Source organism: Python bivittatus, unplaced genomic scaffold (genome assembly GCF_059951505.1).
Source record: "Python bivittatus isolate LINGU-HERP-01145 unplaced genomic scaffold, Pbiv_v1 ctg000480_np1212, whole genome shotgun sequence".
Lineage (NCBI taxonomy): Eukaryota > Metazoa > Chordata > Lepidosauria > Squamata > Pythonidae > Python > Python bivittatus.
In genome coordinates, this window is record NW_028277075.1 from 72,615,313 (window position 1) to 72,687,401 (window position 72,089).

At 40.9% G+C, this 72,089-nt stretch overlaps 4 protein-coding genes and 1 pseudogene across 4 annotated transcripts; 2 read left to right on the plus strand and 3 right to left on the minus strand.

Moving 5' to 3' along the window:
* The first annotated feature begins 13,287 nt into the window (after nt 1–13,287).
* LOC148215035 (olfactory receptor 5I1-like) lies at nt 13,288–14,172 on the plus strand (annotated as a pseudogene).
* A 12,000-nt stretch (nt 14,173–26,172) lies between these two features.
* LOC103064983 (olfactory receptor 5AR1-like) lies at nt 26,173–32,945 on the plus strand. The gene is made up of 2 exons (XM_088145125.1): nt 26,173–27,060; nt 32,916–32,945. The coding sequence occupies exons 1-2, from the start codon at nt 26,173–26,175 to the stop codon at nt 32,943–32,945; spliced, it is 918 nt and encodes a 305-aa protein (XP_088001251.1).
* Nucleotides 32,946–33,143: 198 nt separating this feature from the next.
* On the minus strand, nt 33,144–34,079 carry LOC103060432 (olfactory receptor 5I1-like). The gene has a single exon (XM_007444981.3). The coding sequence runs from the start codon at nt 34,077–34,079 to the stop codon at nt 33,144–33,146; it is 936 nt and encodes a 311-aa protein (XP_007445043.3).
* Nucleotides 34,080–43,368: 9,289 nt separating this feature from the next.
* On the minus strand, nt 43,369–44,607 carry LOC103056217 (olfactory receptor 4S2-like). Its single transcript, XM_007444902.2, has 2 exons — nt 43,707–44,607; nt 43,369–43,484 (listed from the first exon to the last, which is right to left on the minus strand). The coding sequence occupies exons 1-2, from the start codon at nt 44,605–44,607 to the stop codon at nt 43,369–43,371; spliced, it is 1,017 nt and encodes a 338-aa protein (XP_007444964.2).
* A 24,700-nt stretch (nt 44,608–69,307) lies between these two features.
* LOC148215036 (olfactory receptor 4S2-like) lies at nt 69,308–70,270 on the minus strand. The gene has a single exon (XM_088145159.1). The coding sequence runs from the start codon at nt 70,256–70,258 to the stop codon at nt 69,308–69,310; it is 951 nt and encodes a 316-aa protein (XP_088001285.1). The 5' UTR covers nt 70,259–70,270.
* Nucleotides 70,271–72,089: the final 1,819 nt, after the last annotated feature.

Consider the following 72,089-nt stretch of genomic DNA (forward strand, 5'->3'; position numbering starts at 1 on the left):
CGTGTTTCTTGAGTTGCTTTTCGTTCGCTTCATTTCTGTTTTTTCCCCTCAGTTTCGATTTACTTTCATTGTTTATTTGGCCAGTCGGCTAGATAAGTGCGCTTATTAGTTCTTTATCTTTATTTTTTTGCATTAGTCATTTTAATTTTAATAAAAGGAATGCAATTATCTTCCAGGGCAAAAGTATCGAGTTAAATTGAACAAATTTGGTGTGTAAGTCTACTGAAAAAAATTACTTAAAATTTTTGCCTTTTATAATTCAGTAACTCCCACCCCATACCCTAAATTACAGGATTTTCACAAAGGGTGGCGTTGAAAAATTTTCCACTCCTTAGGGGGGCGGCAGCTTCAAAAAGGTTGAGAATCACTGAACTTGGGTAATACTGTTTAGGATTTATGCGATTTGGAGTATCAAGGAGCTGATAAATGCCCTGAGAAAATCACTTGGCAATAAATGGCTTTGTTTCATGATGGTTGTTTCTAAAGAAGAATATCAGTGAAAACCAGTATATTTGTACACATTTTTTTAAGCTTGGCTCATGTGTTCTCTAATATTCTTTTGAGGATTATCAAATATTAATTGTGTGCAATCATATGATTGTGTCATAACCCTGGTATTTTACCCAGATGATTTTGGGGGGCATGATTATCACTTTTGCAATATTAACAATAGCTATTTCCACATTATTTCAATAGAAAAGTCAAGCACATACTCAGCTAGGCTTATCTAATCTATTGCTATGCAGGCTTGGATGTATTGGATCTGGAATTCAACACATCCAGAAGGGCACCAGGGTGAAGAAAAATATATTATTATTCTATTAAAATGAATGAGAACATTTTTAATAATTTTGACTGGAATGATTTCTCTATCTTTTTAATGTTAGTTCTGAATGCATATTATTCTTCATAAGAAGACTGATGCCCAGAAAAGAGAGAAAGACAATTTCTGATTAAATTAATATGGAACTTTGCAACTAGTAAAAACGTACAAGGCTTATACTTTATTTCAGTCTATTCATGAGTCCTATTTTTTTCCTTAGAAATATATTTCTTAGAGTGTATCTTCCCCATCATTCAGTGAAACTGTGTGATGAGAAGTTCAGGATACATAAACAGAAGGACTTCTCACCCAACATAGAATTTGCCCGCCCCCAAAACAATGTGTTGTATAAAGATTAGACCAATTCATGAACAATATGATGCTCAGTGGCCACAAAGAAACTCCAGACAGCTCAGCAGCAGAAGCCTTCCAATCCAAGTCCCAATTACTGTTGGCGAAGGCCATGAGTAAAAGCGTACAATACTTGCAGTCTTCCTATAGGCATCTGGTTGGCTGTTGGGGGAAAGAAGGGGTCCCGTTCCCTAGTATTCCTTTCGTCTGTCTCAAGTCCACATAGATCCAGGCTTTTTGTATTAAATACTTTTCCATCCAACCTTTCCAAAAGGCAGTCAGTTAAGGAACTACCAGGCCCTTTTTTTCTGAAGACTTTTACTGATTAGAAGACAGTATCATATTAAAGCACTTTAGAGGGCATATTTTCACTTTTCCATCCAACTTTTCCAAAGATCAGATTCTTCAGAAAAATGTTGAGGAGAAAGAAGAGGAGAATGGCACTACTCTTGTTCATATCCCATACCTTCTCTGCTCCATTTTTACTTTAGCACCCGCCTCCAATCCTAGTGATCCCTGGCATAAAATCACCATCTTTGTGATTTCATATGATTCAACTAAATTAACAAGACTGACCAAATGGGCTGAATTCCATATTTTGTATTTATTTATTTATTTATTTATTTATTTATTTATTTATTTATTACATTCGATTTATTGTCCGCCCATCTCCCCCCAATGAGGAACTCTGGGCGGCTCACAAAGTACATATCAACAATTACAATTCTACAATTAATTACGTTATGTGACTGGCAGGGGTCGCTAGGGGGTCATCCGGGCTTTTCCTCCTCTGTAGATCTTCCTCGCCGCTCGCCGCTCATGCCGGCTGCATTTGCCACTCGCCGCTCATGCCGGCTGCATTCGGAGTTCGGCCAGCACCGGTATTTTGCCCCCTGCGCAGCACCGCCGGTTCCTCCCATCTAAACGGGAGTACCCATTTATCTACTCGCAGATGGAATAGCTTTCGAATTGCTGGGTAAGCAAGGAGCTAGGACAAGGGACAGGAGCTCACCCTGTCCCGCGGAGCTGGGCTCGAACCGCTGGAGAGCCAATCATTTCTGACCAGCAACTCCCACGTCATTACATACTGTACATTAGCAATCTGCTGTTTCTCTGGGGGTAGACTTTGGGCAGGTCTTTTTTACATAAAGATATATTAACTCCCATCTGTGATAAACTGACATTTTTCTGGAAACAAGGCAAAGGTAAGTAAAGGTTTCTCTTCTTTCACTTAATAGATAACTCTAATAATTTCTCTTTAGAAAACCTATTCTGTATTTTGAGGGATAACAAACATATTTGCATTTGATAGAATAGCGTTTTATGAAACTGAAATTTCCAATTCTCTCCAAGTTGCTTGAAATGGGTCAGACCCAAGTACAGTGGTACCTCGGTTCACGAACGCTTCTGTTCACAAACAATTCGGTTCACAAACAGCCCTGGCCGCAAAATTTTGCCTCCATTCGCGAACTCCTCATCGGGTTACGAACAGGATCTGTGGCCATTTTCCCTGCTGACACGTGGTTGTGGCTTCCTGTAGGCGAGATCGCGGTGGCAAACAGACGTCCTGTGAAGCTTTTTGGTGTGCTTGTTAGCATGGCTCCAAAAAAGGTGCAGAGCAAGCTTGGTCAGAATAAGGGTTTGAAGAAAATAACCATTGAATTGAAGAAGGAAATTGTAGAAAAGCACGATCGTGGTATTCGTGTGACTGATCTGGGCTCGGAGTACAAGATGGCGAAGTCGACAATCTCGACTATTTTGAAGAATAAAGATGCCATCAAAGGAGCTGATGTGGCAAAAGGAGTAATGATGTTAACCAAGCAGAGGACACAAGTGCTGGAAGACGTGGAAAAATTTTGTTAGTGTGGCTGAATGAGAAACAGCTGGCAGGTGATAGCGTTAGTGAAGCTATGATCTGTGAAAAAGCCAGGAAATTGCACAGTGATTTACTGCAAAAAAAACCCTCTACAAGCACAGCAAGTGAAGAATTTAAAGCCAGCAGAGGCTGGTTTGAAAAATTCTGCAAGAGAAGTGGCATCCACAGTGTGACAAGACATGGTGAGGCTTCCCGTTCTGACAAGGCAGCTGCAGAAGCCTACAAGAAAGAATTCGTGGAATTCATGAAGGCAGAAGGATACATCGCTCAACAACTATTCTGCTGCGATGAAACAGGGCTCTTCTGGAAGAAGATGCCAAACAGAACCTATATCACGCAGGAGGAAAAGGCACTGCCAGGGCACAAGCCCATGAAGGACAGATTGACCCTTTTGCTGTGTGCGAACACAAGCGGTGAGCTGAAGATTAAGCCACTACTGGTGTACCATTCCCAGACCCCTCGTGCATTCAAGGAACACAATGTGAACAAGGCCAGACTGCCTGTTATGTGGAGGGCCAATGCGAGAGCTTGGGTCACAAGGCAATTGTTCATGGAATGGCTGCACGAGGTGTTTGCATCCACCGTTAAAAAATATCTTTCTGACAACCAACTGCCTGAAAGGTGCCTTCTTCTGATGGACAATGCCCCGGCACACCCTCCAGGCTTGGTGGATGATATGGACGCTGAGTATGACTTTATAAAGGTCAAGTTCCTCCCCCGCAACACCACACCTCTTCTGCAGCCCATGGACCAGCAAGTGATCTGCAACTTTAAGAAGCTGTACACAAAGGCGCTCTTCACCAGGTGTTTCAATGTCACTGAAGAAACATCCTTGACTCTGAAAGAATTCTGGAAGAAACATTTCAATGTCCTCCACTGCATCAGCCTCATTGACAAAGCCTGGGAAGATGTCATGTACCGGACCTTAAACTCAGCCTGGAGGAAACTGTGGCCAGAATGTATCACTGAACGTGACTTTGAAGGGTCTGATGTAGAGATAGTGGAGGAGATTGTGTCCATGTGCAGAGTATGGGTCTGGGCATCGATGGTGCAGACATAGAGGAGCTTGTTGAGGACCATAAGGAGGAGCTGACCACGGAAGAACTTGCTGAACTCCAGAGTGAGCAGCAGAAAGTGCTTGGTGAGGAGCATTCCACTGAGGAAGAGGACGACGGGGAGATGGTTAGCAGCGACGTGATTAAATCCATTACGGAAAAATGGAATGAGTGCCAGGATTTCTTTGAGAAGCACCACCCCAACATAACTGTGACAAACAGAGTGCTGAATCTGATGAATGATAACATGGTCTCTCATTTCCGGAGGGTTATGAAGTGCAGGAAAAAACAACTGACTTTAGACAGACTTTTCCCCAGAACTGAGCCTGCAGCTAAGAGACAAAGAAGAGAAGAAACCCTTGAAGGAGATCTCCCCGATGTCCTTTTGGAGGGGGACTCTCCCTCCAAACAATAACTGCCTCCCCACCCACCTTCCTGTCCTCCACGCCAGAAGTCGCCTCGAGCAAGGTCAGTGTCCTCTCTCTTCATACTGTACTGTACTGTACTGTACTTTGTTTCATGTTTTTGTGGTTTAAAAATAAAATACATATGGTTCAGAACGGATTAACCGTATTTACATTGAACCTTATGGGAAAATTTGATTCGGTTCACGACCAATTCGGTTCGTGACCAGAGTTGCGGAATGAATTAAGTTCGTGAACCGAGGTAGCACTGTATACATGTATGGGTATAACAATATGATCCAGGTTCATAAAAGATAAAATCTTAATTTATTTCTGAAATTAATTAAATGTCAAAACATTACAACATTCAGTAGCAAAACTAACATGACAAAAGGACAAAATATTATATGACAAAATATAAGCAGAGCAGAGAAGATGCAGGATGGGAACTGACTGATTGTACTGAATGATACAGAAATATTTATTAAGAATTGGACACAATGTAACAGCTATAGCAACTTTGAAGCACTAAGAACATGAAGAACAATTTTTTCAGTGTTGAATTGTATAATGAACTCAGGATGAAGATAATTAACAATTAAAATAAAGTAAATAACTGATGTTTGCAGTCCAACATTATTCTGGAAGAAAAAATCACCCAGAATCAGTATAATATAGAGACTAATATTCTGCACTATGATTGGGAAGATATTGGATCAAATCCTCAGTAGCCCATGACTTGGGAGCTTTGGGGAAAATTATTATTTCTTCTCCTACTTATTTGTCCATGTTAATGCTAAAATAGAATAGGAGCAATATTAATATGTTGAAGCATATCCAGATATCACCCATTTCACTAGATCAGCTTTTATCATCGTGCTTTCATTGCACATTTGTTTACTCATACTTGCAATGAGATTTTTACACCTTACTGTGATTTCTCCTGCAACAGACTTTTGTAATAAAAAAAGACAGAATAAATGTCAAAAACCCATTGAGAGATTACATTTGGCTTTTCATTCCATCTAATCCAGGGGTCGGGAACCTTTTTGTCTGAGAGAGCCATGAACGCCACATATTTTAAAATGTAATTCCGTGAGAGCCATACAATATGTTTAAAACTAAATACAAGTAAATGTGTGCATTTTATGTAAGACCAACACTTTTAAAGTACAATAAGTCTCTGAATTCTTTTTAATAACGTTGTTACGCTGTTGCTAACCAATGATGAATAAAGGACTTCTTACCATTAATGCGACTTCTGGTGCTGCATGGTTTTGCTGATGGCTTTGTAGTCTGGTTGATACGTGGTGAGGTTAAACTTCATGCAGGCGTTGAGACTTCCATCCGTTAAACGTGATCGTAGGTTGGTCTTAATGTTCTTTAGATGTGAGAAAGACTGCTCACATGCATACATAGAGTCAAACATTGTCAGTACAGCAATACTCACACGATGCAGTGTGTGGTATGTGACGGGAAGTGCGTTCCAAGTTTTGACAATCAGCTGGTCCGCGGGTTGAAGTTTTTTCATTTCTCCCCACTTGTGTTTGCTCGCCAACTCTGCTTGCTGTCGTGCAAGTCTTTCCAAATCTTCATTCAGTGACTTGAACTTATTCACCCACATGTCTGAGGCCTTCAGGTCAGCAGCTTGTAGCTCAAAATCTCTGACGGAGACACCAAGGATGTAACTCAGGTCGGCGCTGTCCACTGCACACTCGTGTGGATGGGTGATGAACTTCAAAAGACAAGTGCGCTCATGAAATTCTCCAAAGCACACTTTGAATGACTGCAGGAGATTAGATGTGAAGCCCGCTAGCTGCTGAAGATCAAGATGTTGAGCAGAGTCACTTGCTGTGCATGCATCTTTAAACTCTCCCAGTTTTTCAAAGTGTAGTAAACAACCTGTTTCAATGTCGGCGATGAAGACTTCTAGCTTGTTTTCAAATGCAAACACTGCTTGTTGAAGGGATAAGACTGTATTTCCAACGCCTTGCATTTTCACATTGAGCTGGTTCAGTCATGTCCACGAGATAGTAGAACTTCAGGAGCCACTCAGTGTTAGCTAACTCAGGATGCTCGACGTTTTTCATTTCAAGAAAAGTCCGGATTTCACTCAAACAAGCCGCGAAATGGCTGAGCACCTTCCCTCTTGACAACCAACGCACATTGCTGTGCAGAAGCAGACCAGGATAATTATTCCCAACTTCATCCAGCAGTGTTTTAAACTGGCGATCATTTAAAGCTCGGGCAACAATAAAGTTGACCACCTGAATGACCAGCGACATCACCTCACCAAGCTGCTCACCACACATCTGAGCACAAAGCGCCTCCTGATGTAGGATGCAGTGAAAACTTAGGATGGGTCTCTTTTCATGTTCACGAAGAAGCGCTACAAATCCTCTGTTTTTCCCCACCATGCACGGAGCACCATCAGTACACACCGAAATAAGTTTATCCATCGGTAGATTTTGTTCTTTAGCGAACTCAGTGAAAGACTTGAATAAATCCTCCCCTCTTGTTGTCCCTTTCATAGGGAAAACAGCAAGACTTTCCTCACGTAGTGTGTCACCGACAGCATACCTTGCAATCACGCTGAACTGGGATAAATGGCTTACGTCTGTTGACTCATCCAAAGCGAGAGAAAAGAATGGTGCTGCATTTATGTCCTTCACTTGTGTTGCCTCAATTTGATTTGCCATCATGATGGTACGATCATGAACAGTTCTTGCTGACAGAGACATGTCTTTTATTCATTTGATTATCTTGTCTTTATCCGAAAAGTCGTCAAAAAGTTCATTGGCAACATCAAGCATGAATGTTTTGGCATACTCCCCATCTGTGAATGGCTTTCCGTTTCTCACAATTGCTAAAGCGCCAGCAAAGCTAGCCGAATTCCAGTCACCTTGTTGGGTCCAAACACGGAGTTGCTGCTGACTAGCTTGCACTCTGCACAGTAGCTCTTGACATCCTTTTTTCCTGCTGTCCCCGCAGGATATTTCGATGCAAATGTAGTATGGCGTGTGTCGAAGTGCCGCTTTATATTTGACCATTTCATTGATGCAATTTTATCATTGCATATTAGACACACTGCAGAACCTGCTCTCTCCACAAAGGCAAATTCCTCTGTCCATTCCTGCTGAAAAGTACGATACTCCTCATCTTTTTTTCTTTTAGGCATCTTCTTCAATAAAAGGGTTTCTGCAATTAGCTAGCTGACTGAGGTGAGGAGGATACCACCCCAGGTAGTGGTCTGTGGGGCAGGGCAGAGGTAATGAAGGCAGGGTAGCCAATTGCGGGTGTAGCTGGTGGGATGGACCCTTACAGGCCATCAAGGAGGTTAGGCCCAAGCCGGGGGCTCAATTTTCGGCCACTGGTGGAAAGTGGCACCGTGCCTGAAATATGTCTCGTACCTCGTTGGGGCCACAAACGGGGGCCAGCCCAAGATGAGGACTCACCCAACAGAGCAGGGGCAGCGGAAGCGGGATACAAAGTGGTGCACCCGGATCGCATTCGCGTGGGCCGCCGACGGGAGCTAGGCCGAAGCCAGGGCCTTGATTTGTGGCTGCCTGTGGAGGACGATGCGGCTCCAGGCCCATTTGGCCGCGGATGCTGCGGGGCAAGGTAGGGTGAGTCCCAAGGATGCTGGATGCGGATGCGATGCGGAGGAGGGCGTGGCCTGTGCTCGGCGGATAGAAGACGTGTTCTAAGCCTTACCCCGTTATGTTTTTTATTAAAGATTTGGCAGCGAGCCAGATGCAGCCATCAAAAGAGCCACATCTGGCTCGCGAGCCATAGGTTCCCGATGCCTGATCTAATCCCTACTAATTTTATGTAAAGGAAGGATGTGATTCCTTAATCCAAAATTCCGTAATCCAAAATTGTCTGGAATCAACAGAAACAGCAGAGCACTGAGTAAAAACACTCCAAGAAAAATATGCACTGATGTTAAAATGTTGAGCAAAAAGGTATCTCAACTAGAGTGAAAGGCCAATTTAATATATATACAAATTGTGGTTCCCATTCTGCATATTTAAATATGAACATGGCTACAAGAAAATTGCATCCTGGCCAACTTAACTGTACTAAATTAATGATTATACTGAAATCAAAGCTTATCATAACTAAGTATTCACACTGAAAATCAGTGACTTTTAGCATGACTAGCTTCATCTGCATCCCAAATAAGTCAGTGTAAATTACTGCTTATATCTGGACCCATCCTAACATCCATCCAATCTCCAAGGATTAGATTCATTTTATTTGAATCTAATTCAAATAAACATACATACATACATACATACATACATACATACATACATACATACATATATATCCAAATATATAAGCTTCATCAAGCATCACATATGCCAAGTCTCTTCCAACCTGTATTCTAATTCTATAATTTCTCTGAATAAACCCTTAAATAGTTTCTTTTGTTAAGCCTTGACAAAGGATGGGAGGTGGCCATGATGGTGTTTCAATCATCCACGAAGATATACATGATGAACCAAGGAGTGGAGGCTGAACATATTTTGAAAATATCTATTTTCTTGATAAAGAAAATACATCTTTCAAAAAAACAGAAATCTGCAAACCGATTTTTCCTTGCAGTGTTTCTGCAATGACCATGCAACCAGCCAACAGAGAATGTTGGCTGGCGGGGCCCAGGAGGAAAGCCTTCTCTGCCATTGGCCGGCCCTTTGGAATATTTTCCCCCCAGAGGTGCAGCAGGCCCCTACCTTCCTGGCTTTCCGGAAAGAAATTAAAGGCCTGGCTCTGCCAGCTTGCATGGGATGACAAGAATCTTACTTAATCCTGGGTGTGGCTGGAACCTTGATGACACTTCCCAAGATACAGCCAATTTAACATCTATTCTTGGATTTTATTTATTTATTTTTTACTTATTCAGGATCATTTTATATTGTATTTTAATTGATTTTAACTGCTTTGAAAACCACCTAGAGTGGTTTTAACAAGATGGGCGGTGACAAATTTGATAAATAAATAAATAAACATTCTGAAATATAAACTGGACTCTGCTTTTGAAAAGAAAATCAAATGCTACCCAGACTTCATTCAGTGTCATCATAGGTTTGCTGGTGGAATTCTTTTACATCCCCATTAATCCAGAGAATGGGCAAAGGAGATTGATAGATTCAAGAGGAAGGTAATATGTGGCTGGAACCAGCTGGAAAAGGATGCAGAAAGGTGACTTTGCTTTTTGCAGAATATCCTGTGGCACTGAGACTTCTTTTAGAAATGTGAGGATCAAGTAAACAACTGTTGCTGCACACATACATGCTTGGTGTATATATACTTGCTGGAATGCTACTTGCATGACTGCCTGCTCCCAAGAACGTCTACCCATCCTACATGTTCCCATAGGGAGGGCATGTTCCCTATGGGAAGACCGGCAGAGGAAGAAAGCCCGGATGATCCGACTTCCCTGTGACCACTGCTGGCCAAGTTTAGTAATTGTTGTACTGTAGTAATGTAATTGTTAATATAAAATAATGTTGTACGCCGCCCAGAGTTGCTTGTGCGAGATGGGCGGCTATATAAAGATGATGATGATGATGATGATGATGATGATGATGATGATGATGATGATCCTGATCCCTTCATTCAATTACTGCCATCTTCTGGGACCCTGGAAGTGTGCCTTTGCAGTAACTGCCGCCGCTCTCTGGAACAGTCTTCTCCCTGAAATTCAATGGGCCCGAAATCTTCTGACCTTTAGAAAGGCAGAGACCCAGTTCTTTCCCCAGGCATTTGGGTCTAGGTGAGTGGAGTACCTTTTGGGTTGTTTTCATTTATCTCATCCAGTTTGCTATTTTGCATATCTGGGTTACCTTTTAATGATATGTACTTGAATTTCTTGCTTAATGTTTGCTTTTGTATTGTGCTTCCCAGTCTGAGTTGGGTGGCCATGTAAATGCTTGAAGTAGATGACGATGACGATGTAAATATTTGTACAATCATGGAAGCACCATTCATTCCCCTTCCAAGGAAAACACCCTCAGTAAATGCCTGAAGCTTCTCACTGCTTATAAGGAAACAGCTGATTCTCAGGGAAAGAAGTCACATGGAGGGGAAGAAGGGAGGGGCACATTCACTGACCCTCCTCTCATATTTGCTATAATTGCACCTCCTCCTGCTATTGGTAGAAGAGTCTACTTTAAAGTAGGTGTACTACATGATTAGGACTCTACATCACTGGAAAAGCAGTATGCAGAATCAGGCTTCTTTCTGATCCATCCACCAGTGGATTGAAGGAATCCAGACCTGCTCCCACCCTTTGAAAAAAAAAAACACCAGGAAAATGCTTCCATCTCCCCAATTCCATACACCTACTTCCTTTTCTCAAGATGGACCTGGAATATTCTACTCACTCTCACAAACTCTTACAAGATACAGCTTAAACACCCCTGAGAAAGATCTGTCACTGAACATCCTTTCTTTTCTCCATGGTAATAGGTTTTCAGCTTAGTAGGACCCGCTGGGCTCGAGTAAATTGTGCCTTCCCCCCCCTCCCCGCCCATGGAGGGCTCTAGTCTTTTGAGAAACATTTCTGGGTCTGTACCCACAACCTATTTTGAACCAAAATAGAAAGATCTTATTCCACATATGGATTACTGTGGAGTGACTGAAAAAGAAACTCATTTGTCACTCCACCACCTTTGCATTCCCTTTGCACAGTATGGCTTGTTTCATCCTATTAAGAGGTAGGTGGGGGAATTGGCCAACTTTTTTCTTTGGAAAGAGAATGGGGTTACCAGGGCAGCTCTGCCCAGATGCTACAAAGAAGAGTTTCATAAATCAGCTAATGATCACAGAGCATCAGTTCCAGGATAACTGAAATTTCAGCTCCAACTATTCAAGCTTCTAAAAGCAATTTCCCATTGTGATTCCTCGGAGCAGCTTAATTTAAAATACAGTACTATTAAAAGAAGGGTGCTACGTGTACAAAACTTTTTCTGGTTTAATTGCCATGCAGGGAATGCTCCTAAGATAGTTCCCTTGAAAGGTTTTGTCCCAAAGGGTAAAAAGGCCTATATATAGCATTTTTCCATTTAATAGTGCTTTGTGGATTTAAAAAAAAAAATTAACAGCCACAGAGTTACATTGAATGAGTTGGCATTTTTGTTGAGAGGAATGCATCCCTTTTATTTTCAGGTATAATAAGCTAACATAGAGTTTCTTTTGTAAGAACAGCAGCACTATGTATTCAGGAACAGAATTTTGCTCCTTGCCTCTCTGCAAATTGCATGTTAACATAAATGATCCAGAGAGAGTTTAGAAGGACCTTTGGGGAGTGGAGAAATGGCAACTCCAGAAAGTGAAGCAGGCATCAGCATTCTTTTCTCCTTCTCTTTCTCCAGCAGCTGTGGAGAAGTGCTACTTGGGCTTCACCTCTAGAATAATTTAGGAGGTAACAAAGCTTCTCTGGTTCATCCCAACCTCTGCCTGAGCTGTGAACAGGGGTTAAAAGTAAACAGCCCAGAAGCATTGGAATTGCATGTTCTTTTGCTCACTTTCAGAGTCTGCTCAACATGCTGATGGACTTTACATATTGTGAGTCTTCAACCCCAGCTGAGCTCTGGGAATAGATTCACATATTGCATTAAGTCAACAGATGGTTTGCTAGGGATATGAATAGTATGAAACAGCCATTTTGGCTGGTAAGCTGTGGTTTATGGCTTACCATGATGTGTGAATCTAGCCATTGTGGGTTGTTCAAGAAACCATGATACACGGTGTAAATGCCTCCAAATTTAGACCTGAGTTAATCTGCATATGGTTGGAACATCCTGCTTATATTATGTAAACAGATGTCAGGCCTAGCCCAAGGAACTCCAAGAGACAATGCCAATTCAGTCCAGCTACGTTTATGAGCTACAACCTCTAGCAAGAATCTTCCCAGACTAAAACCCCAGTTCCCAAAGTCATCCAGCCACAACAGTGTGAATTCCTCAGGGAGGTGCCAGTCTTATCCTCTTGTTCCTCCCACACTGCTCTGGCGAGCTAAGAAAATGTTTATCTCCCTGAGCCTGGCCTTCATAATTCCATTCCATCACGTCAGATAATAAACTGTTCACATAATATAAATTATTGACTATATGTTAAACTGACATATAGTCAGTGCAATAAAAATGGGTTAATCTCATTTTAGCCTATCTTAGGGATATCATACAATCTTGTTCAGTTTTTGTAGTTTGAAAGAAATGTTTTGCACTGTGATGCAAACATGGCTTTATTTTTAATACATACTTCTTCAACAAACGCTTAGTAAATGTAAAATAAATAAAATATTGTCATTCCAAACACTTAGTAGTTCCATTATTGTGAATGATTAGGAAGGAGAAAGGCTGTGTGTTGATTGCCTGATTGCCTTAGAAACTGGGCAAACCTACAGAGATGGTATGAATGGCTTGAACATAAAGTGTTCCTAAATTAATTCATCCAAAAAAATGTGTTGACAAAAGGAAAATGTACAAACAATGGCCCATTCCAATTCTAGATGCAGGTTAACAGGTTTGGCTTCAGTGACTGATATATGTCAGTTGAACATTTCTTTCCAAGTTCCACTTAAAGTGCTTTTTTAATAAAGAATCAGCATGGACCATTAATCTTTGCACCAGCTGTTGCTTCACTCTCATAGCTGCTAATATAGCTGTGCCCACTTTATTAAAAGGCCTGCTCTTTTTCTGTCCTAAACATGCTGGACTGTATAGTCCAGCATCTGCTACCCTTCAGTAAAAGGCATATTAGGAAGAGATGCCAGAGGATAATGAAACCACAATGACCAATTTTCTTCTCTTGGGGGAGAACACCTCAAGTTCTCCTTTGCATCATTGTTCTGCTGGGAAATATAGGACTAATGGTTCTTATCAGAGCATGCCCCCAGCTCTGCACTTCTATGTACTTCTTCCTTGGTAATTTGTCATTGGTCAGTCTCTGTTATTGCTCTGTAATTGTCCCAAAGATGCTTGTCAATTTCTTAGCAAAGAAAAAGATGACTTCCTACAGCGACTGCAGACTGCAGTTTTACTTCTTCTGCACCTTTGCTGACACAGAATCTTTCAACCTTGCCACCATGACATATGATCAGTATGTAGCTAACTGTAACCCATTACTTTACACTGTTGTCATGTCCCCAAAGTTCTGTATGCTGCTGGTTGTTCTCTCTTACCTGGATGGCACACTGAGTGCTCTGGTCCACACGTGCTTTGCCTTCAGATTGACTTTCTGTGGCCCAAATCTCATCAACTGCGTCTTCTGTGACTTCTCATATCCAGACAATTCAGTCAAAAAGTTCCTGCCCTGTATATATGGTAGCTCAGTGGAAACCATGTCCTCCATCATTATCATCATCTCCTACATCTTCATAATCATCTCTGTCCTGAAGATTTGCTCTGCTACAACAAGAAGCAAAGCATTCTCTACCTGTCCTTCTCACTTGACCTCCATCATCATTTATGAGGGAACCCTCTTATTTATTTATTTTCCCCCAGACTCCTGATATTCTCCCCTTTCTGACAAATACATCTCTTCTAAACCATTATTGTCCCAGTGCTGAAACCCCTAATCTACAGCCCAAGGAACAAAGATGTGAAAAATGCCCTGAGGCAAACAATAAGAACTAAAGTCTTTGCTCATTAGCTGTCATGAACCTCAAAATTGAAAAAAGGATGGAACAAGGGAGAAGGAAACACACATTAATGTCATCTTAAAATAAGTTGATGATCTGCATTTGTTTATATTTGAATATCAAATTCAGATTGGTGCACAGACCAAACCCTATTTGTTTTAACAAAAAGGGCTTCCTAGAGCATCTGGACCCACGCTGAGAGACTGAAAGAACTCATATTTTCCTCTCTGATATGCATTTCATACATAGACTCTTTTCATACAATAGTTTACCACTTAAAACTGTCCATCTGCTTTGACATTCAATTATATAGGAAAGGTAGGTTCAGCTACTAGATGCTGTTTTTATTTGCTAACTAGTATTTATTTATTTACTATTTATTTATTTATTTATTTGATTTCTATAGCCACCCTTCTCAACAAGTGACTCTGGGTAGCATACAATCATAAAAACATAAAACAATTAAAACAATACAAATAAATATATATGGTCACCAAGTAAAACTATTGCCATAGATGTTAATATAGCCAAGAAATGGGGCCCTTAACAAACCTGGGGCCCCAGGCCTGGGCATATTATTTATAGCAATCAAGAGTCAGTCCCTCAATATTCTATGACATTCACTTTCTCTAAATTTTGTTATGCAGTTTTTTTTAAATAAAATACTGCATGCAAAAATGTATGTATAAGAGAAATTACCAACCACATAAATATGTCTGTTGAACAAAATTATATTATAGGCATATACTGTATGCAAAAATGTGTGCCTCAAGTTAAAACTCTGGATTTATTTATTTTATGATCCATTTGTTTGTCTTCTTGGCTATTCACAGTATGCTCAAAAGTCTTCCTGGACACCAAAGTACAAAAGCATCAATACTCTTTCTATCCTGCTTCAAAAACTAACTTTGCTTCCACAGAGTATCACAGGGAAAACCATTGCCTGCATGATTCTGATCTTTGTAGGAGTATACACATTACAGCCTCTGAATATTTTTTTCCAAGGCCATCATTGCTTCTGTATCAAAATTTAGTTTGATGCATATTTCTTGATTGCTGGTTCCTTTACTGCTGACAGTTGATCCTAAAAGGCAGAAGCTATTCACCGTTTCAATATCTTCATTATCAATCCTAAGGCTGGTTGCTGTACCTGTTGTCATTAGTTTAGTCTTCTTTATACCAAAGCATAATCCTGTTTTTTTTTTTCACTGCACTCCTTGAGTTTCATTATTAGAGCTGCCAAGTCATTTGTATTTTCAGCTATCGGAATAATGTCATCAGCATAGTGCAGTTATTAATGCTCCTTCCTCCAATTTTAAAGCACTCATCTTCTTCCACTCCAGCCTCCCTCAGTAAATACTCAGCATATAAGTTGAATAAATAAAGAGAGAATATACAGATTGGCCTTACTCCTTGGCCAACCTGGAGCCAGTCTGCTTCTTTGTGTTCTGTCTGGGTTATAGCTTCCTGTCCTGTGTATAAGTTTCTCATGCGGACAATGAGATGTTCTAGGATTTCCATTTCCCTAAGTACATTCCACAGCTTAACATGATGAACTCAATTAAAGGCCTTTCTATAATCAATTGGTATTCCTTGGCTTTCTCAGTTATCCATCAGCATCAGTAATAATGTATCTTGATCTTTGGATTTTTCTAAAACCAGCTTCAACATCTAGCATCTCCCTTTCCACATAAGGCTCTAATCTGCATTGAATGATCCTAAGCATAATTTTGCTAGCATGTGAAATTAAGGATATTGTATGACACTTTGAGCACTCTGTTATATCCCTGATCTTTGGTATTGGTATGTAGGATGATTTTTAAAAATTATTTACTATCTGTCCATTGGTATCCTTTGGTGTACCAGTTTGAGGCTGGAACCTCCTTCTGACTTTGGATATATTTTGGAAATCTTTCCTTTTGTTTCAGAGTCTATTTCTATTTTTGATATCTCTACAGATGTTGTTATAATACTTCTTCTTGCCATCTCTAATAGCTCTCTGAAATCCTTTGTTAAGTTCCTTCCTAAGATCTTTGTCCTTCTTGACTCTGACTTCTCTTCTAGTCCATTCTGACATCCTGTTTGCTTTCTTCTGCTTGTTGGTCTTTAGCAGTCTCTTTTCATATTCATCCTTAACAACTTCTTTAATTTCATTCTATACTTCTCTGCTTCTCTGTCAATGAGGTTTAGGATTTCAAAATAATTCTTAAATTTTCCATGAAAATGGTGGGCATAATCTCGAGATTCATATTGTTGAAACTGTCTGGCTTTGTTCTGTTTTAGATTGTTCTGCTTTTGACTTGGAATTTGCACATGAGCCATTTGTTCCATATCAGCCTTTAGGCATGTCTTTCTAGTTATAACTGAGCTATTCCATCTCTTTGTACCAATAATATAGTTAATTTGATTGCTGGTGATGTCTATGTATATAGGCATCATTTTAATTATTGAAAGACTATATTAGCAATGCACAAATCATTGGAATGGCAGAAACTAAGTCATGCTCCTACTTCATTTCTATTTCCTAAGACGTATAGTTCAACTACATTTTCTTCCTTACTATCTCCAACTGTGGCATTTCAGCCTCCAGTCACATCTTGCTTGCGTGTTCTGTCAATTTCAGATTGAACTTGACCATAAAACTCATCAACCTGCTATCTATCTATCTATCTATCTATCTATCTATCTATCTATCTATCTGTCTGTCTGTCTGTCTGTCTGTCTGTCTGTCTGTCTGTCTATCTATCTATCTATCTATCTATCTATCTATCTATCTATCTATCTATCTATCTGCCCAATTTATATGACCACTGATCTCAATGAGTGGCTCTGGGTGGCAAACAGAATTAAAATAGAATAAAAACAATAACAAACATTATAAAAATTAAAAATCAAGGCAGCTGCAAAACAACAACCCAAATCACTAACACAACCAAGAAGCGGGTCCCTGCACATACTCAGGGCCCCAGGACCAGGCACAGAATCAGGTCTTTAGGGCCTTACAAAAGGCCAGCAGAGTTGGGGCCATCCTGATCTCCAGAGGGAGAATGTTCCATAAGATGGGCACTACAGCAGAAAAGGCACATCTTCTAGGCCCTGCCGATTGGCATTCTTTGGCCAATGGAACCCAAAACATGCCCATCCTGCCTGACCAGATCAGACAGGTAGAAAGTTTTCTTCTGTATTAGTAGTTACAGCATAAACCTGGATAACCATCATATTGAAGAGTTCTTTGCAAAGTCTAATTGAAATCATTTGGTCACTGTAACTGTTATACCCAAGTACTGACTTTGCTAAATCCTCCCTGCCTAGGAAAGCAATGCAGTTCCTTCTTTGCTTTTTGTGTCCTGGGTAGTAAACAGTGAGTATTTTGATTGACGGTGTCAAATTCCAATCCATTTCAATTTGCTGATGCTGGTGATGTCAATGTGTAGTCACTTCATTTCATCTTTCACTCAGCTGAGCATGTTTATGTTCATACTTCTTACATCCTATGTTCCTACTTTAATTCTGTCTCTACAGCTTTCGATTTTCCTTTGTTGAATGATAACAGCTACTAGACATCGGGAAGGCTTTAATCTAGATGCATCACAAACACTATTAGTACTCTGAAAGATTCTCAGCTTTCTCTCAGTAGCATATTGAGTGTCATTCAACTCATCACCTGGCATTGTATTGTCAATCATTTTAAATGTCTATTCATGTATTCTTGGTACATGATACAAATACAAAATACAAAAGTGGTTTACCATTGCCTTCTCCTGTGCAGTAGGAAATTATGTCTTTGCCATTGTCACTAAAATAATCATCCATCTCCAGCATTTTCCTATATTGCTGCTGCCCAATGTAGGTGCCTGCTTGCTTTGGCTAGGCAGCTGGGATGACCTTCATGCTGTGGGAGATCTTGCGGGGAATATATACTCTTGGCATACACTTCCAATTTTCTTCGCTCATCACTCTAAGGAACATACACACACACACACACACACACACACACACTGTGAGGGGAAAAAGAGCATTAAATAAAATAAATAAATAAAATTACAGAGCAATAAATAAAATTGCTATGTGGACTAAAGTTTTCAGTCATGGACAGGAAGCCGGAAAATAGATGGACAAAGTAAAGTGCTGATAGAAGGAGTGTGACAAGAGGATTGAACAGGGAAGTATGGTAAAATTAGCACCAATTTGATTATGATTCAGTTGCAAATCCTGGGAGTCATGTTTGTGGTTTGCAGTTTTAGAGGATAAAAAGGATTGCAACAAGGGGGTTGGGGCCACTCGGCCAAGCTGTCTTACCTGACTGCTGCTCGTGCTGGTCCTCATTGCAATGTGAATCTAAGTGAGTACCTTGTATGCTATTGGTTGAATTTTACTTGCTTATTGAACTAACATTTAATAAAGCTTTTAGCACTTTGAAGTGGCCTATGTTCTGGTGTGTCTGTCTCCCGTGTTTAATGAGGTTTTCCCCTGACAACACACACACCCCTCCACTGCAATGATGAGGCAGCTTACCAGGCCTGGGGGGCGGGGTATAATATCTGGAGTGAATGTATTCCACAAATACGAATAATGGATTGATGTAAGAAATGGAAATCAGATGGTATGGCGCACATGAAAAAGAAGCCCTTCTTCATTTACTTCCTGGAAGGTTGCACTGGATTTGTTGAGAAAGCAAACAAAGGACAATTCTTGATGTTGTAATGTTGTTTCTTGGATTAAGAAGAGATTATAGACTGTGCCATATTGGTAGGATCCTTGCCCCTAATTAAAGAACATGACTCCTACCATTGACAGGAACATGGAGATACGTTATGTGTACAAATAACATTAGAGCTAGAGAGCTGAATTTAATTCTACGATTATCAGACAGGAAGTATTAGATGTCATTTACTTGCCAATAGCTTCCAGTTAAATATAGCACAACAAAGCATGAAAATGCAACCACTAATCTCCAGGATCTAGAGTATTGAAGTCCATGAGGGATAGTGTCTCAGGTGATATGAAAAGGCATTTAAGATCTCTCCCCCTATTCACAAGTCTCGTAAGAACAAAGAAGCCACTGACGCAACTCTAGGTATGTTTGCTCTTTCAGAAAAAGATTTGTGCCAGTGTTAAGGTTAGACTTTTTGCCATTGCACACTGTATTTTTATACTAACTATAGCAATCCATACAGGAATTGATACTGAGAAGTTTCTAAACCACATTTAGAAGCTCTAAACCATAAACTTCTCAGTCTAATTTCTAATCTCTCACCCAAAGCAAGCTACTAATTTTTTTCACATGTTAATTACTGTACTTCTTCCCCCCATAAATATTGAAACATCTCATAATAAAATAAATAATAATAAAATTTTATTGAAAATTTTAAACAGAAGAATAATACAAACAAAAATAGAGTGAAAAAGGAAAAGGAAAAAATTAAAGAAAGAACTAAAAGTGCAAAAAGAAAAAGACTGGCAGAAAAATAGAAAAGAAAGAAAAAAAGATACAAAGAAGTGGTTTGCAATCTTCTTTACAGCAGTTATAAGTACAATTATAAATTAATCTGTCTCTTTAAAATTACATCATGACTCTCTTCTTTCTATAATCTATCCTGTCTAATCATCAAAATCATAAATTCATTTTTTTCTTTTTTACACAAAAAGTCAATAAGGGGTTTCCAGTCACCAATAAATGTAGATATTTCTCTAATCTCTTCTTTTCTCTAATCAAAGAAGTCAATTTAGCCATTTCAGCAAGTTCTGTCATCTTCACCAACCATTCCTCAGTCATAGATATTGCCAGATATTGCCCTCTTTGTGCATACAGTAATCTTGCTGCAGTTATCATATACAAAAACAATGTTCCATGACTTTTTTCCAACTGCTTATCCATCACTCCCAAGAGGAAACAAGTTCTGGTTTCAGTTGAATGGTAATCTTTGAAATCTTCTGAATCACTGTATATATTTGAACCCAAAATTTTCTAGCTTTTTTGCATGTCCACCAAGCATGATAAAATGATCCTTCTTGTTCACATTTCCAACATAAATTTGAAGTACTTTTATACATTCTAGATAATTTTTCTGGTGTCATATACCAATGGCTCATCATTTTATAAAAACTCTCTTAAGATTATAACATAGTATAAATTTCAATTCTTTCAACCACATATTTTTCCATTGTTCCATCCATATATTATAACCAAAAAATTTAACCCACTTTATCATACATTCCTTAACTTCTTCTTCTTCTGTTTCAAATTTCAATAAATGTTTATACACTTTAGCAGTAACAAGTTCATCATTTGTACACAATTCTGTTTCAAAATCAGTCTTACAATGTTCAATACCATAAATTCTTTTATCTACTTTAAATCTTTCTGATAACTATAAATAAGAAAACCATTGACAACTATGTTCCTCTGCCATCAGTTGTGCTCTTGATTTTATTTTATATTCCCCTTGACAGAATTCTAGGATCTCACAATAAGCTAACCATTTGTGTTTTCCTGTTATTTCTCTTCTATAGAATGCTTCTTGGGCTAAGAACCACAAAGGTGTTTTCAGGCACAGCTTGGATTTTTATCTATTCCATATTCTCAATATGGCACATCTAACATAATGATTTTTGAAATCTACATTAACCTTGACTTTATCGTGCCACATATATCCATGCCACCGAAATCTCAGATCATGTTCTTCTAACTCTAAAAGCCTTCTGTTTCTCAGCACCACCCGCTCTTTCATCCAAACCAAACAACAAGCTGCAAAATTTCAAATCAGGTAAACCCAATCCTCCTCTTTCCTTTGCATCTTGTAACCCTTTATATTTAACTCATGTCTTTTTCCCTTGTCATACAAGCTTAAATATATCTTTTTCCCACTGTTTACATGGTGCATCAGTTGCTAAAACAGGTATTGTCTGAAACAAAAACATCATTCTAGGCAAGACATTCAAGTTTATCACAGAAATTATTCCCAGCAATGGCAGTTGTAGTTTCTCCCATCTTAACATATCTTTTTTCTCCTGTCTTAACATAATTATTTTGAAATAACATACAATTCATATCTGTTATAGTGATACCCAAATATTTTACTTTTTTCTCAATCTTAAAACCTGTTTTCTTCATCAGTTTTGTTTCATCCTCTATTTTCATGTTTTTGTTAATATCTTTGTTTTCTGACTGCTAATCTTAAAACCTGCTAGTGTACCAGATTCTTTTAATTTTCCCATTAATGTTTCTATTCCCTTTAGTGGATCCTCCAAAACCAACACCAAGTCATCAACAAATGCCCTTAACTTATGTTTCTTTTTTAATCTTTACTCCCACAGTTCTCTTATCTTGTCTTATATCTCTATTCAATATTTCAAGAACTAAAATAAACATGAGAGGAGACAATGGACATCCCTGTCTTGTCCCATTTTGTATCTCACAGAGTTTTGTTAGATCTCCATTGGCAATTATTTGTGCTTTCTGTGAAGTATAAATCAATCTTGGCCATTTAATAAAATTCTCTTCAAAATTCATATCTTCTAAAACATTCATAGGAAAGCTCAGTTCAAATTGTCAAAAGTCTCTGCATCTAAGAACCTCTTTTAGATTCTGCATGCCTGAATTCTCATGCCAACCCTTTTCAGGATTGTAAAGGTCTGAGTTCCAGTCTGCAGTAACATAACACGTACTGTAGATTTGTTCTCTCCATATGCTAGTGATTACTTCATGACTCTGCCCTTAAGAATACGTTATGATTCACTATGCCTTTCAGCTCTTTTATTACACTGCAGTCTAGGACAGAGTAGGCAAATAACACATCACCCACATCTTTGCACTAAAAAAAGACCAAAAAAAAAAATTCATTGGTCACTGAAGTGTGGATTGCTCCATAATAAAACAGGAATCAACTAAGTTTCCTGTCCCCATATGAAAGAATTTTTAGGGTATCACTGAAGTGGATTTCTTACTTCTAGAGGGAATGAGAGCCAGCCTTTCTTCTCCAGCCTTTTGAACTAAATATTCTTCTCTTTACCCTCTCCTGATTTGAGTTTAATTCAATGCAACTCAAGTTGACTCATTTTGTTTTGATGGCCATATAAGTCTTAATAACAGTTACAACAACAACAACAACATTTCTACTAGAAGCAGAATTAGGAGTCTAACTGGGCTAATGGCAGAATATTGTTCCTTTAGACCATTGTTAGAAAACAGTATCATCAACAATAACATTATTTTTCTCAGGAGCCAGCACTAACCTGCTTCAGAACCAGTCTGTACAGCATAATATCCACTGAGATATTTTTATGGCACCAACTCTATTATGACAAAGTGCCCTATTGTGTGTGAGAGCCCATAGTATTCAGTGGTATATGAAATGCAAGATGACAGCAAGTAAGTGGAGCAAGTATCAGGTCAGGCATGATAGCATGTAAAGCGTATGTTGCAGCAATCAAAGAAGGAATGGGTTTTCTCCCTGATTGTCTCTGTGATCAATTGTCCAAAGGCTTCAGGGCTCTCAGATGGAAGATCAGCCTCCAGGGGTTCCTTCTAGCACCCTAACACCTTCTGAATTCCGTTATGAGCAGTTTGGTGATTCTTCATGGACAAGAAAACTCCAATTTATTATAGACTTGATGTCTCTTTGGGCAATGTTATACATAAGTTATCCATCACACTATCTAATAAGATCTATCTGAGAAAGTTTTGTTGCTTGTCTCCTTAGAAAGTGGGTATGATTCATTTGCATAATAGATCTCTCCCCAGTTTAATTTGCAAGGCTCTCTCAGGACTTCACCCTGCCAGTGATCACTCAGATCATTAATACCACCTTTTTTCAGTTGGGTTCCCATGCCACTTTAACGAAGGTGGTGATGAGATTCTTTCTGAAGAAACAATCTCAGCCACAGTATTTGATATTTAAGCCAAGTTGATTGGGAGAGTAATATTGCTACAGCTTCAGGAGCTCTTAGATAAAACAAATTATCTTGATCCATCCCAGCCATTGAACAGGCCCAGATATAGTACAAAGAAGCCTTGGTGGGTTATCTGTACTAGCAGAGGCATAGGGAAAGTAGAACCCTGTTGATGCACTTATATCTTTCAGTGGCTTTTTACATCATTGATCATGGAGCATCGGAGTTGGGGAGGAGGGAAGCCTTGGAATCAACCCTTTACAATATCACTTTCAGCACTGCCCTACTAGGCTAATTTTGTCTATTTAACATGGTATCATTCAAAGTTTTCACCACACTTTTCCTTTCTTGCAAGTTCAAAATTGCCTGCTTCTAATTATAAAGAATTGAATATGGGAGAATCAGATGAATTCAGATAAGACAAAGTTATTACTGATTCTAGAGGCTGAATGTCAAATTTGAGAAATATTCTTATTCTGTATAGGGTCACATTTTTTCTTAAGAAACAAGTTCCCATCTTATCCCTCCTGGACAACCATGTATCATCTATGTCAAGGAGGATATATAATCATCTTCGACTGATCCATCAGTTCAAAGTAGAAAATTTCCTCTTGTTCAGGGGTTCCAGGAATATTTTTTTAACTAGGTTGTGCAGCCTGAAAAAGTTTGAAAACCTCTATCATAAACTATCTTTTCATAATAAAAGTGTTCTGGCTAGCAAATATACTGCTGAATTGAGGTACATGTGGTCCCAATCTTTTTTTTTTTTAAGTAATTTTTATTAACCCATTTTCAAACAAACTTTCTAAAATAAAAATGAACAATTAAAAAAGTGAAGAAAAAAAATAACAGAACAAATGGAAACATAAAAAAGAAAAAATATCTGTAATTGCAAATATATTCCAGGTTCACTGGATTTTATAAGTCTTTAAAAGGATGTTTCAGTGTTCACCAAGTCTTTTTCCAAAGGGAGAGTTGGTCACATTTTCTGATTGACAGAATATGTAATCTTCTCAAAAACTGCTAAATTATACAACTCTGAAATCCAGTTTTTCCATCTCATAACAATTATTCTTTTTGCTATTCCTAGAGCATGAAAAACCCATCTTTCTTCAAAACATGTTAAATTCCAAGTAGTTGGTATATAATTTAGTACAATATGCATGCCTTTAAAAACCAAAGTTTTCCCAATAATTCTGTCAACATATTGCATAACATTACTCCAAAAGGAGTACAAGGAGGAACATGACTGTAACATTTGAGTTAAGATGCCTTCAAATTTCTTGCAATGCCAACACAAATAATCATTAGTCCATCCTTTATGAAACATTATAGATAGTGTCCAATAGATAAGAAAAACAATGTTTTGATGGATTAATTTCATCTTGAATTCACAAGACATAAACTTAGTAATGTATTCTTCAAAACCTGAGTCCCTTGGTTTGGAAGGACCAGAGTTTCTAATTCTTGATTCCAAGCCAAGCTTCTTGTATACTTGTTATAGACATTTTAAACAGTTTCTTTAACTTTTCACAGAACAAAGTAGATTTAGATTGTAAAACTGAATTCTTCAAATTTAATAACATATCAGGTATTTTAGAAGCTGCTAAAGCATCAGGTCTTACTGAGCTGTCAAAATGTGTTTTAACTGAATATATCTCCTTTGTTGTGTTGATGGCTATATCTCATATATCCCCTCTCACCCCTATGGGTGGTATGTGTCTTCCTCAATCTCGGGTCCTCTACCAGAAGCCTGGGAGTTTGAGGGTTCTGCATAGTATGTTTTTAATATGTTTTAAAAAACATTTTAATATGTTTTTTAATTATTTATAGTTTTTAGCCATCTTGGAGAGAATTGTGTTTTTTCTTTTTATTGTGAGCCGCCCAGAGTCACCCGTGGGGGAGATGGGCGGCATACAAGCCGAATAAATAAATAAATAAATAAATAAATAAATAAATAAATAAATAAATAGTATCTTTGCTGTTCCTAGCCCTGCACTCTTGTGGACAGAGAGCTCTGATGTTGTTCCTGGGATCTGTTGGAGCCACTCTCCCAGCTTAGGAGTCACAGCCCCAAGTGCTCCTACCACCACTGGGAACACTTTGGCCTACATGGACAAGACAAAATAGGCTAGGGGATGGATGGATAGATAGATTTGCAGTTTTTTAAAGTAACCATTAAACAATAATTGATCTAGTATAATTCTACCCTTTTGTGTCTATCCTTTCCAGAAAAAAAGTTTTATCACCAATTTTAAGAGTAGAGTTATGCCAGACAGTTAAGTATTCATGAAATTCTGTGTCAAATTTAAACCTATCACCTAACAGGGCCCAAACACATCTTACCACTAGCAAAGTTGGAAACATTAATTAGACCTAATAAACTTTGTACCTTAACAATTGCCAAGATTTAAATGGGTAAGTACAATAACTTTCCAGTTTAGCCTATAATGGTAATTTGTCAAAAGAAAATAATAATAATTGCAATAAAATATTGATACTAAAATGTAAGCCCAATGATATTTCTGAAAATCCAGAAAATTACAACCACCGTCTCTCACAGGCAAACGTAATTTAGAAAGGAATATTCTAGGTATTTTACCTTCCCAAATAATTTTTTTCAAAAGCCTATCTATTTTAAATTTTAAATAAATGTAGGCATTGCTCTTAAAATATATAAAAGCTTAGGAATTATATTCATTTTAATTACATTATTTCATCCCACCAAGTCAAAGGTATCTTATACCATCTATCATGATCTGATATAATTTGTTCCAACACAGACATATTAACCTGAACAATTATGAAATATTTTTAGGAATATAAAGCCATAAATATTTAATAAAATTAGTAAAAACCACAAATCCCATCTGTGAACACCTTTCCAGTGAGACATCCAACCCTAAAGGAGATAAATTAGATTTACGCCAATTAATCTTAAATCCAGAGTGTAAACCATTTGGTCCCAATCCACATAAAAAAATCCAGATTATTCTTTTATGAAGATAGGAACACGGATGAAACTCTAAATAAGATAATTTTCTTTTCCCTCACAAGGGATCAGAAAGATATTTCAGAATCAGCTAATATCCTGAAACCAGCATCCGGTGAAAAAGATCATGGACAAACGAAATGAATCCGTCATTACCGAATTCATTCTTCAGGGATTCACAGACAATCCCAAAATGCAGCTTGTTCTTTTTATGGTCTTCCTCTCGGTTTATGCCATCACTGTGTTCGGGAATCTCGGGATGATTCTGCTGATTTGTGCTCAACCCCAACTCCACAAACCCATGTATTACTTCCTGGGCAACCTCTCCTTCGTGGATCTCTGCTGTTCCTCAACCATTGCTCCTAAAATGCTGTCTGACTTACTAAGTGCAACTAAAAGAATTTCTTACAGTGCCTGTGCTACACAGCTCTTTCTATTTGAAATGCTTGCAGACGCAGAGTGCTTTTTGTTGGCTGTGATGGCCTATGATAGATATGTGGCCATCTGCAATCCACTTCTCTATTCAGCCATGATGTCTAAAAAGGCCTGCCAGCAACTGCTCACTGCTGTGTACTTTACAGGCCTGCTGGATTCAATGATACACACTTCTTCTACATTCCAACTGTCTTTCTGCAGCTCTAATATTATCAATCACTTCTTCTGTGATGAACCTCCACTTCTCATACTCTCCTGTTCTGACACATATATTAATGAGATTATGCTATTTATCTCTGTTAGTTTCGTTGAAGCAACCAGCGTTAGTATGATTCTTGTGTCCTACATTTATATTTTGGGTACAGTCCTGAGAATGCGCTCTGCTGAGGGCAGGTACAAAGCTTTTTCCACCTGCACCTCTCACCTGACAGCTGTTGGGATATTCCACGGGACAATACTCTTCATGTACTTTCGGCCCAGCTCCAGCTATTCCATGGATCAAGACAAGTGGGCCTCATTGTTCTACACAGTTGTGATCCCCATGCTCAACCCTCTGATCTACAGCCTGAAGAATAAGGAGGTGAAAGATGCTGCAACAAAATCAGTGGGCAACATATGGATTTTTAAAGGAAATAATCCTAGACAAATTTAATGGATAATTTCATTATAAGATCTGCTACTTCCAGGAGAAAGAACATCAGTGGGAAATAGAATATCGTTGTAGTCTCTTGTTTTTCAAAATTTGTTGATGTGATCTATTATACTTCTGAATATTATTTCAATGACAGAAACACTCTATTCACATATAGTATAATTCAGCTATACCAGTCTCCACCCCTGCTGAAGGCCACTCTTTCAATTTAGTCAGAGAAATTTTGCCCTTCCACTAGTTCTCCCATTAGCCATTTCCCAGGATCTTCAACCATAAATAATGGTAGCTTGAAAGCAGTCCATCAAAAGAGGGTTCCTGGAAGTCCTAAACCAAAATGATGGACTGTACAAATCCCAGGATCAAAAACCTTTATAATTATTGACCGTAGAAATCACAAGACTGTAAGTGTGTATAACAGTAAATTAAACATTGTTGTTGGTTTTGAATTTATCAAGTTATAACTAGTTGTTATTGTGTCGTAACCCTGGCTTTTTACCCAGATGTTTTATTGGGACATGGTTATCACTTTTGCCAATTTAATAATAGCTACATCCACATCCTTTCAAGTAAAAAATAAAGTATATATACAGCCAGGCTTATCCAATTTATTACCATGCTACTCAAGATTGATTGATTGATTGATTGATTGATTGATTGATTGATTGTTTTATTAACTTTATATAGCTGCCCATCTTGCAAAAAGCAACTCTGGGCAGCATACAACAATCGAATAAAACAACAAATATATAAAAAGCAATCATTATCAAAAATATAAAAAATAATTATTAAGAATTAGAGTATTATTAAACATTTAAAGTATACAAGCTAGGAGGTCAAACCAGTCAATCTTAAAGGAAATCAACCCTGATTGCTCATTGGAAGGATTGATAATGAAGCTCAAGCTCAGATACTTTGGTCACCTAATGCGAAGAGAGGACTCTTTGGAAAAGACCCTGATGCTGGGAAAGATTGAAGGCAAAAGGAGAAGAGGACGGCAGAGGATGAGAAGGTTAGATAGCATCACTGAAGCAATGAGCATGAAACTGAGCGAACTCAGGGAGGCAGTGAAGGACAGGAAGGCCTGGCGCGATATGGTTCATGGGATCACGAAGAGTCGGACACGACTTAACGACTGAACAACAACAAAAATATACAAACCACATGGAAAGAGTGAATATATCAACCACAGTGTAGCAGTCTAAGAATGTCTCCAGTTCCCTGGGACCCCCAGGCCTGGTGACATAACTAGGTCTTGAGGGACTTCTGGAACATTAACAGGGATGGAGCTAACTGGACTTCAGGGGGGAGAATGTTCCATAAGGCTGGCGCCATGGCAGAGAAGGCCTGCCTCCTGGGACCCACCAAATATAGGTCCCTAGTAGATTGTACCAGCAACATGCCTTCTCTGCCAGATCTAATGGGATGGGATGATGTAATCATAGAGAGGCAGATAACCCGGTCCCATGCCATGAAGGGCTTTAAAGGTTAAAACCAGCACCTTGAATTGGACCCAGAAGCAGACTGGCAGCCAATGCAGCTCACAGAGCAGAGGTGTGATATGTGCTCTTCTAGGAGCACACATCTGCACCAATTGAAGCTTCCAGATACACTTCAACAGCAGTCCCATGTAGAGCGCATTACAGTAGTCCAATCTGGAAGTGACTAGGGCATGTTTGACTGTGAGCAGAGTCTCCCAATCCAGGAATGGGTGCAACTGACACACAACATGAAAGCACCTTTGCAAAGCACCCCCAGATTGCACACCGGGTCGGTGTGGGACAGTGCAACCCCACCCAGCACCAAAGATAGAATAGTCCTAGAACTGGCAGGCCCCCAAACCCAAAGCCACTAAGTCCTGCCAGGACTCAGCTGAAGTCTGTTGTTCCCCATTCAGACCCGCACAGCCTCCAGGTACTAGGATAAGATATTCACAGCATTGCTTAATTTGCCAGGGGCAGAGATATATAATTGGTGATGGATCAGCTCACCTAGCAGCTTCATGAGGATGTTGAATAGGAAAGAAGAGAGAACCCATCCCTGGGCACCCCACATCATAGGGGCCAAGGGCAGGACCTCTGCTCCCCAATCACTATCGACTGGAATCAATCTTGGAAAAAGGAGGCAAACTAGCACAACACCGTGCTGCCCACACTCAATCCTCTGAGCCAATCCAGAAGGACACCATAGGCAATGGTACTGAAAGCCACCAAGAGGTCAAGTACAGCAAGGATGGATGCACAACCCCCATCCCGCCCACGCCAGAAATCATCCAAAAGTGCAACCAATGCTGTTTCCATCCCATTCCTGGGTCTGAACCCTGACTGAAAAGGATCCAGGTAATCCACTTCATCCAAGGCCCTCTGAAGCTGTTGCACAACCACCTTCCCCCAAAAGGGGATGTTAGATACTGGATGAAAATTGTCCAGTATAGTGGGATCCAGCTATTGCTTTTTAAGGAGGGGGTGAATCAAGGCCTCTTTAAGAGATAAAGGAACAACCCCCTCACTCAAAGAAAAATGAACATTGCTAGAGCCCACTCACATGAAACCCCCAGTCTGCTTTCACAAGCCAGGAGGGGCATGGATCTAGAGAGCAGGTGGCTGAGGTCATCACATTTTGAAGGACCCTGTCCACTTCCTCAGATCTAACAGGTTCAAACCATTCCCAGATAACCAGCCAAGACTCCTCCCCAGGCATCTCCTGAGCAAATCCAAGCAATTTTGTCTGACAGATACTGAGCAAATTCTACCCCACACCCCTGCAAAATGTTCCCTGAACCCCCTTTACCAAGAGGGCTCATGTCACCGAAAACAGGGTTGCAGACACAATAAGGGTGGACATCTGCAGATGCAATAAGGGTGGAGAAGTATGGCTGTTTCACCACCCTTACTGCCATAGGGTAGGCCTTAATAGCGGCTCTAACCCATGTTCAGTAGAGTTCGTCCTTCGTTGAGCACCAGTGATGCTCAAAACATCTCTTCTCTCATTTCATCTCCCTCAACTCCTCTGTAAACCATGGAATCCCCAAGAGAGGAGAGTTGCATGGGAGCAATCCAATCCAATGCCTCAGCCACCCCCTTATTCCAAGCAGCAACCAAAGCTCTGGATGGACTGTGCAGCAGACCAACAGGAACAACCCCCAGCTCCCTCTGAAACCTGTCTGGGTCCATCAGTCACTGGGGCAGACCAATCTAGTGGGTCCAGCCTCCCTGCAATGGATAGTGGCACTAGAGAATCACATGGAAATCAGGGCATAATCTGACTTTGACAAGGAGACACAAGAGCTCCCCCGGCTACAGATTACATAGCCACTGCTTCAACAGGAACACCAGGTCTGGAGTGTGACCACTGTCCCATGTCAGTCTCTGGATGACCTGGGATAGGCCCATGGCCATTGTGGTTGCCATGAACTCCCCAGCCACCTCAGACCTCACTCCTAGGGAAGGCAGGTTGAAGTCCTCCAATACCATAAGTCTGGGGTACTCCACTGCCAGCCCAGAAATGGAGTCAAGATGTTCAGGCAGGAAGGTTGCTACACAGCAGGGAGGCTGGTACAGCCACAACAGTCCTGACTAATGTCTAGAGCCCAACTTACTGAACAGGGTCTTGCATCCAGGGACCTATGGTGCAGTGCCCCTGAAAACTGTAAGAGATTCCCAGAAGACAATCGCCATACCCACCCTCCTGTCTTGGCTGATGCCACACCCGAAACCCAGCTGGGCATATTTCTGAAAGAGCTGCTCCCCTTTTGGACCCAGCCAGGTCTCAGTAATACAAGCCAGGTCAGCCCTCTCATCAGTGATTAAATCACTAATGTGGGAGGCCTTATTACAGACCGACCTGACATTCAGTAGCAGCAGCTGGAGCCCAGGGCCACTGAAGGTCTGCTGACAGAGTACCGGGGTAGAGACCAAGGAGCTAGAACACAAAACCAGTATAAGACAACAGTTCCATGTTCCCCAAGAGCGGCCCACTCCCTTCTCCCACCATATCTCCCCATGCCCATCACCACCATAATACTATAGCCCACCTCCACCCCCACAATGGCAGCCTCATCCCCAACACCAAGTCCCCCAAGACCAGGGACCGGGAGCCTCACATTGTCCTCACCAACCATCCCTGGAAAGGGAAGTCAAGCACCCCAAGGCACTTTAGTTTTACCAGCTCTCAGTGCCATCAGGGTACCCAGCCACCACTTCTCCACATACTACAGTATACTCACACACACTACAACACATTCTTACACACAAACACTCACAGGCACCCTTCCCTGCCACTTCCACCAGCTGGTAGAGGGCTCCTCTCAATTCACCCAGCCCCAATTCTTCCCCTGGCTCTCACCCAGAAGGAGGAATCAGTCCATTCACAATTTATGGGATTTAGAGTCCAACACGTCTGGAGGAGCACCACGATAAGGATATTTATTTATTTGTTTGTTTGTTTGTTTGTTTGTTTGTTTATTTACAAATTTGTATGCCGCCCATCTCCCCCAATGGGTGACTAAGGACCATATTGAAAGGAATGAGACCAATCTTTATTAAAAACAATTTTAGCTGGAATGCTCTCTGTATTTGTTTAACATTACATTAAATGTTTATTATTGAATTTATATTATTCTTCATAATCAGAATGCTGCCCTGCAAAGAAATAAAGACATTTTCTGATGAAATTAATACAAAACTTTGCAGGTAGCAAAACCTTATAAGTTTATACTTTATTTCAGTCTGTTTATCAGTCCTTTCTTCCCCCTCCCCCCTTTGAAATCTTAATATGCATTTTCACTGGCTTTGCTTCATCCTTCAGTGGCTATGATGCCATTCTGATCACCAAATTAAAATCCAATATATTGAAGCTGTAGGATAAAGAGATATTTAAAGCTTAATATTGACATCCCTAAATATATTGATGAAGATTATATACATTCATGAATAATATGGTATTGCAGTTCTATTTTTAAATTAGAAGCAGCCAACAACCCTAGTGAATGATCCCAGGCATAAAAGGGAGTGCATTGCAAAGCAGGCCAGCAAAATGCCAGACAAAGGAGAGTAGCCACCATTTTAACAAAGGGAAGCTTATCATGGAGGAGGAGAAAGGGTAGAGGCTGGAAGACACTTTGCCAGCTTCCACTCAAATCTGGGATAGTATTTCTAGAGCAACTCTCTGTTTCCAAAAAGCCCACAAGTAAGACACGAAGGCAGTAGGTTTCTCTTCTTTTTGCCCATAGCAGCATCTATATCTTCCGTGGGAAAAGCAAATGGAATATCACCATCTCTGTGCCTTCATATGATTCAGCTCAGTCAACCAGACTGACAAAAATGGGCTGAATTTAATAAGTTAATATACTGCACACTTCATTTATTACCAGCCTGCAGTTTTGTGGGTAGAGTAGTGTAGGGCTTTTTTAATATAAATCTATATTAGCTCTAGCCTTTGGTGAATCAAGATTTTTCTAGAAACAAGGCAAAGGTAAGAGGTTCTTCTTCCTTTTATTATTTTCTCTTTTGAAAATCTCACTTGTATTCTGAGGGATGACAAACATTCATTTGCATTTGGTGGAATGTAATTCTGTTAAATTAGACTTTATAAACTTCCAATTTCCTAAAAAGAAGACTAGTCAGCTAGTAAAAATCATTATCCTGGATCAGTAGCTAATTAAAAAAAAAATCAACACCAGCTATGAACTGGTGAACAGGATATCTTTGAAGATGAAGGGCAAAAAGAAGACATATATCAAAATAGGTTCTCAATGTATGTTTTGTTTCCTTTTGCCACAACATAAGCTGAAACAGGCTTTTGCAAATTTATGTTAAATTAAATGGTTATGTCCTTATATCCCTTCTTCAGCCTCTGGAACACAATCATCTATTTATGTAAATGTATTTTGTTGATTACTACAGTTATTCAAGTCTTGAAACTTCCCTCCATCACTTTTCCCTTCACTATTGTGGAGACAACAATGTGCACCACCTTAGAAGAATGATGGGAAACAAATATCTAATATAAAACCTTCAGTGAGGGTTTATTGTCTTCCTTAGCAGTCTCTTGAGGGCCTCCTTTACATCTGCATTTCTCAAACTGTAAATCAGAGGATTCAACATGGGAATGATCAGAGTGTAAAACACTGAGATGTTTTTGTCGGTGTGCATGGAGAAGCTGGATTTGGGTCGGAAGTACATAAAGAGGATAGTGCCGTGGAAAAGAGCAAAGGATGTCAAGTGGGAAGCACAGGTTGAGAAGGCTTTGAGCCTGCCTCCCAAGGACTGCATCTTGACAACTGCTATGATGATGAAGCCATAGGAGGCAACAATAGTCACAGTGTTCAAGCCTTCAACCAAGATGCCAAAGGTGAAGAGCAGCAGCTCATTGAGGGAAGTATCTGAACAGGCAAGGGCCATCAGAGCAGCCAGGTCACAAAAGAAATGGTTAACTGAATTCCTCCCACAATAAGAGAGACTTAGAGATGCACAGGTATGTATGAGAGAACTCAGGACACCCCCAACATATGCTCCGCAAAGCAGCCAGAGGCAGAGGGACCTAGACATGATAACTGTGTAAGACAAGGGTTTGCAAACAGCCACATAGCGGTCAATTGCCATGGCAGCCAGAAGGAAGGCTTCCACATCTGTAAAAGTGCAAAAAAGGAAAAATTGGACAATGCAGCCACCATAGGTGATGGTTTTTCTCTTTGCCAGGAAGTTCAGCAGCATCTTGGGAGCAACAGTTGAAGCTATACAGGCATCCATAAATGAAAAATGTTGCAGGAAGAAATACATAGGAGTCTCAAGCTGAGGACTACTCCTGATCAGCACAACCATCCCCAGATTCCCTAGCAAGGTCCAAAGGTAGATTACAAGAAATAACAGAAAGAGGCTGTTCTGTAGCTTTGGGTACTCTGTAAATCCTTGCAGAATGAATTCTGTCACAGTGGTGCTATTTATCTCCATCGTTTCCTGAAAAAACTTTTTTTTTTTTTTTTTTTGGCTGGGAAGGAACTGGTTTGCTTAGCAAGTTATCATTTTATGACTCCCCTAGAATAAAGAACTGGATGTGTCTGAGAGCTTCTGGGGGATGGTTTTAGTTGTTCCAAGATGTGAAATCCTGAAATTCCTGGAAGGCACAGGAATTAATGGTTAATTGTTTCTGAAGGAAAGAGCAGCTTCCTGCCTATAAGGAATGGACTCTGTAATTAATTCACAATGAGAAGAATTTGCATGTTTGCATGCTAAGGACACTCAATCCAACTGAGTTAATCTGGATGCTACAAATTTTACTTACATGCAAATATCAGCTGTTTGCAATAGGGAAGGAAGGAAACAAAAGACTAACCAATGTACATGTACCATATCTAAATAAGTTTGCAATGAATGACAGACACTATCCTCTCATATGATCTGTAATGCATATGGTAATTGCTAATTATTTGTCCTTGTGAGGAGAATGTGTAGGACACTGTAAGACTAACATGGTAACCTACTTGCAATTATAGACAGAGAAAAATATGAACAAGTAGAAATTAAAGAAAGCCCATTGTCCATACATCCTCATGGAATCACAGAACTATAAAGTTGGAAAGGACCACAAAGACCACCCAGGCCGGCCCGCTGCAATATGCAGGAAATTCCCTTAAGCCATCCGTGAGAGGTCCAGCCTCTTCTTAAAAGCTTCCAGAGATGGAGAACTCACAACTTCCATAGCTGGAGTATTCCACTGTTCTTACCATCAGGAAGGTTTTTCCTTATATTTAAACAAAATCTTTGCAGTCCTTACTTTAATACAAGTAGTCCCCAGGTTAAGAACACCCAGTTTAAGGATGGCCCATAGTTAAGAACAGAGCCTGTTGTAGTAAAATTCGAATTAAATACACAATGATTCAAGTTAAATACACAATGGTTTGAGTTAATTACACAATATTACTTACACAGTATTATACAATAATACTGTTCCAGCTTACATACAAATTTGACTTTAGCACATACCTTGGGAACGGAACTCCTTCTTAAACTGGGGACTACCTGTACTCCACTACTTAACCTGCTTTGAGCAATCGTTTAGGGCCATGCAGATTTGAGCATAACCTGATTTTACTCATTATTATGAAGCAACCTAAGTAGCTGCAAACTCCTGGGAAATAATATGCAGGCCCCAACCTTCCTGCCTTGAGCCAAAAGATCTGAAAGAGGCTTCTACTCAGGGTTCCCTGGACTTGACAGACAAGTTCACATCGTAACTTAATTTTGAAGCTCACTCACGCTATCACTCTTATCCCAAGAGTAACTAGTACATATCATTTACTTTTAAGTTTGCTCATATGCTTTAAATGCTCTTCTTTAAAATTGTTTGTCCCCTATTTGTCCTTCCAGAGCAAAAAGCTGTATGGCAAGACACTCCAATTTTTCTCCACAAAAGCAACTTCTTGAAGTAGAAGTTAGAGATGTTAACTGAAAGACACAATTGAAAGTTAATTGTGTTTCTATCATACTAGCTGAAATACAAGTTCGTATTTTGACTTGTATTTTATCATTGATATTCTCCTTGAGCATCACTTCCTTTGAAAAAGAAGAAATAAATAAATCCTTCTCCTCACCCATTGAGTCCCTTGGAGGGAAAATGAGGTAGAAAGACAATAAATAAAGAGAATACAGCAAAAATAAAAGATTACAAGGTTTTTCTTTGCATATTCTTTTTTGTCTGGACCTATAAAAACAAACATGTTTGAATTGGGTTTGCAACCACAAATCTTGAAAAATATATCAATATTGTAATTCAGTTGTTAACTCCTTACCAGAATGTTTTAGAACAAGGCTGGCTGGGGAATTCTGGGAGTTGAAGTCCACCCATCTTAAAGTTGCCAAGGTTGAGGAACCCTGTTTTAGAAAGTAATGCTAGGTCTAAGATACCTCAAAGAAAATTATTGCAATGCTTTACATTTACTATTTTTAGGCATTTGAGTATTCAGCTGGACTTCTTGGCCAAATGCAGAAGTAGCTTAGAACCCTTTATTGTTTTAATTGACAAATGATCTCCAACCCAAACTAAAAATTATAAAAAATTATAAGATTTACCTCTTGTGAGAATTCATCGCCTTAACTGACGCTGGATGCTCTCCCACTAGTGCAGCAATAAGGTGTTTTAGCATCTAGCATAAGATCTTGGGACCCTGAGGTTATAAAGGCTGCTTTGCTCAGAAAGGGAAGAAGTGCGCAGTGAAATGTTTTTCTCCTTAAGTAGAAAATCATTTGAATATCAGGCAATTCCTCCATGAATTGTGCAAACACCAAACTATTTTTTCACTAGTCCCCATAGGAATATAAAATATGTTCATTCTTCCTTGATCAGTAATATTTTATGTTAAACTTGTGATAATTTAATGAAGCCTACAATAAATTTGACATGGAATATTATTTCATGGGGGATGTTTTCAGATAAATGACTCATCCTACATGAAATATAAAATGCTACAGATGACGTATAACGTACTGTCACCTCGGCTACATGTTTGCAAATTCCAAATGTTTTTAATGTTTGAATTAAGAATATAAGAAAACGAAAATGATTTCTTTTATCTCTGCAAGTGTAGATAGCAGAATTGATTCAGTGCACTCCTTTACTTTATTCCATATAAATGGATTGCTTCTGTTTAAAGGAACACACCAGCCATTTTTCAGAATGATACTGTAATTATCGAACTAGTACAGTGGTACCTCGGTTCACGAACTTAATTCGTTCCACATTCTGGTCGCGAACCGAATCAAATTTGCCCATAAGGTTCAATGTAAATAAGGTTAATCCATTCTGACCCCTACAAACGTGGTCGCCAACTGATTTTGGTCGCCAACCAAATCAAATTTTCCCATAAGGTTCCTTGTAAATAAGGTTAATCCATTCTGAACCATATGTATTTTTTTTTAACCACAAAAATATGAAACAAAGTACAGTACAGTACAGTATGAAGAGAGAGAACACTAACCTTGCTTGAGGCGACTTCTGGCATGGAGGACAGGAAGGAGGGTGGGGAGGCGGTTATTGTTTGGAAGGAGAATCCCCCTCCAAAAGGACATAGGGGAGATCTCGTTCAGGGGTTTCCTCTCTTCTTTGTCTCTTAGCTGCAGGCTCAGTTCTGGGGAAAAGTCTGTCTAAAGTCACTTGTTCTTTCCTGCGCTGCATAACCCTCCAGAAATGAGAGACCATGTTATCATTCATCAGATTCAACACTCTGTTCATTACAATTATGTTGGGGTGGTGCTTCTCAAAGAAATCCTGGCACTCATTCCATTTTTCCATAATGGATTTTATCACATCACTGCTAACCTCCTCCCTGTCTTCCTCTTCCTCAGTGGAATGCTCCTCAACAAGCGCTTTCTGCTGCTCACTCTGGAGCTCAGCAAGTTCTTCCGTGGTCAGATCCTCCTTATGGTCCTCAACAAGCTTCTCTATGTCTGCACCATCGATGCCCAGACCCATACTCTGCACATGGACACAATCTCCTCCACCATCTCTATCTCAGACCCTTCAAAGTCACATTCAGTGATACATTCTGGCCACAGTTTCCTCCAGGCTGAGTTTAAGGTCCGGTACGTGACATCTTCCCAGGCTTTGTCAATGAGGTTGATGCAGTGGAGGACATTGAAATGTTTCTTCCAGAATTCTTTCAGAGTCAAGGACGTCTATTCAGTGACATTAAAACACCTGGTGAAGAGTGCCTTTGTGTACAGCTTCTTGAAGTTGCAGATCACTTGCTGGTCCATGGGCTGCAGAAGAGGTGTGGTGTTGCGGGGGAGGAACTTGACCTTTATAAAGTCATACTCAGCGTCCATATCATCCACCAAGCCTGGAGGGTGTGCCGGGGCATTGTTCATCAGAAGAAGGCACCTTTCAGACAGTTGGTTGTCAGAAAGATATTTTTTAATGATGGGTGCGAACACCTCATGCAGCCATTCCATGAACAATTGCCTTGTGACCCAAGCATTCGCATTGGCCCTCCACATAACAGGCAGTCTGGCCTTGTTCACATTGTGTTCCTTGAATGCACGAGGGGTCTGGGAATGGTACACCAGTAGTGGCTTAATCTTCAGCTCACCGCTTGTGTTCGCACACAGCAAAAGGCTCAATCTGTCCTTCATGGGCTTGTGCCCTGGCAGTGCCTTTTCCTCCTGCGTGATATAGGTTCTGTTTGGCATCTTCTTCCAGAAGAGCCCTGTTTCATCGCAGCAGAATAGTTGTTGAGCGATGTATCCTTCTGCCTTCATGAATTCCGCGAATTCTTTCTTGTAGGCTTCTGCAGCTGCCTTGTCAGAACGGGAAGCCTCACCATGTCTTGTCACACTGTGGATGCCACTTCTCTTGCAGAATTTTTCAAACCAGCCTCTGCTGGCTTTAAATTCTTCACTTGTTGCACTTGTAGAGGGGTTTTTTTGCAGTAAATCACTGTGCAATTTCCTGGCTTTTTCATAGATCATAGCTTCACTAACGCTATCACCTGCCAGCTGTTTCATTCAACCACACTAACAAAAGTTTTTCCACCTCTTCCAGCACTTGTGTCCTCTGCTTGGTTAACATCATTACTCCTTTTGCCACATCAGCTCCTTTGATGGCATCTTTATTCTTCAAAATAGTCGAGATTGTTGACTTCGCCATCTTGTACTCTGAGGCCAGATCAGTCACACGAATACCACGCTCATGTTTTCTACAATTTCCTTCTTCAATTCAATGGTTATTTTCTTCAAAACCTTCTTCTTACCATTCTTGCTCTGCACTTTCTTGTGTGATGGAATGGAATTATGAAGGCCAGGCTCAGAGAGATAAACATTTTCTTAGCTCCCCAGAAGAGCGTGGGAGGAACAAGAGGATGAGACTGCCACCTCCCTGAGGAATTCACACTGTTGTGGCTGGCTGACTTTGGGAGCTGGGGTTTCAGTCTGGGAAGATTCTTGCTAAAGATTGTAGCTAATAAACATAACTGGACTGAATATGATTGATGTCAGGCCTAGCCCAAGGAACTCCAAGAGACAATGCCAATTCAGTCCAGCTACGTTTATTAGCTACAACCTCTAGCAAGAATCTTCCCAGACTGAAACCCCAGCTCCCAAAGTCAGCCAGCCACAACAGTGTGAATTCCTCAGGGAGGTGGCAGTCTCATCCTCTTGTTCCTCCCACGCTCTTCTGGGGAGCTAAGAAAATGTTTATCTCTCTGAGCCTGGCCTTCATAATTCCATTCCATCACACTTGTTACCTTCATTATTGCTCTGCACATTCTTGTCACCTTCATTACCATTCTGCACATTCTTGTCACCTTCATTACCACTCTGCCACCACTTCATTACCACCACTTTCTTTTTACCACCATGCTTGCTCTGCACTTTCTTTGGAGCCATGCTGGATGTACTGTATGTGCTAAAAAGCACACCAAAAAGCTTCACAGTAAGTGTCTGTCTGCGACCACAATCTTGCCTAGAGGAAGCCATGACCACGTGTCAGAGCAGGGAAGATGGCTGCGGGTCATGTTCGTCACCTGATGCGGAGTTCACGAACGGAAGCAAAAATTTGCGAATGCTGCTGTTCGTGAACCAAATTGGTCGTGAACAGAAGCGTTCGTGAACTGAGGTAATAGTCATTCCCTTCCAGGCACTTATTTCCGTAGACAGATTCTCTCCCTTCCATGTAAAGTGCCTAAGGAAACAACTAGAGTGTGTAGCAGGCTAAACCTCTGCTCCTTTCCTTTCTCCTCCCCTGCACATCCAGCCTTCCCATGTTCATCTTGCACCTCCATGGCCTTTTACATCTTTCCTAACATTTCTGAGGTTTGCTTCTGCTTCTTTAGTCATTGGCACAATACCTGGCTTGTCTGAGGTCCCTAATTCAAATGTACCTCATTGGCCCAAAGCTGTCTAACACCAGTTGCCTTCTGTCTTCCTTCTCATCTAATTGAACTTCCCTCCACCAGAAGTTTTTATCCCACCTGTTTCCAACTTCTAGTTATGGACCAAGATTTCTGGCACACAGGTTTTTAACTTCCTTATATCTCATGGCACTAATTATTTCCTTTAATTGTTTCCCAGTCAGGCGGCCGGTGGAGGCTTCTCAGCATTCCAGTTGTGGTGCAGCAGATGGAACAGCACCACTGATCAGATGTTGACTGATAAGCTGGTTATCTGCACGCTGATTCCACTGGAGGAACACCAAGCTGGAAGAGAGATCTTGCCAACAGTGGATCTGGCTGTGTCTTCTGTGCTGGCCGTGATGCCAGCACTTGCCTCATGGTGGGGTCTGCTCAAGCCACCCAGCTTTCTATGAGCTCCAGTGGCAACAGCAGCCATGGAAAGCCCATCCTCAGTGTGACACAGATTTTTTGGCTTCCAGCTTGAGGCAGAAATAGGAGCAGGGGCAGGTCTGTGGCTCTGGGAGGGAGCTGACCTGTGTCCTGCAGCTGCTGTGTGCCCTACCACGTGGAACAATGGGCGTTTTGCCCCTTCTTTGTCATCTTTCTTCTCATTCTGTTTTCTGAATCTGAAATTATGCTAGACAGGTCTCCTATGACTGCTATATTGATGGGTTGTAGCAACCCCTGTTTTATGTTGTTTATGTGTCCAAGGATTGATGAAAAGCTATGCTTGGATTGGTTAAACTGGAGTTCTTGATGTTAGGTGGTTTGGATGGAAGGTGTTGGAAGGGGTCAGAGCCATTCATTCCTTCTTGGATGAGAGACAGGAGGACAAGAGGGTCTCTAAGTGGTTTGGAAGAGGGTGTGAGAGAGCAGAGCTTCAGTGTCCTCAGGTTACATCTGTTGGTTCTGCATGCAGGTGGCCATGCTTGGTGTCCAGCAGTCCCTCTTCTTTATGTCAAATTTCACACAGCCAATCATATCCCACTTCATTTCTCCCTGCTCATACAGTAGTTGTCATTTTGATTTGTTTCTAAAGGATCTAATATTTAGCATTCTTACATTTAATGTCAAAAGGCAGTTCGATTGAATTAATCCAGTGATTCTTAGCCCCCTGGCTTCAAACCAATCTTCCCACTGCCGTAGGAAGTTATTATTCAGATACTTTCTAGAACTAAGTGGATCTATTTTAAAACCCATTGTTTAAGTTATTTAATAAAAGTCAAATTTGTTCCCTTGTTCCTATGTTAACCAAGGGTTTATTCTCTCCTACTATCTTCCCCACGTTTCACCCTTTGTAGATGTAAAGGATTTGGTGGCACAGAGCACAAAGATAAGGAAGGAAAAGACGCCCCACAAAAAGGAAGGGAGGAGACAATTAGCAACTTCCCTGACATGTCTGCCCTCTCCTTGGACTTTAATTTCTTTCTCCACTTTCCAGTTTGGGCTATATGGAGACTTGTTTTTGTTTAAAGATTTATTGAGGTTCTGCTCAGATATCAAGGGACTTGACCTCTCTTGGCTCTGCTCTGTGATAATCCAAGACTAAGGGTTATTCTGCATGAACATTCTTGATAGCAGAAAGACAGTGATCTGTGCAGAAATTGTCAATAGAAGCTTCGTGGGTACATGACAGTGTCAGCAGTAAACAAGGAACCCTCTCAGACTTCACAATTAGAAAGCTGGACTTTTCTGCACTGCACCCTAAAGTTGCTTGACATCCATGAATAACTTATGTGGAAGCTGTCTTCAGAAATCCTTTTTTTAATGGTACTTTCATTAGACATTGCATTACATTACATTACATTACATTACATTACATTACATTAAAAAGATAAAAACTAATACAAGCTAGGAAAAATAAAAGAATAAAAAGAAAAATAACAAGTGTAAAAAGGAAGAAAAAAGAAAAAGAAAATTAAAATTAAAAAATAATGCAAACTCAATATCCTTTGAAAAGGCACTGAACCGCAATTTGGGCTAGGCTTCCCTTTCTACTTTGCTGGCATTCTTCTCCAAATCTCTCCCAGTAGCCAAGTTCTCTGCCCTGGCATTATTCATAAACATTGGGCAAAGGTTGGATTTATACTAGATGCTTTGTTGAACAGATTGCTAGTGTAAGCCACTGTTCTCTCCATGCCTCCCTCCTAGGTCAGAGGTTCCTCTGGGCTGTCCCTTCATGCCTCTGGTCTAGCTCACTGCCATAGGTCTTGATCTGTCCAGGAACCACACTGTTCCTGCTAGTGTCCTACTACTGACAGTGGCTTCAGTTCCCTTCCTCAACATTTGATCTTTAGCCCCACCACCAGAAGGTAGGTGACTATGGGTTTCTCATTTCACGTGCTAACACAAGTTTTCAGAAACACAGTTGGCAGTTAATAAGCCTCTACATTTTCTACAACATTTTCTGAGTTCCTCCTTGCCACCTTTCTGCTTCTGTACTAAATCTACCTAAAATATGAAAAGCAGCACAACCAGAAAAAAAGCCAAAAAAGAGTGTAGGTGATAGGGAGTGGTGTCCACAGCAAAGCCAAGGACGGGAAAATAACAGCATATGTTCAATGTCATCACACCAATGTCACAGTTATGCACTTGCATCCTAACATTTTATGAGGCACATAACACACACATGTTATTATTTGCTGCCCCCCCCCGCAGATATTTAAATTATGGGTAAGAAGAAAATACTGCCCGCCACTATCTCATCTCTAAAGTAACATAGAGAAATCATCTTTTTTTTAAAATGTCCAATTTCCCAAACATAAATAGACATTTTCCTTTACTTTTGCAAAGTGAGAATATCAGTAAAAGAGAAAGGCAAGTGTACTCATTCTTAGTGTTCCTCCCACAGCTTGAGAACACAGTCCACAGACATACTAGCCACAAAATTCAGCCATGATCTTTGCATTTCTCCCTATAGTCAGGCAAGCTGTCTGTTTTTTTTTATTTATTTATTTATTTATTTATTTATTTATTTATTTATTTTGCACTTGAATTTCATCAGATGCAAGTAATTCTAAATACAAGATGCATTCAATTGTGACTATACAAAGAATAAACTTATAAAGCTTCTTGGTACCTCTAGGTAGTTAATACACAAAACTAGTTCTCCTTGAATTATCAGAATAGAACTATTGCAGCAGGAGGAAGAATAAATTACCCTTCCAGAAACACAGCGAACCATATTAGATCATGTCAATTCAATTATTTTTAACTAAATATTACATCTTCAAATGTAGTCATTACTATTGTCACTGTATGTCAGGAGGAGAGATAAAATCTTCAGTCCCCAGCCCTAAATCTTGGGGGGGGAGGGGAATCTTTTATACATGGTAACAAAATTTAAAGCATCCTGATTAGAAATCATTTTTATACTCATTATTACAAGGGGAGAGGATGTACTGAAATCTTGCTAAAGACGGAAGGTTTCCTTGTACAATAGGCTCCAGTATAGATGCTACTATATCCTTCTCTATCAATAATATAAATATGATTACATTATCAGGGTTTTGTTTTTAAATCTAATTCTAATTTATTTCCCCAAATTACTCTTTGCTAAAGATGGAAAACTCCCCCTTCCAACAGGCCCAGTACTAACATGAATCCACTTTTCTCCACCATTAATATGACATGTGATTATACCAAGGTTTTATATTTTTAAATCCACCTTTAATTTTCTACCCCAAATTTTTGCTCCATAATTTTCTCATGGCATTTTTTACCTCTTCATTTCTCAAGGTGTAAATTAATGGATTGAGCATAGGAGTGATAATAGTATAGAAAACAGCCACACTTTTGTCCTCTGAGAACGTGGTTGAAGGCCTCATGTAAAGGAAGATGCAGGGGCCAAAAAACAAAATCACGACCGTGATGTGGGAGGCACAGGTTGAAAGAGCCTTGAGACGTCCTTCGGAAGAACGAGTCCTCAATGTGATTAGGATAACAATATAAGAAATAGTCAACACGAGAAAAGAACTGAGGGAAATCATGCCAGTATTGGCAATGACAATGAGTCCAACTGTGTAGGTATCAGTGCAGGCCAATTTCAGTAAAGGGTGGACATCACAAAAATAGTGATCAATCTCATTAGGACCACAGAAGGGTAGCTGTATGGTGAGGAGTGTCTGTACCATTGAATGTACAAACCCACCCAGCCATGAGAGAACCACCATCCAACTGCAGACACTCTTCTTCATAATAACGGTATAATGGAGAGGCTTGCAGATCGCAATGTATCGATCGTATGCCATCACTGTGAGAAGGAAAATTTCAGTACAGCCAAAAAAGTGGACTACAAAGAGTTGTTCCATGCAGGCAACAAAAGAGATGGTTTTCTTTTTAACCAGGAAGTCAGCTATCAGTCTAGGAGCAGTGACTGAGGAATAACAGATGTCTACAAAAGAAAGGTAACTGAGAAAGAAATACATGGGAGAAATCAGATGGTGACTGCTCTTAATTGTGACAATGATCAGGAAATTCCCCAGCAGAATTGCCACATAGAAGATCAAAAACAGACCAAAATAGACTTTCTGTAATTCTTGATCCTGAGTAAGTCCCAAGAGGATGAATTCAGACACATTATTCAGATTCTTCATAACTTCACGCCTAGATAACACATTACAATATGATATTTAATCACTTATCGTATAAAACTGCAAATATCGTAAAGTTTTGGTTTTCTTTTGTTTAATATACAAACAGCATTGCAAAGAATCCTTCAGCTGGATGTTCACAGTTCGTGATTCCTTCAGAGTCAAGGAATGATGTGCCCTAAAATATAATGAAAATAACCAGTTGTCAAAGATGTGTACTCAGCAAACTGAGGAAGTCAGTTTAGGAAGTACTGAAGGGCAGCAAGATTATGGTCCACTGGACCAAACTTAAACTTAAAAAACAAGTTTGTGACCCAGATTAAACTAAGGTTAAAGTTAAATGTTGAAGCACAAAATACATTTCTTTTCAAGGCAAGTGCAAAAATCATGCTGACCTGAGAAAAAGGTTGAAAGGAAAAGAATGCTTTACTCAGAGCAACCAGATCTAGTCTGCACATACCTAGATAACAATGAGATGACAACGGAGCATCTCTTTGGTAGTATCCAGTGGTCCAGATATTTGCAGCCTGAACCTGGTAGCCCTATTCACACTTTCCCTTCCCTTTAGATATCTTCCCCTGAAATTCCTCCCTATCTTTTCCCCCTAGCCCAGAATTTTGAGTCATATTTACTGTGGAAGCAGGCAGACCAGCTACCATTGCTTCAAGGAGTAAAAACAAACCACGGTTATGACACAATGGGACTATTTTTAATTTGGATTTTAGAAACATTTGGGAATAATTGAGAAACCAGAGTATTCTGTAATCATTCTGTTCAATAGCATATATATGCCACGGAATTAACACCACAGAATTAGTGTCAAAGAAAGAAAACTCTGAGAGCACTTGGAACTCATATCTTTCTGGAATTTAATAACCATCACATTTGCACACTTAAGTCAGTAATAGCTGATCTCCTCTAATACCTGATTGGTTGATGGTATTTCTAGTCCACAGTATCCTCCAGCACTCCCAAAATTGCCCTCCCAATTCTATTCACAGACTCTCTCTCTCTCTCTCTCTTTCTCAAGACCAGCCAGAAGCGTTTCCGTGTGGGTCTTCAATGAATAAACAAATTGGCTTTGAATGCTCTGTGATTTTGCCTACTTTTACCAACTCTGTAAGCCATAGTATCATTTCTTTACAAAAAAAAGCCTAACAGAAGCCAATGACACACCCTTTCTCTCTCCTTCTCCACCAGAAATGGTTGCTCTTACAGATTGTCTCTCTTCTCTTATTCAGAACTACAAAATGAAATATTTAAATGTGGCTAACTTCTGCCATTACTTCGCTGATCCAATTAACAACCTCCCAGAAGAATTTGAATATTTCCCAATAGAAAATAAAAGCTAAAGTATAAACTTCTTTTTAATGTGCTGAGCTCATTTCAATCTATTTTCCAATAGTTAATTCACATCCATTTGAAGTGAAGCCCTACAGCAGTCTTCTTCAACCTCCAGGTGTGTAGGACCACAGTGCCCATCATCACCTGGTCACCTCCACATTTGGAGAGAACCAAAATTGGGGAAGGATTAACCTTTGTTGAGCAAGGATGCCCTTTAGATGTTAAAGCATGCTGCCAACCAAAGAGTGAAAAGCCAGGCATTGTGTGGATGAGATAATTGTCCAACTCTTTATTGAGAAAATTAGGGATGAACTGTGGAGGGCACATTTGCCCAGTTCATTTTGTCCACATGGCAATATGCCTTTAAGCATTGCTGCAGTGCTGTGTAATGACCCCATGGGAAATGGGCTCCAACACCACAACGTCTGACCAGAATATTAAAGAGTGGCCTCTATAGGTATCCGTGCAGATGAGAAAGATATAACATGCAAACAAACATAGAAACTCCTCAAAGGGGATGCAGCAGGAAGGGGGATACTGGGAGTTGGTGGGAAGCAATCCTAGAAACCAGCTATCACCCTCTGACCTAAAGCTCTACTCCCACAGTCTCTGATCTTGCAGGGTCACAAAACAATCCAAGATCAAGAATTCACCCAAAGTTGCAAAATTTCTTCAAAAGGAACCAGAAATGACCCAAATACTCCATAACTACATTTCCCCAGACAATCCTGCAAGAATTATTGGGCAAGAGTCTTCAAGAGGGTCAGCAGAAAAACTGCACAGGGTCAATATTGCAAAAATTGTGAAATGGAAATTATGGTTGCAGACCAATGTAGTAGCATAGACTTCTATTGGTTGAGCCACATCTTTTGGCTTCTCTCTCTCTTAGTTACTTTCTCCCAGCTTGGGTTTTGAGATTTAGGAAGAAGTCATATTTGCATAGTGCCCAAAGGCTATCAATCAAAATTCTCCAAATGGCCCCAAATGGATTTGAAAAATAATGTTTTGTGGTCTTTCTTTAAGGAGATTAATTATGGTAATGGAGGTGGTCTGTCTCCCACTCTTCTCTCCCCCTTAAAATTTTCTGGAAGAAAATGAGGAAAACTTTGGTCCCATTTCTACTGGTTATGTCACCTCATCATTGGATGGCATACTGAAGCCTTTTAAAGACTTCAGGGGTTGAATCATTCAAACATTGCCTACAGCATGGTCAAAGATGAGCAGATAGATCATCATGACTGGGCACTCCATGATGATACTTCTACTGGTAGCAGAGCAAACCAACAGTAGGCCAGTGGCTTTTGAAAGCCACCCTGGACTCAACTTCTGGCCCTCAATATCCAGTTTGAGAGGGGTAGACTGGATCATCACCTTGAGCCTACCATTTCAGGAATCTGAAGGACTATGAAGAAGGTATGTATCAAATATGGTTCTCAATGTATTTGCTTATTTGTTCGTTTCCTTGCTTTTGTGCAATCCAAGTTCTTCACAAGACTCTGCAGATTTAACAAATTGTGTCCTTATATTCCTCCCTCCGCCTCGGGATCTCAACCACCAATTTCTGTAAAGATACATTCTTTGGTGATTATTACAGCAACACAAGTGAACAAAACATAACGAAGAATCAAGATTTTTCCAGAAAAACGGCAGTGGAAGGATACACATAGATCAAGATGTAGAGCCCAAAGAAACACAGCAAGACACCCCCAACTTATGCCCCCAAAGCAGCCAGAGACAAAGAGACCTAGACATGATAACTAAGATATAGATTCGCCAACAGCCATGTCACGGTTGACTGTCATGGCAGCCAGAAGAAGCCTTCAACATCTGTAAAAGTGCAAGAAAAAGGAAACCAGAACAATGCAGCCACTGTAAGTGAATACTAGAATCTAGATCGGCAAGACCAGGTTTCGCCTCCCCTCTAATGCTTGGGCATAGCAACTGATTTTCCAACTAGCTTTTTATTCTGATCCAAGAAAGAGAGATCCAGCTGGACACTGATGTGTAAAAAGCATTGTCACGCCATAGATTGGTTGTTGAGAAAGGACAGGGTTGTGACAATTAACCTCATTAGGAGAGGGGGACTGATTCATTTGGTCTGTGCTCTTTATCTATCTACTAAAGCACACTGTGTTGGTTCTCTAGACCTCTTGCTCTACAGGTTCCTTGTGGCATTTTTTATCTTAGCATTCCTCAGTTGTAAAAGATTGGGCTCAACAGGGGAGTGACCCTAACATAAAAGAGAGCCAAGACTTTTCCAGGGGTATTGCAGTTGAAGGATGCACATAGATCAAGAAGTAGGGCCAAAACAAAAGGACAAGCACAGAATCGGGAGAAGCACAACTAGAGAGTACCTGAGGTCTCCCTTAAGCGGAATGTGTTCAAAGAGTGAATAACATGGGCCAAAAACACGAAATTTGCAAGCTAAGGATTCAATTGCTAAATGGGAAAGTGTTTCATAGAAACTAAGATAGGCAGCCAATAACATCCAATCACTGCCTAGTTAAGTTTTCTAGCTAGTTTTATTTGCTCGGAAGCTATTCTGCGTTTTGCTTAATAGCATCCCTTTGATTCTTTCTAACCCAGTGGAATGTTAGAAATAAAAAGTGTAAAAGGATTCAGAACTCAGTCTATCAGCAGGATAACTTCCCTTAAATAAAACAGAATGGAACCACATTTGGAATGGGGACAGAAGCTGGCAAAGAAAGAGAGAGAGAGAGAGGGAGAGTGGGAAGGAGGGAAGGAGAGAGAGAGTGAGAGAGAGAGAGATTGAGTTTGAAAATGGGCCAGATTTGGCTGAGGGCTGTAGAGGAAAACAATTCAGAAAAAACTCCTCAGGCTGCCCATCTTTCTAGCACCCTTCCTCCTGGTCACACAAACTAGAGCAGGGTAGCTATGAAGATAATGAGACCAACTGGAATTTTCATGAAAAAACATTTAATTAGAGGTTATTTTATACAACATAATACTGAACTCAAAAAGAAGACGCAAGAGAAAACTCGGGCTATTTTGGATGAGATAAAAAGAAAGGAAGAATTAAAGAAATTTCCAGAGAAGATAAGCATCTCGCATCATATTAACCTTTTACAGCAACAGTTATCAATGTTAACAGTAACAGAAATGGAAATAAAAATGAATTATGTAAAACAAAAAAAATGAATTTGGTTAGCAAATAGGGAAATGGTTAGCATAGAAATTAAGAAAAGAAAAAGAAAAAAATGATATTGAAAACTCAATATACCGTACTAACAGATGATGTGGCTATGCAAAAAGAATTCCATCCGTTTCATTCTAATTTGCACAAAGAACATGATATTCCTTTGGAGAAAGTAGATGAATATTTGAAAAAACAAAATCTACCAAGGATTACAGAGAAACAAAGACAAATTATGAACGGACCTATAACAATAAGGGAAGTTTCTGAAACTATAAAAAAGATTAAACCAGGAAAAATATCTGAACCTGATGGATTATCGGGTTTTTATTATAAACATTCTGAGGATGAACTTTTACAACCTCTGCAAAACACCATGAACTCTATCCTACAGGGAGGAAAGATGCCAGAGAGTTGGAAAGAGGCCAATACAGCATTAGTACCCAAAGAGGGACAAGATTTGACTTTAACAAGAAACTGTAGGCCAATATCATTATTGAATAACAACTATAAGTTGTTCACAAAAAGTCTAGCTGATAGGCTGAAAATAATTTTGCAAGAATTTATTCATGGGGATCAATGTGGGTTTCTACTTAGAAGACAGTTAAAGGACAATGTTAGAAATGTGTTGGACATTTTGGAATATTTGGAGCAGAGAATGACAAACAAGCTGCATTAATTTTTTTAGATGCAGAGAATGCTTTTGACAACTTGAATTGGACTTTTTTATTTAAAGTTTTGGATGATATGAATTTTGGAGAGAATTGTATAAAACGGATAAGGTTGATTTATACTTCACAGAAACCACAAATTATTATTAATGGGGATCTAACAAAACCATGTGAGATACAAAAAGGAACAAGACAGGGATGCCCACTGTCTCCTCTCTTATTTATTTTGGTTCTTGAAATACTGAATAGAGACATAAGACAGGATGAGATAATTGTGGGAGTAAAAATGAAAAAAAGACAAGTTAAGGGAGCTTTTGCAGATGATTTGGTGTTGGTTTTATAAGATCCCTTAAAGGGAATTGGAATATTAATGGGAAAATGAAAATAATTTGGTGCATTAGCAGGTTTCAAGGTTACCAAACAGAAGACAAAGACATTAACAAAAATATGAAAACACAAGATCAAATAGAATTGATGAACAAAATGGGTTTTAAGATTGAGAAGAAGGTAAAATACTTGGGTGTTACTATGATGAATATGAACTGTATGTTATTTCAAAATAATTATGTTAAGCTGGGCACAGAGAGAACTGCTCCTGTCTATGCTCCTGCCCTCTGAAGATGCCAGTCACAGATGCTGGCGAAACATTAGGAAACAAAACTTCCAGAACACGGCCACACAGCCTGGAAGACCCACACCAGCCAATTATGTTAAGACATGGAATGAACTTTAAAAAGATATGTTAAGATGGGAGAAAATACAACGTTCATTGTTCGGGAGAATTTCTGCAATTAAGATTAATGTTTTCCCTAGAATGATGTTTCTGTTTCAGACAATACCTGTTTTGACAACTGATATACCAGTTGCAATGGCAGAAGGATATATCTAAATTTGGCAAGGGAATAAAACATGTTAAATATAAGGTGTCACAAGATGCAAAGGAAAGAGGAGGATTGGTTTTACCTGATTTGAAATTGTATTTTGCAGCTTGCAGCTTGCTGTTTGGTTCGGATGAAAGAGTGGGTGTTGCTGAGAAATAGAAGGCTTTTGGAGTTAGAAGAGCATGACCTGAGATTTGGATGGCATGGATATTTATGGTACGATAAAGCTAAGGATAATGTAGATTTTAAAAATCATTTTTTAGATGTGCCATACAGAGAATATGGAACAGATACAAACCCAGGTTGTGCCCGAAAACATATTTGTAGCTCTCAGCACAAGAAGCATTTTATAGAAGAGAAATGATAAGTAAAGATAAATGGCTAACTTATCATTATATACTAGAATTTTGTCAAGAAGAATGTAAAATAAAATCAAGAGAAGATCTGGTACCAGAAGGATATAGTTATCAATGGTTCTTTTATGTACAGTTATTAGAAAGATGTAAAGTAGACAAAAGAACTTTTGGTTTTGAGCAGTGTAAGATTGAGTTTGAAATAGAACAGTGTAAAAATGATGAATGTAATTGCTAAAATGTATAAAACTATTGAAATTTGAAAACAAGAAGAACAAGCGAAAGAATGTATGATAAAGTGGGCTAAAAATTTGGTTACAATATATAAATGGAACAGGGAGAATATGTGGTTGAAAGGACTGAAATTTACATGATGGTATAATCTTAAAGAGAATTAATATAAAATGATGTATTATTGGTGTACGTCACTGGAAAAAATGTCTAGAAGGTATAAAGGTACTTCAAATTTATCCTGGAAATGTGAACAACAAGAAGGGACATTTTATCATGCTTGGTGGACATGTAAAAACGCCAGAAAATGTTGGACTGAAATATGTAAACTGTACTAATTCAGAAGATTTTAAATATTAATATACAATTGAAACTAGAGGCTTTTCTTTTGGGACTGATTGATTAACAGTTGGAAAAAAGTCATGGAACATTGTTTTTATATATGACAACTGTAGCAAGATTATTATATGTACAAAGGTGGAAAGATTTGACATTACTCACAATGGAAGAATGGACAGTGAAGATGATGGAACTTGCTGAGATGGCCAGAGAAAGAACATTATCTAAATTTGTCTGGAGGTTGAATCATGGCAAATGGACTTTTCTTTTTTGGTAGAGATGTTTCACTACTTGTCCAAGCAGCTTCTTCAGTCTGAAAAAGTTGGTTAGGGGGACCCCATAAAAGTCTTCCAGTTTGGCTGTGTTTCTTACTAGCACGATAGGCTCATTGAGGGACAATAGGAGATGTGATTAGTAGAGTCTTTGAGATGTAGATGTCTACTCTTGGCTGCTTGGACAAGTAGCAAAACATCTCTACCAAAAAAGAAAAGAAGTCCAGTTGCCATGACAGCCTGCAGACAATTCCACCTGGATGACTGAAAATCTTCATAAACATATTATCTAAATTTATTGCTGACTAGAAACTCCTTGTAGACTTTTTGTGTGAAATAGTAAAAAATGAACTTATTATATACAGTATTGACAATTAGAAAAAATAGATTATAGAAAAAATGAAAGTCATGTTGTAACCATAGAGTAAGAGGTAAATTTATACTTATAACTGCTGTAAAGAAAATTGGAACCTAAATTTTTATATTTTCTTTCTTTTTTTCTGAACTTTTGGATTTGTGTGTTTTTTTTCTTTTCTTCTTTTATTTAATCTAAATAGTAATTTCTGTTGGGTTTTTTAAAATTAAAATCCTAATAAAGTTATACAAAAAAACATTTGCTGCTTGCCAGCTTGATGGCTCATTGGACTGCTGTTACTGCGGGTCAGAAATTGATGGCATTTAGATGGCTTTAGTCACAGCATGATTATTTAAAAACTGAACATTTCAAACTAAGGAGCCCATATGTAGCATTCAGGCTCTTGCCACATCTCCCTTTTGCAATTGTTCATGGCCTGTTTCTATTCCTGCTTCCTTTAGCATTCATCTTCTCCCCTTAAGTTTGTGAGCTGCCATAATTCAGAGGAGCACGAGCTACAAAAAAGGGGTCTTTTGTAACCTTTTGCTGCCATCTTGTGTCTGTCTGAATTTTTTCCTATTTAAGCTAAAGTAAAAATACTGAGAGTTAATGATAAGGTGATGGTTCAGGCATGAGGACCAGGCATTGGGTTCACCAACTATTCAGTTTTACCCCATCTCTTTCTTCAATATTCCTCCACAGACTAGAGAACTATTAGTTTTGTGATCCTGTTTCCAAAAGTGATGTAACATCACATTTATATACAACTGTAATTATGTTTATATACAACTGTAATTATGTTGAAGGAAGTACATCCTGGCCACTCCTACAGTGTATTCTCTGCTTTTTACAATTTAGAGTGTACTAAAAGTCCCAAAGAAGTGGCATGTAAGATGTTCTTACATGCTTAGGTAATTCTACAAAAGTTGTTAACTGTGCTAATTCCCCAGAGTGTCTGTGGCATGAGAATCTAAGCAACCAGAATTTTGGGGACTTTGCATATGCAGCAGTGTTTGTGTAAAAATAAGGCTTCCTGTTCACCAGTGGATACGCTTTTGGCTCCTTAAAATATATACTTGGGTCCTAGTGGATTTAGGCATCTAACTATACATCGTTTCATCAGTCTTCTCCACCCTGATGCCCTCCCAAGCCCTGGAGAAGTCCCAGGGGTGTGAATTCAGACATACTCTCTGGGTTCTCCACATCATGTATGAGATACCATGTGGAATTAAATCACCTGCCATTATACAGAATGAGGCACTGGGCCAACAGAACTGTTCTGACATTCACAATCCAAAAATTGGAAATTAACCCCATTGAAGTTCCAGAATGTGTGTTTCTGAAATACAAAATGCTTCAATCTGAGAATTTGTAACATAAACCTAACACTCATTTAACTGGAAAAAAATGGCATAAAGCAACATGTGTTCCACAATTCAGGATTGAGAATATTCCTCAGAAGGATTCTGGAACTTCCCTAGAATGAGGTTTCTGTTTCAAACAATACCTATTTTGACAACTGACGCACCATTTAAACACCCAGCTTTCAGTGAACTCCAGTGACAACACTGGCCAGGGAATGCCCATTCTGACCCAGATTTTTGGCTTCCAGACTCAAGGCAGGAACAGGAGTGGGAGCAGGTCAGTGGCTCTAGGAGGAAGCTGACCTCTGTCCTACTACTGCTCTGTGAGGACAATGTGGAATAATGGGTGTTTAGCTCCTTCTTTGTATTCTTTCTTCTTGCTCTGTTTTCTGGGCCTGAGATTGTGGTAAACAGATCTCCTATGACTGTAATATTGATGACTTGCAGCAGGCCCTGTTGTCTGTGTCTCCAAGGACTTGATGAAGAACTCTGTTTGGATTGGCAAGAATGGAGATCTTGATATCAGAGCACACACTGGCCAAAGGAATGGAGGAGGACCAGAACTTCTGGGGAGGCATGGTGAATGCAAGACGTCGCCACAAAAGCAAAGCCAACGACCATGGCAAAGCCCAAAGAACCAGTGATAAGACCGGTTCTTTGGAACCTCTCCTGACAAGGAAAGGATAGGAGATCACCCACATGTACTCCAGATTGATGCTCCTCAGAGGAGACCGCAGGACAGTGGTCTTCCACAGGTTTGAGTGCCGGGAGACAAAGGGATCAGTCTTGCTCACCACCACAGCAGAACCTTTTAAAGGACACTAAGTTCTCTAATCTCACTTTCTAATCACTTTTGGAAATTGCATATTAATCTTCTTAAACCTATTAGAGACCTTCGGAACTATGAGTTGGAAAAGTCACTGGGTGAATTTATCTTCAACCCTGACTAAAAGAAAAATTAACTATAAGCTTCAGAAGTTAAAGAATTTGAAATAAACAGCAAAAAGCTAAATAAGGTTTTGATCTAAGAAAGTGATAAACAGATTAAGGATCCAGATAAATTTGGAATTTTGTAATTGTTTTTCATTTATTTATTTATTTATTTATTTATTTATTTATTTATTGCATTTATTATTGAATACTATGGCTCTACTAAGGACCATGCAGATGTTTCACATAGATATTTTGAATATATTTTTATATTTATACTGTTAGCTGTGGATCAGATAATTATACCTAGAGATTTTAAATGAGTTTAAAACCTTTGTTTGATCATACACTTGTTTGGTGGCAAATGCCATGTTATTCTAACTAACAGCAGCAATTATATTCAAATAGTATTGGCAATAAAAGTAGATTTTTTGGAGGAAAAAATGGATCCAGCATTCAGAAAATGATGTCTGCTTTGGACACCTTTGGAAAGTGGTAACTTCTTTCTTTACTATCCATTTGTGCTTCACCAGAATGTAAGCATGAAAATCTGTGTTTCAGTTAGAGTAAGATGAAAACTATAGAACACATACCAATTAATTACTGTATTTTTGTATTGGATATCCTGTCTTTCAATCTATCCAACCCTCAATGTATCTTACAGTAATTAAAAATACAGACATAACAATAAAAACTGTATAATTAAAATTAAGATAAATGTAAAATTATCATTAAAATCAAAACACAATTCAACTAAAATTTACAAATTTGCTAAAATACTAGGAGGGTGAGCGCCAAACACATTTCCATAGCTGGAAGGGGGGTGACAAAAGACAAAGTCTATTATTCATTTATTTATTCATTTATTTATTTAGCATTGAGTCAGTCTTGACTTCTGGCAATTCCCTGGATAATCCATGCAGTTTTCTTGGCAAGATATTCAGAAGTGGTTTGCCATTGCCTTTTTTCTAGGCCTGAGAGAAACGGACGGGCTCAAAGTCACCCAGCTAACTTTTTGCCAAGGGCAAAACTCCCCATCTCCTGGTTTTTAGCCTGGTGCCTTCAACCACTACATCAAAGTGGCTCTTAAACTCAACAAAGCATTCCTATATTTAAAGTCCAAAGGCAGCTGGATTCAACCCAATGATTCTTCACGCTTACTTCCCACTGCAATAGGAAGTAGGCATCTGGCCTCTGAGGAATGGCAGCCATGTTGTGAGTGTCAGGTTCAGCCAGTGCGGCACTGCTAGGAAACCCAGCCAGCTGCGCTGAGCCAATTCTACCGCCCGCTCGCAAGCCGGGGAAAAAGAAGAAGTGAGAGCCACGGCTGATTAATGGGCCACCTGCACCCACTTAACAAGAAAACCGCCTGGCAAAAATTTTACTCAAGCCATTGAAACAATATACCATAAGCAGACTGCAAAGGTCATGATAAACGGAGATTTAACAGAACAGATAAACATAACAAAAGGGACGAGACAAGGCTGTCCACTATCACCCCTGTTGTTTGTTTTAACATTAGAAGTGTTGAATAGGAATATAAGAGAAGAGAAAGAAATAAAAGGAATGAAAATCAAAAAGGAAGAGTACAAATTGCAAGCTTTTGCGGATGACCTAGTATTTATACTAGAGGTTCCATTGGAAACAGCATCCAAATTAATTGAAAACATAGAAGAATATTGAAAAGTAGCAGGTTTAAAAATAAATAAAGATAAAACAAAGATATTAACAAAGAATATGTTAGCAAGGAGAAAGAAAGAACTGGAAGAAGTCCTAGAAATACAGGTCACAAACAGGGTTAAATACCTAGGGATATATATTACACCAAGATGTAGTACATTGAAGGAGGATAATTATGTTAAACTCAAACGACAGATCGCAACAGATCTGACAAAATGGGAGAACCTACAATTATCAATGATTGGGAGAATATCCACCATTAAGATGAATATATTGCCTAGGATATTATATTTATTCCAGACAATTCCTATTCGTCTAGGGAAAGAGTTCTTTGATGATTTAAATAAAATTGTATTGAAATACATTTGGCAGGGTAAAAAAGCAAGAATAAAGCTTAAACTACTACAAGACGCAAGAGTAAAAGGTGGGTTTCCCTTGCCTAACTGGGAATTATATTACCAGGCGACAAATTTGATGTGGGTAAAGGATTGGATAACTTTAAGAAATAATAGATTATTGACGTTAGAGGGACATGACCTGTTGTTGGGCTGGCATGCTTTCCTATGGTATAAGGGAATGAAAACACAGGGCTATTTTAGAAGGCATTATATTCGAGAGGCATTGTTTTTAAACTGGGAGAAGACAAGAAGACAATATTATTTAAAAGTTCCATGATGGATATCCACTACTGAAGCCTTCTCTTATCCAATAACATATAAAAAGGAACAAACAGTTAGATATATTGAGATATTGAATGAAAAGGGTGAACTTAAAACTATGCAAGCGTTGGAAGAACAAGGTATAAAAATGAATTGGTTTTCATATTTGCAAATAGAATCTAGATTTGATAAAGATTTTAAAGCAGAAGGCATTTATGATGAGCTGACTGTTCTAGATAAAGTTTTGATGGGTACTGATGAAAAGGTGATTAAAAAACTTTATGGACATTTACTAGAATTTAAAATGGAGGAAGAACAGGTCAAAGAAACAATGATTGCATGGGGGAAAAATTTTGGATATGGAATTGATTTAGAGAAGTGGCAAAAACTATGGTCTCAAAACTATAAAATGACAATGTCAACTGCATATAAAGAAAACTTGTATAAGATGTTTTACAGATGGCATTTACCCCCAGCGAGGATCGCGAGAATGTGTAAGAACAAGTCCGATAAATGTTGGAAGTGTCATCAGATACCTGGCTCATATTACCATATGTGGTGGACATGTTCAGAAGCCAAAAGATATTGGATTAAAATCCACACATGGTTGGAAAAAATGACAAAACAACATATAGACTTTAAACCAGAGACATTTTTACTGGGAATTATACCGGAAACATACAGTAAAGAATTGAAATATCTGATTGTAAATGTTTTGACAGCGGCTAGAATTGTATTTGCTAAGAATTGGAAGAATGAAAAAGTACCTATGCAGGAGGAAGTTATTAAGAAAATTATGGAATGTGCTGAGATGAGTAAATTGACATTTGAAATTAGAGAGCAAGAAGACAAACAATTTTATATGATATGGGATTTGTTTTATCAATGGTTGGACGAAAAGATACAGTAATGTAATAGATTAGGAAATTATATAATAGAAACTCGATAAACTGATATAAATTACTATATATATATATATATAATCAATGGACAAAAATGATACAAATCTTATAATGAAAGCTGGTGTTATAGATAGACTAGTCACAAATGATTAATAATTGATAACTGATAAATATACAAATATATGTTGGATAGATAACATGAGAATCTATATAAATGGTGAGTGAAGACTATGAAAGGATGGCACAAATGATTGGTAACTGGCTGACATACGGTTTAAGATGGAAGATGGTTTTTATGTTTTTTATGTTCTTGTTCGTTTATGTATGTTTGTGTTTGCTGTAAAAAATAAAAAACTTTAAAAAAAAAAACAAGAAAACCGCAGAGTGGATGTTTGTATCCACTCTGATGAGCGGCGCGTGCTGAGACAAAGGGCAAAGCTGCAAGATGCAGAAAGGCGATCACTGCACGATCGAGAAAACCCCAGTTTTGCACGCAGCTGAAAGGACCCTGAGGAAACAAGCCCACGCCAGAGGGGCAGGCAATCAAGGGACAATGGGATACTTGCTGAACCTGCCATCTGGACCATTAAGGGGAATTATTGGGGCACCAACAAGCCGCAACGTGCAACTTGACGATGGGGCGAAACGCGGGAAGGGGAGAGCTATAAATTGTAACACGAAATGTGCCAAGCCAGTCCTGGCTTTGTTTGTAACTGTTGCGTCACACTTGAGTAAACCTCTTTTGTGAACCACACGTGGCACGGGAGTTTCTCTCGACGAACGGGGCATTCCTTACATAAAGCCAGGACTCACCAACTAACGCTACCTGGTACATGCCGAGGAGCGCTTATTTCTTTTTCAAGTGCAGGTGATGGCCAGCGACAGGGAATCTGCTAGCCAACAGGGCCACGAGGAGCCGGGACCGAGGAGGTGATGATGGAGCCAACTTGGAGCGAAGGGGTCGCGGCCATAACCGAGAGAATCCCCAAGGAACGATGGTCATTCGGTGTAAACCAGGGGTCCAATGAGTCGGGAGTCATGACGAGCCGGGGCTCGGGGTCACGGACCCGCGAGTTGGAGGAGAGACTCACCCTGCTGGAGGCAAAGGTTGATCAGCACCTTGATGCCATCCAGGCAATGTTACAGGCCCTACTGGTGGGGGCTGGTTCCTCGATGACGGAAGAAGGGGCGAGCGATGGGGGCAGCAGCTCGGCACCCCAGCCAGCTCTGGTACCAGCCCCTTGGACCGTGGATCGACGGGCAGTGGGCACACTGAGGCTCCAGGGCATCACCGGGAAATTCTCGGGGGATCCTGAGCAGCTACCTCACTTCTTGCCTCATGTCCACAACTTTATGAAGCGGAGCAGTCACCTGTTTGCAGGTGACGAGGAGAGGATCACCTACGGGGCAGAACTACTAGAGGTTCAAGTGGCCAGTTGGGTAGTCTGACTATACGATGCCGATGCGGCGGAACTGAGGAGGTTCCCAGAGTTCATGCAGGGGCTCTGGGACCGGTTCAAAGATACCTTAAGCGCCAGGCAGGCTGGGGACGACATCCTGCAATTCAGGCAGCGAGAAAAGTCAGTGGCCAAATACGCGCTGGAATTCCGGTGGCTGGCGGAGAAGCTCATGGACTGGCCAGAGTCCCTGAGAGTAACCTATTTTAAGAGGGGCCTCAACCTGGAGATCATCGAACGGGCACTGGGTTGGAACAACCCAACCACTGTGAAGGACTGGATCTGGCTGGCCGGGATGGTGAAGTCAGTGTGGCGGCAGATCCAGCAGAGCTCAAGGAAACGGGAGCTGACGAGAGATGGGCCACAGGAGAAAGCCGCAGAGGAGGGACAGAGCAGCCGGCAGCAGCCCACGGGGGGCGAGAGGCAGCGAAAAACCCAATCCTCTGTTTCCGGTGCAGGGGGGCAAGGCCACTGGGTGGTGCAGTGCCTGATGGAGCAAGACAGCCCCCCCCCCGCATTCAGAGGCCAAGCCAGTGCGGACAACCGGGAAGCGAGCGGGCGATCGGCTGTGGAAGGGCATCGTGGTGGTGGCAGCAGAGCGCGGCAGCGCTGGATGGTCAACTCCCGAGATGATGTCCTCCAGGGAGGAGTCGGAGCCGGTGAGAAACAAGGCGCGCTCGCACTGAATGGCATTCCAATGCGGGCAGAGGAGCCAAGATGTGTGGATCTGATAGCGGATGAGGACTGCCCTCCCATGGGTGAGGGTACACGTCCACGGGGTAAGATCTGGGGCTGAAGCGCAACTGCAGGCGCTGCTGGACTCTGGGTGTATGCATTGCCTGATGCACCCAGCACTAGTCTCAGGGCTCAGACTACAAGTGCAGCACCTCAGGGAGCCCATTGCCTTCAGCCAGCTGGATGACTCACTCACGGGGGGGGCCAGCTCAGTACTATACCGAACCGGTCCAAATGATGATCAATGATCACCAAGAAGAGCTGAAGTTCGTGGTGGTCCCAATTGCCGACTACGCGGTGGTGCTCGGCCTGGCGTGGCTGCGATGGCGGAACCGGCGCATTGACTGGGTGTCAGAAGCACTAAGGTTCGGTGATGGAGAGCCGGGGAAGCGCGAACGCAGGGGACACCAGCAGGTGGCGTCGAGAGGAGGCGCAGCCACGACAGTGCAGATGGAGAGGCCGGAGTACCCGGAGATGGAGGAGGAGCAGACCTGGATGGGGGTCCAGGCAGCAGCAACGGCGGGCCCAGAACCCAGAGGGGCAGCGGCAGTGCCGAGGAGTGTGCCAGTGACGACGGCCAGTGGGGACACAGCAGCACGCGAGCCAGGGCCAGGGAGAGCCGTGGCGGCAGGGAGCATCCTGCAGCAGTACTGGGACTTGGCGGCAGCGTTCGGGGAGGAGGAATCCGATCAACTCCCACCCCACAGACCCAGTGACTGTGCCATTGAACTTGAGCCAGGGGCAAAGCTGCCCAAACTGAAAATGTACTCCCTATCAATGAAAGAGATCGACACCCTTCGGGAGTTCATAGACAAAAACCTTGCACGGGGTTTTATCCAACCCACGAAGTCACCATTAGCAGCCCCAGTACTATTCCATGAGAAGAAAGATGGCTCGCTCCGGATGTGTGTGGACTACCAGGGCCTGAATGCAATCAGCACCGAATACAACTACCTCCTCCCCTTGATGAAAGACTTGCTATCACACCTGTCTAAGGGGAGGGTGTTTACCAAACTGGACTTGCGCGAGGCATATTTCAGGGTCAGGATCCGCACAGGGGACGAGTGGAAAACAGCATTTAATTCCCCGCTTGGAAGTTTCCAATTCCACATGATGCCGTTCGGGTTAAAAGGGGCCCCAGGGGTATTCATGCAGCTAATAAATGAGGTGGGGATGCGGTGGCGCAGCGGCTTAATGACGCTGAAAGTTGCTGGCCAGAAATGGTCTACGCTTCAGCGGTTCGAGTCCAGCCTTCGCGTTAAACAGGGTGAGCTCCTGTTTCCTCCCCGGTTCCTGTCAACCCAACAGGTCGAAAACTCACGTGAGTAGACAAATGGGTACTCTCACTCCGGTGGGAGGAAAAATGCTGGCGGCGCCTTGCAAAAAGGAGTTGGGAGCAGTTGCTGGTAAGCGCGAAAAACCGCGCACGCCCGAAAAAGGGCGCGAAGCAACGGAAACCCCGCCTCCTGCGCTCGCCAGCTGGGCTCTGCCCTAGGAAGGAGGCTCTGGCAAACCACTTCCGAAACAATTGCCTTGAAAACTGCAAGGACTCGTCCAAGCAGTCACTGCAGGGTCAGCAATGACTGAGCGCAGACAAAAAAAAATAAAAATAAAAAAAATAAATGAGGTACTACTGCATGACCTACTCTACCGGGCGTCCTGGTCTACCTGGATGACATACTGATATACACCAAGTCTCTGACGAAGCACATAAAACTGGTGCACACGGTGCTTCAGAGACTGTTGAAGGCGCAACTGTACGCAAAACTCTCTAAGTGTGAGTTTCACCGGGAGCAGCTGGACTACCTTGGCTACCGTATATCTAGCTGAGGGATCGAAATGTATCCGGCGAAGGTGAGGGATGTCCTGGGCTGGGAAGCACCGTGGACCCGGAGGCAGCTCCAAAGCTTCTTGGGGTTTGCAAACTTCTACAGGCAGTTCATCCCGAACTTCACCCAGGTCACTCTCCCGCTAATGGACCTACTAAAAACACGCGGCAGCAGAAAACCCCCTAAACCTAGCATACCGCTCACGTGGACCGCGGAATGCCAGGAGGCATTTGGGGACTTGAAACGACGGTTCACAGCAGAGCCGATCCTGCGCCACCCTGACCCAGACCGGCAATTCGTCATCCAAGTGGATGCATCGGACGTGGCAACGGGGGCGGTCCTGTTGCAACCTGGCCCGGAGGGGCCCCTCCACCCATGCGCCTACGCCTCCTGCAAATTCACAGAGATGGAAAGAAGGTGGATGGTGTCGGAGAAAGAGGCGTTTGCAGTCAAATGGGCCCTAGTCACTTGGAGGCGTTTGCTGGAGGGAGCAGCCCAGCCGTTCAAGGTGTGGACGGACCACAAGAACCTCAAAGCCCTAAAAACCCCGCGGAAACTATCTCCAAAACAGGCGTGCTGGTCCCAGTACTTTGGGAGGTTTGACTTTATCCTCAAACATATTCCCGGGAAGAGGAACTTTCTGGCAGACGGGCTATCCCGTATGCCCCAGCACACCAGCCTGCAAGAGGAGATCGTGGACTCCATCGTCCCCACCAGCAGGCTGGCTGCGAAAGCTGTTACCCAGAGTCAAACCAAGAAAGAGGTAAGGGACGCGGAGCCTGAGCTAAAGCGGGGTTTTTCGGAAGCGGCGGAGCGAGACACCTTGCAAAGAGAACCGGGATGCACTAAAGAGTCAGGGGGACTTGTGGTGGCATGAGGGGAATGTGTACGTGCCCGAAGAATGCCGTCAGGGGGTAATGGAGAGAGCCCAGGACAGCCAGAGCGCGGGGCACTACGGCTTCGTGAAGATGCTTCACTTGATCCGGCGGCAGTTCTGGTGGCCAATGCTCCAGAAGGACGTGGAAGCATACACAGGGGCTGCTCGGTTTGCGCGATGGCTAAAGGAAGCAAGGGCAAGCCCCAGGGACTACTCCAGCCAGTGATGAACCCCGATGGCCCATGGCAGGAAATTGCCATGGATTTCATCGTGGAGCTACTGGAGAGCAAGGGCAAGACAGCCATTTGGGTTGTAACTGACTTGTTCTCCAAGCAAGCACACTTTGTGGCTTGCCGGCAAGTCCCCACGGTGGAGAGGCTGTCGTGGCTGTTCATGCAGCACATCTACCGCCTGCATGGCACACCCCAACGGATCATCAGCGATTGAGGTGGGAACTTTATCGCGCGATTTTGGCGGGAGTTCCTGAGACAGGTGGGAACACAGCAAGCCCTCTCCTCCGCAGCGCATCCACAGACAGACAGAGCCTCAGAGTGCCTTAACAGAGGGCTAGAACAATACCTGTGGTGCTACGTGGGGCACCAGCAGGACGACTGGGTGGAGCTACTACCATTCGCGGAATTAGCCTACAACATCGCCGTCCACAAAAGCACCAGCTTCTCCCCGTTCAAGGTGGCAACCAGGCGAGACTTTGTCCCCATGCTGGAATTGCCCCAACCGGCGTCCCGCATAGACTCCCTGAACACTTGGTTCACCCAGATAGATGCCACGAGGCAAGCCGCACACGTGGCGCTGCAAGGAGCTAAAGCGGACTATAAAAAGCACGCCGACTGCAAGAGGCTCCCCGCATGGCAGTGGAAGGTGGGGGACCAAGTGTAGCTATCAACGAAGAACTTAAAAATGCACCAAGCATCGAGGAAGCTCAGCCCGAGGTTCGTGGGACCATTCTCCATCGTGGAAATAATCAACCCAGTGACTGTCAGGTTAACACTCCCCAAAGCCCTCGGGAAGATTCACCCAGTATTTCACTGCAGCTTACTGAAGCCGCACCAACTGTGCAACAGCTGGCACAAGGCAGAGCCGCCCCCGGCGCCCATCATGATCGGCGGGGAGCAGCACTTCGAAGTAAAGCAGATATTGGATGCAAGTAGACATAAAGGACAGATCCAACTGCTGGTGAAGTGGAAGCATTTCCCAAAGTCCCACAGTGTATGGGTAAGCAGAGCCCACATGAAAGCACCAAAGTTAGTGCAGGACTTTTATGACCAGCACCCCAGGAAGCCAAAGTAGGGGGGGTCTGTTTTCAGGGGGGCGGTATGTCAGGTTCAGCCGGCACGGCACTGCTAGGAAACCCGGCCAGCCGCGCTGAGCCAATTCTACCGCCCCCTCGCAAGCCGGGGAAAAAGAAGAAGTGAGAGCCGTGGCTGATTAATAAGCCACCTGTGCCCACTTAACAAGAAAACCACAGAGTGGATGTTTTGTATCCACTCTGATGAGCGGCGTGCGCTGAGACAAAGGGCAAAGCTGCAGAAAGGCGATCCTGCGCAATCGAGAAAACCCCGGTTTTGTGCGCAGCTGAAAGAACCCCGAGGAAACAAGCCCACGCCGGAGCGGCAGGCAATCAAGGGACAATGGGATACTGGCTGAACCTGCCATCTGGACCATTAAGGGGGATTATTGGGGCACCGACAAGCCGCAACATGCAACTTGTCGAAGGGGCTAAATGCAGAAAGAGGAGAGCTATAAATTGTAACATGAAATGTGCCGAGCCAGTCCTGGCTTTGTTGGTAACTGTTGCGTTACACTTGAGTAAACCTCTTTAGTGAACCACACGTGTCACGGGAGTTTCTCTTGACAAACAGGGCTTTCCTTAAAGTGACTGTAAGTCACTGAAGACTGTGAACTGTAACCTACCATGCTGGGCTAGATGACTTCTGCATCAGTTCAGAGCTCATTATTCAATATGTGACTTCTTCTGAGCTACCCTAACAGCCGTCATAACAGTAAGCTGCTAAGGGCCACATGGTAGAATATTGTTCAATGCTTATTTACTAGAGCACACTATAAAACGCTTGTAGTTGAGTTTCAAGAGGATGTTGTGTATGCACCAGATGTCTGATAGCAAGTGGAGAAGGTGAATTTTGAAAAGAGGAAGAGGACTGGTTTTGAGGTATTCAGAAACCTTGAGGGAACTTGTTATGAGACCACCTCATCACCTCCGACCCTAATGTAGCCTAAAGCTAATTAACATAGTAAAATGCATACCCCTCAGGTAAAAATCTTAGAGAACATAGAACATGCTAAGCTTATTATGGGATGTTAATATGTAACATGGAATCAAGTGCATCTGTGCAACAATGTAACCAATCATGTTTTCCCCATGCCTACTTCCCTATTTTTGAAAACTATAAAGATTGATGTAAAACTTTTCTTGAGGTTCCTCTCCTTGGAGAGATGGGGCCCTTTTTGCTGAAGCACTTCAATAAAGAGAATAAAGGATTCCCCGACTCGGTGTGTTGACTGGACCTTGCGTGCTGGGTAGATGAACCTGCCACTCTTTTGTGGCCAATACTGCTTTCTAGTGTGGGAGGTGTGCTGCTCAGCTCTGGTGAACTAGCAGCCAGGAAAGAGAGAGAGAGAGAGAGAGGGCGGGAGAGTGAAAGGGAGAATGAGAGAGATTGCCTCTAACCCAAATAAAAGTATATGATATTTCTGGGAGTAAAAAGAAGTAAAATTTGGACTGGAAAATATTAACAAGATATTAGTAGGAAAGTGATGTAGAGCAGAGTGATAACATTTTCACAAGCCTTTGTTTTGACGTATCTGCCAAAATGTGCCACTTGTTCAGGCAATCATAATGAACCCAAAGTGGAAAGATTGCCCTTAAAAGCTACATTTGGCCAGAGAGCCAAGTGGGGTGGGACTAGAGCCAATGAGACTCAGGGAACCGAGATTATTTATTCATTTATTCATTTATTCACTTATTCACTTATTTAAATGTATTTGCCACCCAACTCCAGTGGACTTTGGGCAGCATACAAAATTAGAAGAAAAAAATACCTGAAAACAGCTAACATTAAAGCAGATAGACAGCCCAAACTAAAATGATCGAATAAACAACAAAATCAACAAAAGAAAACAGGGGCCTTAAAGAAATAATAACCATCAGCCCCAGGCCTAGGACCAAAGCCAGGTTTTCAAACCTTTCCAGAACCCTTGGAGAGAGGGCACCGTCCGTATCTTGGGGGGGAAGCTGTCCCAGGGGGTCAGGGCCACAACAATGAAAGCGTGCTTCCTTGGTCCCACAAAATGACAATGTTTAATGGTGGGGAACTGGAATGCACCCATTATGCTTGAATGTACTAGGCAGGCAGAAACAAGTGGAGACAAGCGGACTTTCAGATATCCAGGCCATATACCATACAGGGCTTTATAGGTAATAACCAGCATCTTGAATTGCATCCAGAAGCCAACTGGCAGCCAACGCAGCTCGCGTAGCAGTGGTGACATGTGGGCACGCCAAGAGCTCTGAGGGAGGCAGAATCCAAGCCTTGCAATACCTCCTCCAGCAACAGAGACAGTGTAAAGAATAATTATAGGGCTGTGCCTGGCTAGCATTGATGAGATATAGAAAAATAAGTGGATCTGTTGTAAAACCCATTTTAAGTTATTTAATAAAGGTTGGTGGGCTCTTTTGCTCCTATGTTAATTAAGGGTTTATGCTATCTTATTTCATCTCCATGTTTCACCCTTTGGGGATGGAAAGAACTTGACGGCACAGAGCACAAACATAAGGAAAGAAAAGATCCCCACAAAAAGGAGGGGAGGAGATCATTAGCTACTTCCCTGACGTGTCTGCCACTCTGGACTTGAATTTCTTTCTCTACTTTCCAGTTTGGGCTGATCTGGAGATTTGTCCTGTGTTCAAAGATGTATTGCACTTCTCCTTGGATGTCAAGGGACTTGACCTCTTTTGGCTCTGCTCTGTGATCATCCAAGAGCAAGATTTGTCTGAAGGCCAGTCCTTCCAATGGCTACGTATAGCCTTCTCTGCAGGAGCCCCTGCCCTTTGGAACACCCTTCCCCCAGAAGTGAGGTTGGCCCCCTCCCTCCTAGACTTCAGAAAAAACTGAAGACCTGGTTTTGTTATTATGCACGCAGTGGGGGTGGGAATGGTCAGTTTTGGGGATGGCTGGTTCCCTAGTCCTACCTCACCAATATTATCTGGTCCCAGGCTGCAACAATACCACCATCGCTTGGATTTTATCATATTTAATCATTGTATTTTATGCTGTACTATTTATGTTTTTATTGGTTTTAACTGTGTGGTTGTGAACCGCCCAGAGCCCCTCCTTGTGGGGGAATTGGGCGGCGATATAAATTTGATTTATGAATAAATAAAAAAATATTCTGCATAAACATTGTTCAGAACACAGTGAACTTTGCCTATTGAGGAAGTTGTCAATAGAGGTTTCATGGGTAAATGAGAGTGTTAGCAGTAGATAAGGAACACTCTCAGACTTCACAGTTAAAGGGTTGAATTTTTCTGCACTGCATGCTAAAGTTGCTTGACACCCATGTGTAACCTATCTGGAGATGGAGTTGTTTTTTTTCCAGGAATCTTTTTCTGCCCAGCATTTCATGGGAAGCAGGCCATCAGCTCATCATGAAATGGAGGTCAAAGGCAGGAAGCAGGGTCTGGGGGTTACCATCAACGTACAGACCAGCCATCTGCAATGGAGGTGTAACGGAGTGTCCTGCTTGCACCAGCAGGAAAAACATTATGTTTGATGCAGAACAGGAACTCTCAGTGGGAAGGCAAATTCCCAGCAGCCTAGAAGCGAACTGAAGACAACATCATCTCTTCCTGCCTACCTGAAAGATCCAATATACAAAACCATGATCTTCTTAGAGGAAAGGCAAGATAAAACACTCAAGGCAATTTAATAAATTCAAAATTGATTTTATTATTAACAATACAACACAGAAGAGAGCTCAAATTATGTTGGGAAGTTACAGTGCTGATGGAATAAACAGAAAGAAAGCTGACTGGAAATGTGCAGGCTAAAATTCACTGGCATTCTCCTCCAAACCTCTCCCGCTGGCAAAGTTCTCTGCCCTGGCTTTATTTGCACACATTGAGCAAAGATTGGATTTACATCAGATGCTTTGTTGAAGAGATTACATCTTCACAAGAATACCAGTGCAGACCATTTTTTCTCCATGACTCCCAATTCCTTGGTCACTTCCTCTGGGCTGTCCCTTCATGCCTCTGGTCTAGCTCACTGCTATAGGTCTTCATCTGTCCAGGAACCACACTGTTCCTCCTAGTGTCCTATTACTGACAGTGGCTTCAGTTGCCTTCCCTCAACATTTGATCTTTTACCCCACCGCCAAAAGGTAGGTGACTCTCAGTTTTTCTTTTGACAAGTTAAGACAAGCTTTGACAAACAACATCAACAATCAATAAGCCTCTTCATTTACTACACGATTTTTCTGAGTTCCTCCTGGCTGTGTTCTTGTTTCTGTATTAAATTACCCTGAAAGGGCAGGAGGAACAAAAAAAACCCCAAAGAACAGCGTGGGTGATCGGCAGCAGCATCAATAACAAAGCCCAATGACATCAAAATAAGACCATACAGGCAATGATGTCATAACGTAAATGCCACAGTTATGCTCTTGCATCTTGATATTTTATGAAGCACATAGTCACACACATTTTAGCATTTGCCTACCCTTGCGGATACTCATGGTGACAGAGAGACTTGCTGACACTGTATATTTAAAATTGTGGAGAGGAAAAAAAATATTGCCTGCCATTATCTCATCTCTAAATTAACATAACGAAACTATCTTTTAAAAAAAAAGTTTTAGAAATTCTCCAACTTACCCAAACATGGGCACCTCTTTTCCTTTATTTTTGCAAAGTGAGAATATCAGGAAACTAGAACAGCAAATGTGGCCATTCTTAGTATTCCTCCTGCAGCTTGAGAACACAGTCCACAGACATAGTGGCCACCGAACAAATCTCATTTAAAGGCAGGCAAGCTGTCTATTTTTAAAATTAATTTCCTGCATGGATTTCATCAGATGCAAGTGATTCTAAACTGCAATTGCATTCAAATGTGACTATACAGAGATCAAACTTATAAAGCTTCTTAGTACCTCTTGGGTAGTTAACACACAAAACTAGTGCTCCTTGAATCATCAGAATAGAACTATTGCAGCAGGAGGAAGAATAAATTAGCCTTCCTGAAACACAGATAACCACATAAATAAGATTTTCAAAAGTAAGTGGGACATTTTCCCTCTGCATTGACCCAGCGTCACAAGCCTATAGCAACAATTATTTTTGACTAAATATTACATCTCATAATGTAATAGTTACTGTTTTCACTGTATGTCAGGACGAAAGGTTAAATCTTCGGTCCCTAGCCATGAACCTTAGGGGGAAAAAATTATTTATACATAATATCAAAATGTAAGGCATCTTGAATTAGAAGCTCCACTTATATGCTCATTATTTCAAGCGGACATGATTCATTTTTGTTGAAACTTTGCTAAAGATGGAAAACTCCCCCTTCCAACAGGTCCAGTACTAATGCTAATCCACTTTTCTCCACCATTAATATGACATGTGATTATACCAAGGTTATATTTTTAAATCCACTTTTAATTTCCTACCCCAAACTACTCTTTTGCTCCGTAATTTCCTCATGGCATTTTTTACCTCTTCATTTCTCAAGGTGTAAATTAACGGATTGAGCATAGGAGTGATAATAGTATAGAAAACAGCCACACTTTTGTCCTCTGAAAACGTGGTTGAAGGCCTCATGTAAAGGAAGATGCAGGGGCCAAAAAACAGAATCACAACCGTGATGTGGGAAGCACAGGTTGAAAGAGCCTTGAGACGTCCTTCGGAAGAACGGGTCCTCAATGTGAATAGGATAACAATGTAAGAAATAGTCAGCACAAGAAAAGAACTGAGGGAAATCATGCCACTGTTGGCAATGACAAGAAGTCCAATAATGTAGGTATCAGTGCAGGCTAATTTTAATAAAGGGTGAACATCACAAAAATAGTGGTCAATTTCATTAGGACCACAGAAGGGTAGCTGTGTAGTGAGGAGCGTCTGTACCATTGAATGTACAAACCCACCCAGCCATGAAAGTATCACCATCCAACTGCAGACACTCTTGTTCATAATAATGGTATAATGGAGAGGCTTGGAGATCGCAATGTATCGGTCGTATGCCATCAGTGTGAGAAGAAAACTTTCAGTACAGCCGAAAAAGTGAACCCCAAAGAGCTGTGCTATGCAACCAACAAAAGAGATGGTTTTCTTTTTAACCAGGAAGTCAGCTATCAGTCTAGGAGCAGTGACAGAGGAGTAACAGATATCTATGAAGGAAAGGTAACTGAGAAAGAAATACATGGGAGAAGTCAGGTGGTGACTGCTCTTGTTTGTGACAATGATCAGTAGATTCCCCAGCAGAATTGCCACATAGAAGATCAAAAACAGACCAAAACAAGCTCTCTGTAACTCTTGATCCTGAGTAAGCCCCAGGAGGATGAATTCAGACACATTATTTAGGTTCTCCATATTCTCAAGGCTAGATAACACATTACAACACAATGTTCAATCACCGATCATGTAAAATTAGGAGTATTCTCAAATAAAGGTTTGGGTTTTTTAAAAAATATATACACACCATAGCAGACTGACAAAATCCTTGAACTGGATGTTCTCAACTCCTGATTCCTTCAGACATAAGAAATGATTACCCTAAAATTTAATGGAGATAAACAGTTGTCAGAAATTGAATGTATACTCAGCAATTCAGGGAAGTCAGTTAGGAAGTGCTGAAGGGCAACAATCTCACAGACACTGTGGAAGCTTTTCTTGAAAAAGAAATTTGTGACCTAGATTAAAGTAAAGTTAAAGCCAAATGTTTAGGCATCCAATACGTTTCTTTTCAATGTATATTCAAACATCATGTTGACCAATCACTGTTTCATTCAGTTATACAAACAATCCTGTCAAAACCTTCACATTTTATAGGCGCTCCAAAATCAGCTACTGACTTTAATAGGAATCATCAGCATCACTGAATGCCATTGGTGTTCTTTTGTTCTATTGGATCGCATGTAAATCATAGCCAAATGTCCTGATTCAGTCATCTAGCAATAATGACATGACAAGAATACATTTTTCAGTCTGTTTTCCCTTATTATACATGGTGTGTTCAGAATCTCATGCAGAGAACTGAGATGTAATATACTGCTAGATAGGAAGAAACGCCAATATTGGAATACCATCTCTTGCTGCCCTTTTTGTTCTTTCCAAATGGAATAAATCCAAATAATTAAGGCTGCAGTTCAGTGCCCACTGGTTTAAGTGAAGCAGTAAGGCACGTTGTGACTGGGATGTAAACATTTAGAAAAGCACTAAATGGCACTAAAGTTGTTGCAGCTAGCAATCATCTGGATTTCTACAGCCCTGATATGGTATTTCTAATACAGCGGAAGTTTGCATGTTGGCATGTATACAGCTAGGCTCTGCAACTTAAACCAGCTTGTTCTATCACTATAAAAACAAATTCAATTGTTGTCCAGCCAGGTAAACTAACAGGTAGTTCAGACGGCAATACAAACCGTATTTGCATTATAGAGGGTATGAGAATTTAGCATTATATAGCCGTGTTTTGGAGTTATATGGAAAAAGAGTAAAAATGTTGTCATATATAACCAGCATGTTTTCCTTTGTTTTCAAAGCCTCCTACAGTGGCTACCAGCTTAACCTGAATGTGGCAAATGAAAAAAAAAAGGCATTTAATATGCCTGAATAAAAAATAGAGTAAAATTTATACATTCAGTATCTTTTAAATATTTGATTGTTCCAAGGCCCTCAGGAAAACACAGAAAGGGAAAGAGTATTTAACTTAGAGCTCCCAGATCTGGTCTGTAAAAGTCCAGTTTTCAATGAGATGGCAGCAGAATTAGAGTTTTCTTATTATCTGAAAGCCAGTTTGGTACCAGGCTAGAAACAAGGAGACCATGAGTTTTAGTTTTGCCTTCGACCACAAAACCAGCAAAATAAATTTGGGCCAGGTACTCTCTCTCAGCCTTAGGAAAAAGGCAATGGTAAACCACTTCTGAAACTTTTGCCAACTACGCGTACGTGTCCAATTAATTGCCAGGAGTCAAGAATGACTAAAGACACACACATAGAAAATGTTATCTAATAGTAATCCAGATTTCTACAGCCCAACCTGGTAGCCCTGTTCACTCGTTCCCTTCCAGTTGGTTATCTTACCCTGCAACTCCTCTCTAATGTTTTCATCCAACCAGGAATTTTGAGTACATTTAGTTTGCAAGCAAGCAGAGTAGCTCCCAGTGCTTTGGGGAGGAAAAACAAATCACACATGAGAAAA

What these genes read in the sequence shown, in the direction of transcription:
- LOC103064983 (XM_088145125.1), top strand. Translation starts at nt 26,173, where the DNA reads ATGGACAAACGAAATGAATCCGTCATTACCGAATTCATTCTTCAGGGA. An exon ending in ACAGCCTGAAGAATAAGGAG is followed by an intron (nt 27,061 to 32,915) that starts GTGAAAGATGCT and finishes CCACAACATAAG; the next exon opens with CTGAAACAGGCTTTTGCAAA.
- LOC103060432 (XM_007444981.3), bottom strand. Translation starts at nt 34,079, where the DNA reads ATGGAGATAAATAGCACCACTGTGACAGAATTCATTCTGCAAGGATTT.
- LOC103056217 (XM_007444902.2), bottom strand. Translation starts at nt 44,607, where the DNA reads ATGAAGAATCTGAATAATGTGTCTGAATTCATCCTCTTGGGACTTACT. An exon ending in TGCCATGAGAAAATTATGGA is followed by an intron (nt 43,485 to 43,706) that starts GCAAAAATTTGG and finishes TATTATTGATAG; the next exon opens with AGAAGGATATAGTAGCATCT.
- LOC148215036 (XM_088145159.1), bottom strand. Translation starts at nt 70,258, where the DNA reads ATGGAGAACCTAAATAATGTGTCTGAATTCATCCTCCTGGGGCTTACT.